This window comes from Anastrepha obliqua, chromosome 1 (genome assembly GCF_027943255.1).
Source record: "Anastrepha obliqua isolate idAnaObli1 chromosome 1, idAnaObli1_1.0, whole genome shotgun sequence".
Lineage (NCBI taxonomy): Eukaryota > Metazoa > Arthropoda > Insecta > Diptera > Tephritidae > Anastrepha > Anastrepha obliqua.
Genome location: NC_072892.1, coordinates 102,081,042 through 102,153,130, shown reverse-complemented (window position 1 = coordinate 102,153,130; position 72,089 = coordinate 102,081,042). Strand labels below are relative to the sequence as shown.

Here is a 72,089-nt window from a genome sequence, read left to right as displayed (position 1 = left end):
AGCTCTTCTTTTATGCTATCTAAAAAATTCATGAAACTAGAGATGAAATTATCTCTTTACTCTTACTTAGGAAGACATAGTAAATTGAAAACTTTTAAGTCGTTTTCCTCAGAATAGAATTTTGGTTTTTTGAGTTATGATAATAATGAAGAAATGTGAATATGAACCGAATCATCCTTATAATAACACGATTAATATTTTCAGAACATAGTCCATAATCAAATATTTAAAAATTGGTCCAGCAATTTCATTTATTTATTTAAGTCGATGGTTACAGAAACCTTACAAATCTTTTCAAATTAAAAAATGTGTGAAAATAATACAAAATTATGAATCAATTTACTTATGCTCGATATGACCACCTTTTGCCTTGACTATGGCCTTGAGACGGTCCAGAAACGAATCGCAAGCTGCACGAATGTGACTTGTAGGTATTTTGGCTCATTCACGAACAATGACTTTTTTTAGCGCCTCGAGACTGATGAATCTTTTAGTTCGGACTTTGCTCTCCAAAGTGGCCCAAAGAGAATAATCCATTGTGTGGACATTATGAAGCTCGGAACGTTGTTTTCTTAGTTCACTCGAGCTTTCTGAGACGGTGCCGAGTACTGTTGAAACGTCCATGGCTTCAAAGCAACCTCCAGAATACTTTCCTGATAACATTTCGCTTTTACCTTGACGCCAGGCTCGGTTTAAAAAATTGGAGAACGCCCATCTGTGGGTACAGCAGCCCAAACCATTACCTGTGGAGAGTGCTGACTCCTGGTGGTCAATCGATGACTGAAATTCTCGTATAAACGGTCGGTCAAATAATCCCTATCGTTTTGGGAGTTTACGAATTGCTCAATTTGGAAATTTTTTCTCGTCAGAAAACACAATGTTCGGAAATTGAACGCTTACGGCCAGGCAAAACAACTCCTTCGCTCGCTCAAGTCTGGCTTGTTGATGTTTAGGTGTGAGATCATGCGCCTTTTGGATCTTGTAAGGCTCGACTCTGTAATCATTTCTCAGTATGCGGTGGATGCTACGGTCAGATATTTTCAGTTCTTTCGTCATTTGATTGGCGCTTCGTCGTGGATTTCGCTCAAGTCGCTTCTTCACTTTTTAAACCATTTCAAGAGACATTGCAGTCTTTTGATGAGCACCTTCATGACGTTTCGCGATGCTACCAGTATCAATGCAACGAGTAATGGTGCGATAAAAAAAAAAACTTTATTTAGTCTAAGGTGCTCCAGCTCACGAACAATCGCTGGTTGTGATTTTACAGCCGAATATAATGCAATCACACTATTATTTTTTAAATCCATTACTGGTTTTTTTTTCACGTTTACTCTCGACAAAATGCTTCCGCGCTCTGTTAAACAATACCCTGGACTGTCATTTAGCCAACTAACAGATATCAGCTGTGCGAGTGGTCTGAAGTTGGTTACACTTCGAGTGTCGGACCCTGTACACCATAAACAAACATAAAACCCTGGACAGAGGACTAGTTTTCGAGTGGGCTTACACTAATTAACTTATAACTAATTAACTATATAACTTATAACTTAAATATTATATAAGAAGCTAGTGGCTCTTGAAATTTTATCGTTTGGAGTGCAAAGCTATTCTAGTGGCATTGGATGCTATATAATAAAGACATACTCAAGTTTTGAACACAATAAAGAGTTGTAGAGAAGTTTTATCGTATACGGATCTTTGAAATCCTTAGAGTAGTGTCGCAATAATGCATGATTACTGTAAAAATGGGAAGGGCTATAATGTATATGGTTTTTGAACGTAAAACGTTTATCGAAGACAACTTCAAGATCAACAAAATCATTTACTGAATTAATTGGTAGTTAATTACAGTATAACACGAATGCCGGACCTCGATATATCTGAAATACATATTAAATATAATATATTGCAGCATTTGTTAATATTCAACGATAATTTATACCTGCGGCTCCAAGATAATTTAAGGGGGGACCCTCATTTAGACGGTCGAAAAATGCATCATTTTTGGGAATTTTTTTCTCAGGTAAAATAACTTCAAACGTTTTGTAATTCATAAAGTACTTTAATAAATGTCTTGACTGTCTACAAAAATTTTCGGAGAAGAAAAAAAACATTTTAAGTATGGAAATATACACCTCGTCCATGGCACCTCATTCTATCTGTGTACATTCTAGCGCTCTGAATTTTTTTCTGAAATAAAAAAACCAAATTTTTTTTAAAACTTTAGGATAATACCTTCGATGTGACATTTTGATTTAAAAAAAAAATGTCGAAATTGATATTTTTTACCCAGTTTTATGTTAAAAGTGATTTTTCATGCATAAAAATTGACTTTAAAATTACAAAAAAATATGAAAATCTTTTTTTTTTTTTAACACTTAATGTCACATTGAAAACAATTTAATTATCTTTAAAATGAGCTATTGTAAAGCCTGATTGGTTCAATACAGCGTTCTCAATTGTGTACACAAAATCGAAAAATGATGTTTCGAGAAAAACGCGTTTAAAGTTTTGGATACAGGCGATCAGGCCACCCGTCGCGTCCTGTTAAAAATTTTGTCACTCCTTCAAAAATACAGATATCGACTTGAAATTTTGAAAGTATATTCTTAAATAGTTGTAGAATAGATTAAAATTATTTCCAAAAAATCGATTTTTTTGACCCGATAAATGAGGGTCCCCCCTTAAGTCCTGTTGCATCGATCTCATGGTAGTATTACGAAGAGAAGAAGAGAAGAAGAAAGAAAGAAAAATTGGACTATTTTTTAAGAAAATTTCAATTCTTTAAACAGAAATAAATGTTATTAATAAAAATAGTAAATAGAAGTTGACCAAGAAGACTACTTTGTGCAGCACCTGAAGGTGCTATAAAAAAGTACAAGTTTTTGAAGGCTTCGGGAGCATAGCGTGCCCATTGAAGCAATACGCGATCAACATCTTCTTCCCTCTCCGTAAAGATTGGATAATTTGAAGAATTGTCATGGTCAAATCTATGTAGGTATGTGCGAAATACCCTGTGTGCTGAAAGTAATGGCGTTAGGTGGTAGTTTGTTCCCACACAGTTCGTTTCAAATCAAATCGTAAGGATGGGTATTATACATACGTCCATGATCAAAAAGTTTCCGGCACAACCAGTCAGATGACACTCTAAGTCAACTGCAAAGAGTTCCCTTTTTTTGTTTTTTAGATTGCAATATTTGTGATTTACATTTATACTAAAATTTTAGCGCTATTGCTTGACAGTTGTAAAAGTTACACGGCCATGAGTAAAGTTGACCCTGTGATTGTTGTCAATTCTTAACAGTTTTAAAAAGGATTTTAATTTGCAACAACCAGTTTGTATTAAATTTTGCGTGCTATATATTGGTGTTAAAATGTTAGAAATGCACATTGCCGTAATGATGCTCTAAGAAATGAGTGACATGAACGTTTCAGAATAGATCGTGAGTCCATCGAGGATGACGAACGTAGTGACAAGTCGTCGACATCGAAAACTAATGAGCGATAACTAACAGCGATAAGGTGAAAGAAAAGTAGGTCAATAATCGCAAATTAAACCGCGAGGAGCTGTCAGAAGCTTTGAACATTGCTTATGGATCCTTTAAGGACATTGTACTTAAGGATTTAAGTGTGGGTTGTGTTGGTCCAAAGTTGGCCACAAAAGGAACTGAATTTCATGCAAAAAAGGGGCCGCGTGGATATCGCCAAAAACAAAGGCTGAATCTGACCCAACACTCATTAAACGTATCACTGCTGGAGACGAGACATGGGTGTATGAGTACGATACGCAATCCAGTACAGCTTCGATTGAACTAAGACCAAACCAACCACGTCATTTTCAGACCAAAAAGAAAGCATTCAAAAGTCAGAAAGTGAGCGCAATTCTTAAAAATATGAAAAATGGGCGTAATGAAAATGAAATTGAAATAGAAAATGAGTGGTTGTTTTTGGTTTTTCTTTTGTGTTTTTGGGTGCGCAGGACAGCTCCGATTGAACCAAGGCCAAACGAACCACGTTATTTTCAGTACTCACGGTTTTTAACAGTACTCTACACCACGAATGTACCACACCAGAATGTCAGACAATTAATGAGAACTATTTTTTGGGCGACCGTCGTAGCCGAATGGGTTGGTGCGTGACTACCATTCGGAATTCACAGGGAGCACGTAGGTTCGAATCGCGGTGAAACACCAAAATTAAGATAAAGTTTTTTCTAATAGCGGTCGCCCCTCGACAGACAATGGCAAACCTCCGATTGTAAAGGGTTTTCAATAAGGGCGGGTAGATGTTGAAATGGAATAAAATGGCGTTTGCTGTGTGGCACGTAGCGCCGTCCTGCTGGAACCACATATCGTCTAGGTCCATATGGTTCAATATGGGCCATAACAAATTGGAAGGGCCACCACGTCTACCGAAAAATGGGCGCAATGCGCGCAACGTTTGCGTTAATGAACACTCATTTTGATAATAAAGTTTTATCATTTGAACGTGCTGTTCAATCGTGTAACTTGCCATGATGACTTGGCATAAACAACTGAATAATAAACAAAAGATTTGACAGATGTCACCAAAACAAAATGGCTGCCACAGGGCGCCAAAATCGACCCGCGCCAATTGAAAAACCCTTTATTTCTGCCATGAAAAAGCTCCTCATAAAAATATCTGCCGTTCGGAGTCGGCTTGAAACTGTAGATCCCTCCATTTGTGGAACAACATCAAGACGCACACCACAAATAGGAGGAGGAACTCGACCACGCACCCAAAAAAGGTGTATGCGCCAATTATATATACATATATATATATTATTTGGGCGTTATGAGATGTTTACGTGATGAAAGGATTTGTGAGAAAACAAATCGAGGATTTTGCACCACGATAACGCCCCGTTGCACAGTGCCATTTTTATCCGTGAATTGTGGACCAAGAACGAACTCAATACGACCCAACAGCCAACGAATTCACCTATTATGGCTCACTACGATTTTTTCTGATTGGTCGAGTCTAAAAGCCACTACGGGGAATGCGTTTTAACAAGTAATGAATAAATCAAAGACAGCTCCGATAGCTATACTGAAAATAGAGTTCCAGAAATGTTTCGAGAGCTGGATCATACGTTGGCATAAGTGCTTTGGGGAATACTTTGGAGGCGGTAATATCATTTTTGAGGAATAAACTTGTATTTTCAATCTTCTGAATATATTCCGGGACCTGTTTGGTCAAGGTGGTATGTTCACCAGGGTATCTTTTAAGCGCAGTTAAATGGCTTTGAAGTTTGTTTTCGGCATTGCAACGAACTTCGTATTGCAAAGCATTTTATTTGTACAAAAGATTTAATTCAATCTGAAGCTTCTCAAAATTCCCTTCCAAGTCATCGTTTTATAAAAGTATACGATTTTTGTTTTTTTGTTTAATGTAGAATTGTATTCAAGGCTCTTGAAGAATTTATTGGCATCAAAATTTCGCATTGGATTTGAACCCCAGAACTTCGCTCAGTTGCGCGCATACATATATAAAGGGTTTTCCAATAAGAGGTGTTATTTTAATATTCAAAGAAAAATTCAATTTTTTAATATAAACGATCGGATGTTTATTTCATTATAAAGAGGAAGGTATGGCGTTATTAGTGGAAAATAACATAAGGCAAATGACCACTACGACCACGCTTACAGTACAATATCCTTTTCATGAAATTTTCCATTACCGAATTGCAAAGTGGCTGCCCTATGTCATCGATAGCCTCACGAATTCCATCTTTGAGGTCTTGAATCGACCATGGGCTGTTAGCGTTGACCTTCTCTTTCACGTGGCTTCAAAGAAAAAAGTCACAAGGTATTAAATCCCACGATCTCGGTGGCCAATTGTGATCACGTCTTCGACAGATAACACGGTCCGGAAACTTTTCCCGTAAAAGATCAAAGGTTTCGTTGCTTGTGTGACACGTAGCGCCGTCTTGTTGAAAATAAACGTTGTCCAGATCAATACTCTCCAATTCCGGTAATAAAAAATCGTTAATCATCTCTCGATAGCGATAGATAACACCTGTTATTGGAAAACCCTTTACAAATCGGTTTTATACATGTATGTGTATGTTGTATGTGTTTGCGTGCTCACACTTAAACATGCGCTTGAATTGAGCACCATGTCAATTTATTTTTTCTTTTCAGTTTATACTTTTTTTCAGCCCATTTGTCTCACGCGGTTCTCATTTCAATTCCAGAGACTCGCTGTCGCGCTTTACTCACTGTGGCAGCTCTTTTTCTCCTATTTGCCATTCAAAGGCATGCCCTGTTATATATTTGTATATTTTGTTATATTGCTTTTTGTTTTCGTAGTAATTGCTGTCAGTTCTTTTCAAAGCCTAGTTAGTCGCCACTTTGCCTGCTTTGCATGGCCATTGCCAATTGATGACTTCTCGATTCGATCGTGGTTGGGTAATTTGGGTTTATTTGCTTTTAATTGCTATTCAATTTACATTTTAATTCTTGCAATTTGCCTGCTACACTCGCATTTAGTGTTCTGCCACTGTCAGAGTGGAGCTCACTTCTCTCCGCCGTATCAACAAAAACAAATACTTGCAAACACTTTAGAAGGGTCTGCACGTATGCCAAGCTGTCTGCGGCTAACTCGATTTGCTTTTATTGCTGTGTCAACAAGTTTGAAATTATTTTGACATAAATTTTCGTAGCGTTTTTCAGAATAAAGGAAAATATTTAAAACAAATAACACTGTGCGACACCAAAGTATTTTTAGAATGGGGTTATACATAAATACTTATTGAACATGCGAAGAAAGGCGTAATACTGTAGTGGGATCATTTTTCTTTAAAACGTCAAAATATTTGTTTGCGCGCTTTTCAGCTTTTCAAAATTTGCGTTGTTTTGCTACAATAAAATATAGAATCTATGTAATAGAATAATAAATATTTTTTTTTATTTTCTAATAATTACTTGATTGAAAATAGCATTATTATCATTACAATATATATTTTTTATTTTAAGGGAACTTATCACTGATTCAGAGCATTTCACTGAGCCCAACTTTCTCCATAAATTTTAGTATTTGTTCTATTTTTTTGAGTTTCATTGCCTTTTCTAGCTAAATTATTTTGCTCAGGTATTTCCCCCGCTTTTGTATCGGTGCTGAACACGATGCTAGCGGTTTCGTCGTTCGAGTGGCCTCGACGCCTCAAACACGCTGCCACTTCTGTAAAGTAGCAGCGATACGCCTATAGTGACCTCGCTTTCGAGCACTTCTTCGGCTATCTTTGCCGCCATATCATCTGTTGTTTTGATCCCACTATTGACGTCAGTTTGATTGCTACCTGTTCCTTTATCTGAGCCTTCCGTTACTTCTGCGGATGTTTTACCCCCGATATCATTTCAGCCCCAGCTTCTCTATAACCATCGTCCTTTGTGTAAATGAATGGGAATTGTGGATCTTTAGAATATCCAACAGCTGCTCCCCTCGATTTCTTTTATTGACTGCTTGTCGACGTCTATTCTTAATAGTTTCCCAGTTTTCAATTCTTTGCTGATGAGTACTCTCCACAAATGTGTACACCAACGCCTGTTTTAGCGGGTGTTGAGATCCGAAAATTCTTTATTTCAACGCCAGCAGCTCATGTTAGGTACATCGTCATTAAGTGCTCACCCGATATATTAGCCTCGTCACTTGTACCTAACTCTAGACCTTTCCAGCCGGACAGTTGTGGCGTCGTTCTACGCAATCAGTTGGCAGCTTTTTTTTAAGAATTTATTGCTCTCGAAGCTTCAGGTACTTTACCCTTGCTAATCGGAAATAACTGCGCCACTAATCCCGATTAACGCCACCGTCTGTCTAGGCTTTTTCTTGGATCCTTTAAAATGTTCGATTCGTTCCGCCCCAATTCGGCTGTAAATATGGATGTTCGGTAGTTCTCTAATAAGTTTTCTCCTTCTTTTCAGCGCATTAAATTGCGATCGATGTTGATCCACTGTGCTGATTTCATGGGACAGAGTTGGTCCCACCAAATACAAAGCATAACCTTGTCGCCTTGAGTAATCGGTGCGTCGTTGAAGATAAAGCATATTCGGCACTTCTCATGATTTCCTGTGATAACGATAACAATATTTTTGGTTTGGCAGCTGAATATGGCAACTGTGTTGGGATTTCTGTTCAGTAAGGTTTGGCAAGTCATAATGAATCGTTTAACGCCAGAATAACGCATTCAAAGTGTGGAAACTTACTTTGAAAATATAAATCTGCTCACAAAGTTCATAGAGCACTGGCGCCATCATCGATCGTTATTTTTTTTTTTTTTTTTGAAATGAGGAAGGAGATGCGGTAAAAGGAGTGCGCTATCGAATCATGCTGACTGAATTTTTATTTCCAAAAACTAATCATTTAAACATCGACGACATTTGATTCCAAGAAGACGGGGCGAGTAGGCATACAGCGGGCTTCAGAATCGATTTATTGCAATATTCAAGCCGCCATTGACGGCATACACCTAGATTTATTGAAAAAAGTAGCCAAAAATGGGACTGATCGAATGGACCATGTAACTCGCAGTCTGAAAAAATAAATGCCAGGAAATTATATACCAGATTATAATAAAAAAAATGTATTCCGACGATATTTCTGTTTGGTATATCAGTTTAAGTTCTCAAGCTCTTAAAAAAAGCCCGATACTACTGGGTTTGTCTTTGGTGTAAACGTATTATTATTATATATGCGAGGTGGGTTCAAAAAGTATCGTGAATTTTGAATTTTTGCAGGTTACGTAAATTCGAATTTCGATTTTTTTGTGGCAATATGTTGGTACTCATGTCTCTCACTCATGCCGACGAGTTCAGCCATTTTAAATGTTCAGTTAATTGTTGACAGCTGCTTTGCTTGCACGTGTTTTGCCTCGGCTTCAAATTTTACCTATTCAAAAGGATGGATCAAAGGACCTGAATCAAATTTTGTGTGAAAAACGAAATTAAATGCGCGGATGCATTCCGAATGTTGACTGTGTCATGCGGAAAACCAACGTTTATCGGTGGTTCAAAATGTTCTCAGAAGTCCGAGAAGATGTGAACGACGAAAAGCGTGCCAGACGCTCGAGCACTTCAACAACAGACAAAAAAATTGATGAAGTGAAGAAAATGGTAAGGGCCAATCGCCGAATCACCGTTAGAGAAGTTGCTGATATCCTAGACATATCGATTGCCTCGTGCCATTCGATATTTTTCAATGATTTGGGCATGAGACGGGTCGCCGCGAAATTCGTACCAAAACTGCTCAATTTCGACCAAAAGCAGCATCGGATGAGCATTGCTAATGAGATGTTGGACTCTGTTCCGACGGCCCAAATTTGTTCCAGAGGGTCATAACTGGTGACGAATCGTGGGTTTATGGTTATGACGTGGAAACCGAAGCTCAATCATCTCAATAGAAGCTGCCGCACGAACCAAGACCGAAAAAAGCGGGTCAAGTTCGGTGGAATGTAAAAGTTTTGCTTACCGTTTTCTTCTATTGCAGGGGCGTTGTGCATCATGAGTTCTTGCCACAGAGTAAAACGGTCAAGAAGTAATATTATATTACCTGCAAGTTATGCGCAATTTGCGCAAAGCAATCCGCCAGAAACGCCCGGATTTGTGGAAGAACAAAAATTGGCTCTTGCATCACCATAACGAACCTGCTCACACATCGGTGCTTGTGCGCGACTTTTTGGCCAAAAACAACACACTAATGAAGCCACAGCCACCGTATTCCCAAGATCTGGACCCCTGTGACTTTTTCTTGTTCCCGAAACTGAGGAGGCCCACGAAAGGACGACGCTACGCTACGATTGACGAGAGAAGGACGGCATCGAAGGAGAAGCTGCACAAGATAAAAAAATTATTTTTTGAAGTGCTTCGAAGATTGGAAAAAAACGTTGGCACAAGTGCATAATATCTCATGGGGATTACTTTGAAGAGGAGAAAATAGATATTAATGAATAAATAAATAAATTATGAAAAAAACACAAAATTCGTGATACTTTTTGAACGCGCCTCCTATATGTAATTGGCGCGTACACCCATTTTTGGGTGTTTGGCCGAGCTCGTCCTATTTGGGGCGTGCGTCTTGATGTTGTCCCACAAATGGAGGGACCTACAGTTTCAAGCCGACTTCGAACGGAGTTTATACGGATATTTTTTATGAGGAGCTTTTTCATGGCAGAAATACTCTCGGAGGTTTGCCATTGCCTGCTGAGGAGCGACCGCTATTAGAAAAAAAACATTTCCTTCATTTTGGTTTTTCACCGGGATTCCAACCTACGTTCTCTCTGAATTCCGAATGGTAGTCACGCACCAACCCATTCGGCTACGGTGGCCGCCAATTATTATTATTATTATAATATTGTGTGATAATATTTTATATCAGTAATAATGGACAAATTCAACGATCTGTTAAGCATCCATGTTCATGTTGTTGTTGTAGTAGCAGCATAAAGATTCCCCATATTTACATATGGAGAATGCTGCTGGAGTGACAGTCCTTGGCCGGATATAAATCCGGGTGGTTTCGGTAACGTAGAACCGACTGTCGTGGAAACGAGTTAAGGTTCATGCTTGCGGTTGCTTCTCCGAAAAAATGTTTGTTTATTTGTATTTACCGCCAATATGAATACAGTTTTGATTAATAAAATTTGCAATCAGCTGCAAAGATGTTCGGAAGAACTAGCCGGCCTTGGATATTACAGGAAGTCAATTATCCCGAAATGTGTAGAGCGGAAACAGCAAAATGGTCACAGGCATCCCATGTCAAGCCTTTTGCAACTGTTTGGGCAAGAGTTAAGCAAAATCCCAAAGGAAAAAAAATATGGATGATCAAAGACTTATCAAAGCAAATTCGATTTATTTGGAGCCGATCATCTTCACAACCTGCGCAGAAATTAACACAAAGTATGGCTCGAAGATGTGAAGCCATTATAGCTAATGGTGGCGCATAAATAGCACATTTTATTGCAAATATTGCGTTAATAAATTTTGAAACCCCATACAATGCAGCTTTTTAAAATGACTGCAGTGATCCATTGAAAAACGGTGGAAAAAAAGTTGTATACCTAAAATATAATTGAATTTTTTATTAAATAAGTAAACGGAGTTTCTCTCGACGGCCTCGATTTGTCGCACAGCGTAATAACGCTCACGAGCGGAGAAAAAAACAACAACTTAATAAATAAATCGAACTACTCTTATTCTTAAATTGCTTTTATAGCTGCCAGGCAATATGAAGCCAATATTTTTGCTTTCAATCGTTGCTGTTTTTAACTGCTGCCTTCCACGCTCAACTACTTGGCTTCTACTCGTCTTTTTGGGCACTTAAGTAGATATTGTATATTTTACATTTTGTCGATGTTGTCATGGGTTTTTTTTTTTTTTGGTATGGGTACCTATGTTTGCCTTAACATTTACATGCTAATTAAATACGCTATCCGCACATAATTATCTTGCTTCGCACAGTGAAAACATACGAGAACATTTTTTATATAGTTTTACTCTTATCGCAGTTTTTGTTAAGCCTCATTACCTCAACTTACAAACGACCTTGATGGCATACAAACAACAAAATAAACGAAAAATAATATATATCGCATTTACAAAAAAGTACATAAAACTACATGTTTGTATACAATAAATATTGTAAAAATAAATTTATATGCCAGCATACATACATTCTATAGGTAACTACGACCACAAAGTGGCCACTTTAGTCGCACAAGTGTTTACTTTAGTTGGCTGCCTGCAGCTACAATGTCTCACCACCTATTTCGGTTTTGTATTTTTTTTTTTTAATTTTTGTTCTTTTTTTTGATTCTGCTTCTTTTCCAGCCACAAGCACTTGTTTGCCGGCTATTTTAGTACATTAAGGGTCTGGTTCTGCTTTTTGATAACTACAAATTATTTTTCAGCTGCATTTACATGACTTGCAATTTTGTATACACACACGCACATACATACATATAAAACTTGTGTACATAAATAAAACACCAACTATCCTATTTCTTGGTCGCGCTTGTAAAAAACGAAGATTTTTATTAAATTTATAGCTGCAAAAGTTAACTATAAAGTAGTGGCGATATATAATATTTGTTGTTGTTTTTTGTTTGGTGTACATGTAGAGCTGTGCTGAGAGCAAATATGATCAGATTGCAATTGTTAAGTCAGGTACAAGGTGGCGCATAATTAAGCATCCAATTTTGTTTTCGAACAACTTTATTACTAAATTAAAAAGTTATAATTTTGAGGAACGGAAATCTCGATTGAAATCAAAGATAAATATATACGGTTAGCCAATATTCGACAGACCCATCTGGCAGCCCTGTATCTTTTGACAGAGGTGTCAGATCGCTTAATGACATACCGCGTTGGAAGCGTCAGTCTAAGCAGATTTTTACCATGGAACAGTATATGCCACGCGAGCGCTCCCAAATTGTTGAAATTTACATTCAACAAAAGAAGTCAATTGTGAAAACTCAACGTATAAAAAATTAAATAATGTAAAAAGTGCGCCTTCTAAGAACACCATTAAACGTGGTGATCTTTCTAATCCAAAGAGGCCAAATTGCTCTTGTACGGGCCAGTGTTGAGACGTCGCCAAGGACATCCCAAAATCGTTGGGCATTGCTCGAATCACTTTACAACAAATTATCCGCATTGATTTGCATTTATTCCCGTATAAGATTCAATTGACGCAAAGATTGTTGCCTGCGGACAAGCATCGTCGATTGGAATGGGCCCAAAAAACACATGGGTCCGTCGAATATAGGCAACCCTGTATGTATATATATATATATATATATATATATATATATATATATATATATATGTGTGTGTATATATGTATATATGTAATATATACAACATATCGTCCCCTTAGTATAACAATAGCCTATGTGCTCATAGGCTATTATTTTTTTAATGAATTTTTGGACCCTCCATCGTCGATTTTATATGTGGTCAAAATTTTCTCAAATTCTAGTTCCACAAAGTGGACAAAGTGGGTCAAAACGTCAGTCAAAAAATAATAAATATTTACAGACATAACGATATTTGAGTGAGAGCTACTTTCGACAAAAAGTTTGAAATTCATTTTCTCAAAACATCAAAAAATTTATAGGCTATTTTAATACTAAGGGGACGATATGTCAACATGAAAATAGCAGTACTCTTAAAAAATTATTTTGAAGTCTTTACTTTTTTCTATAAATCATTCAAAAAACAAAATTGAAAATCCAATATCATCGAAGGTTTAAGGAATTTCAGATATGTAGAGTTTACCTGAATAAATCTAACAACTACGTAAATAACGGCTGTTTATCGACGTCCTTACGTTTTTAAGTGCAGCATTGAAATAACAGTGCCTTTAGTTTTTTAATGTTATACAGGAAGATTAAAAAAATTTAACACAGATTTATACGAAAGTATGTTTTTAAACAACCACGTTCTCCCGCTTTCATGGGAAGGTATCTTGGAGTGCTACACATTGAAAATTAGGTAAAGAAGGTCAGTATAGCCTTCTACTCCTAAAAATCTATGTTCGGTAAAAAATGGGCACTCAAGCCACAGGTCGCGCTGTGGATGTACAACACAGTGGTTTTACCAATTTTAACGTGTAGATGCCTGGCTTGGTGGGCAGCTCTTCGGAATGGCTATAATATTACTAAAATAGGAAGGGTGCATAAGGCTGCATGCATTGGAATCACCGGAGCTTGTAAAGTTTGCCACAGTGCTTCCCTGAATGTCGTTTTGCAGTTACTTCCCTTCGATTTTTACGTTATTTCCATCGCCGCTCAAAGTGCAATCAGGTGAAAGGAGATTGGCCTCTGGAGAGAATCTCTCAAGGGACATGGTAGCATCTGAACTTCATACAGATCTCTCTATCCGCAAACTAGAGTTTGAGGGTCGTGCTAGGGCAATATTTTCAAATAGGCAGGATTGAATTGAGGGGAAAATCCACACCGAGATGAAATCGGAAGTCGGGGCATGATTTTTCTCTTAATCTGCCAATTTATCTATCTCCTTTAAACTGCCGAATACTGCTAGTGTTTTTCAAGCAGAAGTCTTTGCAATCCTACAGGCATGCAAAATACTTAGAGAACACGGGAGCGAGAGTGATATTAACATTTTCTCCGATAGTCAAGCCGCGAGGAAGACTCTGAAAACGCAATGGTGCTGAACGAAACTAGTAAACTTCTGTGAGGAGGATATCAAATCTCTTGGGTGTGCAGGTAACATTTCTCTAATCTGGGTTCCAGGACATAGAAACATAGAGGGAAATGAAATTGCTGATGAGCTTGCCAGGGAAGGGGCTGAATTGGCCTCAGAGACCTGCTACCCGGTCATCAGCAACCCCCCTGAGTTGTTAAACGGGAACTGCACAAATTATTTCTCAGGAAAGCGCAGAAAATATGGAGCTTCATTTCTTCACCCTTTGGCCCCAGTCCAATATATGGAGGACTCAGAAAGTCCTTTGCACTCCTCGCCATTCAATTTCCAAACTCGTAGGTGTATTTACCGGTCACTGGACGATCGGCACACACGCGGAAAAGCTGGGGTTACCATTTAACCCCCCATTGCAGAATCTGTGGGGAGCTTTAGAGAAGGAGACTATTTCTGACTTTCTCCGTAAATCTCCGGGTTTAACAGGTCACTGGGTGCTCCTTTCTTCGGCAGCCTGGAGCAATGCGCCAACCTAAATCCAATCAATCCTCTCCATTATATCAACAGCTCTGGCTGGCTGTAGATATCTGCCTGTTGGAGGTCTCATAATGGTATCAAAACGGCACTTCAGTGCTACTTGAGGAGTACCAAACTGGCACTTCAACCATTTCACCTACCTACCTTTTTATTTATTATTTATACATATTTTTTTATATTTTGATGAATGTGATGCATATTTTTCTTATGTTTTAACTATAGTGGGTCGAACAAAAGACTGCACCAAAAAACAACGAAAGCAGTTTCTGAACCTCAGTGCAGATGGAAGATCTTACACAGAAATACAAAATATTCTTTCATGTTCAGCAAACGTGATTTCAAATGCTCTCAAATTTGTGCAAAAGCCGGAAAAAGAGAAGGAAACCGAAAAACGGAAACGCAGAATTGTAAGTTGCCCCAAAGAAAATCGTAAGAAGTCAGTCATACAAATTAAAAAAGTAGTTAGATTAAATGTTACTGACATACCTGTACGAAGAAGACTACGGCAAGCTAGATAAGAAGCTCGTAGTTCACGAAAGAAGGCACTCCTGGCACCAAAGCATAAGGCAAAACGTTTGGAATTTGCAAAAAAAAAACCATTCTAGCTGTACGGCTGACACATGGCCTTATATTTTATGGACTAACGAGTCACAAAAAGTTTTGTATAGCAGCACGGATTCACGACAATATGTAAGACGTCTCCCTGGTACCCAAAATCAGCCACAATACACTCTAAAAACCTTCAAACATAGGAGCTCAAAAATGATGGATGGGGATGTTTCTCCTATTAAGGCGCAGACGACACCAATATTTATGTGGAAATAATACAAAATGTTGCATTGCCGAATTGCAGAGAGGAAATGCCAATAAAATGGGTCTACCAGCAGAATAATAATCGTCAGCACACGAGTCGGAAGATCAAAGATTAGTTTCGCGCAAATAAAATTGAGATTATCGAATCGCCAGTTCAGTCCCTCGACCCCAATCCTATAGAAGATCAGTGGGGGAACTTAAAAGGAGTCGTACATAGTCCCAAACCGGTTAACAATCAACAACTTTGGAAAAGTGTTAAAGATGCGTGGCTGAAAATTTCGAAGTTGCGATGTGAACAATTGGTGGGCTCAATGCCCCGCCGTTGTGCTACCGTAATAAAAAATTAGAGAGATTCAACTTAATATTAGTTACAACTTAATATCTGCAAACCTTTTCAATGCAATTTTTCTTTCATTTTTTTATAAACTTGGGCAGAATGCGATACTCATATGACCACTGCTATTTTAATGTTAACCATGAATTTATATTTTTTGTTATGAAAAGCTTTGTTTCTCGTTATAAAATTTATTTAAATATGTGTTCAGTTAAAGAATCGAATAACAATAGAATCATAATAATAATAACTTTCTAGTCACATCATAGATCAAAAATTTTTGAAAAATAATAGTACCAAAAAATAATTAGATTTTGGTACTATTATTTTCGTGTGCGCAACTGTATATATAATATATATATACAATTATGTATCCAAGATGACGCAAAACTAATCAACTAATTTGGTTTTTGAATAACTTTTTTACGAGGGGTGCCTTTTATATTTCGAGATTTGGCAACCCTGGTGTTGCAATCTGGTAACTGACAGCTGTATCGCAAAGTTTGACATTTTTTGGCTTTTACGTACTCAGAACGTTTTGAAATACCAGCGCTATTTGTGTTGTTTACAGTAACTTAAAAGATTCATCTCGGTCCAAAAATGGAATTAAATCGTGAACATTTTCGTGCGATTATTTTTTACAACATTAACTCAGCAACATTGCATGGATGAACTTAATTCATTTTTTGGCGATGAAGCTCCATCAACCATGACCTATCGTGAGAGGGACCAGCATACATTCAATATTGCATAAACATTTGAATGTCAAAAAAATTTGTTCGCTTTGGATCCCACACAATTTTTTGAATCGCTCAAAAAAAGGCTCGTGTCGATTGGTCGAAGGAAATGCTCAAAAAATACGATCGCGGGGATTCGAAACACGTCTATGACATCGTGACAGGTGATGAATCATGGATTTACGCGTATGAGCCCGAAAGTAAACAGCAGTCGACTGTATGGGTGTTTCAAGATGAGCCAAATCCAATAAAAGTTGTTCGCGCACGAAGCACTTCCAAGCAAATGGTCGCCTGTTTTTTCGGAAAAACTGGACATGTCGCAACCGTACCACTAGAACAACGCAGAACAGTAAATTCTGAGTGGTACACAACCATTTGTTTGCCAGTTTTCTTCCAAGAAATTAGGAAAACCAATCGCCAAAGACGGATCACTCTTCACCAGGACAATGCCAGCTCTCACACATCGGCTCAAACAACTGCATTTTTGAGCACCCAAAACATCGAATTAATGGGTCATCCGCCGTATAGTCCTGAATTGGCACGGAATGACTTCTTTTTATTCCCGTACGTAAAAAACAAACTCAGAGGTCAACGTTTTTCGACACCTGAAGAAGCGGTTGCGGCATTCAAAATGCATGTTTTGGAGGTACCTCATTCAGAGTGGCAAAAGTGATTCGACAATTGGTGCAAACGCATGCAAAAGTGTATAGATCTTCATGGAGAATATTTTGAAAACCAATAAAGTGATTTTCGATGATTAAAATTTGTTTTTGTTCTCTAATCCCGACATATAAAAGTCACCCCTCATACTAAAATAGAAAAAATATTTTGAGTGATATAAATATTTATTTTGAACTTTTACGCGCTCTATTGGTTTGTCTGCCTGCAGCTGTCTAATTCAAATTTTTTTCCCTTACATTCCATAACGAATTGCAAATAAGCATGAAGATAAATATAGCGGCCTAGATAAAAATTTATTGTTTTTCCCGTGCTCGAGTTTTTCTATATATCTTGACTAAACGCTATTAGTGCTGATTTCCTGGCACATTTCTGACATATTCGACTACTCCATATTTCTCACTCGATATACTAGATATTTCTGCCGTTTGCAATTCTCAACATTTACTGGTTTTTTCTTCATGTGAAGTAGCAAAATTTCCATGCAAAAATTAAAATCGAATATTGGCTAAAATGAGTTGAGGTCACTCAACTCTGGCGCATTCGTCGGCTCACGAAATAAATTAAAAGACTTAAGCAGCGAACCCATTTACTTCATAAAGAATACTGGCATACATTCCACTGGGTATTTGAATTTTTTCGACAAATTTTTATAGCTTTATATAATATATTTTTATTTTATTTTAAAAGCAGAGAGAAAACATTTAAATGTACAAATGCATACGCACGAATAAAGCCATTGTTCGCTCAACACAATTAAATGCTTCAAACCGTTTTGAAAACGTAAAATTCCTTTGCCATTGTTATTATTTATTACGAATTTTAATTATAACAGACACATGATTTTGCATATACAAATGTATACATATTGGAATGTATTTTATTGTGAACAAATATAATAAATGAGATATTGTAGCAGAACTCGTTTGTTTGTGATTCACCATTCGCCATTGACATATTAAGGGGGCAGATACCTGTAAACGGTCATATTTTCCCTGATTTTCATTAAAATTATTTAAAATGAAGAAGTCAATATATTTTTTTTCAAAATTGGCATACAGTTTACTTATACATTAAATTAATATAATTTTTTTTTATTTTTATCATTTAAAATGGCAGATGTACACTAAATTCTTAGCGTGTACGCTGATTCGAAAATATAATATAGTTTTGAGAAAAATGCGTCTAAAGTTTGAATACAACGTAACTATACCTTTCCCAATGCGCGAACGCAGAGAATAGAGTCGTCACGGTTGACGATCTACAATATAAGAAATACTTAAGTTTACTTTCTAAAATTTTTTGACATATTCTTAAAGCACTATATTAAGATTTTATGAAAGAAAAAAAATTTTTTTTCAAAATTTTACAGGTGTCTGTCCCCTTGAGGTTAATATTGGAATAGTCGAAAGTTTGCAAATTTCATTAAAAATTCATTATACTAAAAGCTTATTTATGTCACAAAATATTGAAAAAAGATAACAAGTCGAAATAGAAATAGAAAACATATATAAAAAACTATATATAAAAAAACATTTCAATACTTTAAGCCTGGATGAGATTGCCGAGTAAAAAATTATTCCCAAAGTAAGACAATTTCGTACTATAGGGTGGGCCATGTAAAATTTGCTTTTTGAATCGGCTATAAAAAAAGCACTAATCAATATTTTTTCAAACTTTTTTTTTATTTTGATGATTGAACATTGTCATTTATGAATGAAAAATAATATCGTTCAAATGACTGCCACGACTGGCTTTACAGTAGGCCATTCGATCAACCCAATTTTTAAACACATTTTCGATTGTTTGGGCTCCAATTTCATGAATGGCAACTTCAATTTCGTGTTTTAAAGCATCAATCATCTCTGGATGGTTCGCATAGCATTTGTCCTTAACGGCTCCCCACAAAAAATAGTCCAACGGGCTTAAATTACAGCTCCGAGGCGGCCAATTGATATCGGAATTTCGGCTGATTATTCGGTTTTCAAAAACGGTAGCCAAAAGTTCGAGTGTAACTTTGGCAGTGTGACAAGTTGCACCGTCCTGTTGAAACCAAATGACGTCCATGTCATCCATGTTGTTGGAAATAACTCGTTGAGCATGTCACGGTAACGCTCGCCATTTACTGCAATCGCGGCTCCTCGCTCATTTTCGAAAAAAATGGCCCGATGATACCGCCAGCCAAAAACCGCACCAAATAGTGACTCGTTGTGGATGCATTTGCTTCTCTACAGCAACGTGTGGGTTTTCTGAGCCCCAAATCCGACAATTTTGCTTATTGACGTAGCCACCGATGTGAAAATGAGCTCCATCAGAAAAGAAGAAGAAGACTCACCCCTTTGAAAATAGGTTTTCAATATTTCCCAATTTTTTTCAAGCGTATAGCGTCCCATTTCGTAAATGTCAAACCTTTAAGTAAATTATGAACACATTTGACATGTCATTTGTGTTACCATTTTCAAAAGAATAGGTGAATCAAAAAGCAAACGCTATATGGCCCACCCTGTAAATAATAACTAGTGATATGGGAAACAATTTGATTGAATACGGAAAGGTAAGATGAAAAATGCAAACTGGTCTTTTTTAAGCAAATAAATATTTATGTTATTTAACAAATCCAAATTTTGCTATTTACATATTAGCGTATATTAATTTCAATTATTTCTGTCCAAAAATATACTTCACTCTATAAAAAAACCATAATCTTGTAATATTCAAATTTTGAACAAGATTTATAGAAATTCGAAAAATTTTCATCAAGATTTCAATTTTAGTTTCCAAAGATTCCAGTCAAATTTTTTATGAGGAGCTTTTTCATAGCAGAAATACACTCGGAGGTTTGCCATTACCTACCGAGGGGCGACCGCTATTAAAAGACAGTTTAGTATTTAATAGTTCTATAATCCATTTAAAAACGAATATAATAAAGAGCAAGTTTAAGTGCCTACAAAATACCGTTGATTTTTGACAATTTTTTTTTTTTTTTTAGTTGTTGGTACTAGGCTTTTCTCTCCATATTCGATCTTGGCGAACTTGTCAAAATGTTATTTAATTTGCTATAGTTTTTTCGCGGGCTGTGTTTGAGAAGGAGGCGAATATAAATATTGTTGTCAGACTGCTCCAACCTCTGTCCAGGGATGCAAACTGTTCTCTAGAGAACATCTCAGTCCCTGTGAGTTCCTCGCTGGGTAAAATCATGAGCACATGTGCGTAGGGGTATTCTAGCCAAGCACATAAAACGCGGAGAGCACGGAAACACAAAGAAGTAGAAACTATGTACGTAATTATAAATTTCTTAAATTGCCACTCGCTTAATAACTCAATCAAAGGTGGCTCGTATGACCTTTTAACAATTTTTTTTTAGTTTTTTTTTTCTTTTCGTTTCTTTCCCAACCATTCAATATTTTTACTGTTGTCATTTGTGCTTGTAGTGGAATTTGAAGAAGTGCTGACGGACAATAAGTGCGTAGACCCTCATCAATGTTTGCAAATATTTACAAACATACAAATAAGGAGTCAAAAATAAGAAATGAAATAAATTTGAAAAAGAAATGCAGTCGAAAGGCGTAGAAGTGAAAGAAAATATTTACAATGAGCTGTGTGACGAATGGATGTCGGCACTTGCGGCATTCGGTTCTCAGCTTAGTTGTGGCTATCATTGATGCAGCAGCATAAACGCACACACACATATACACTAGCACCAATGTGCAAATCTCAAGTGTTCGCGCATGCGTTCCGCTTCATTTTCGCTCTGCGGTCAATAGCAGCAAAAGTAAAACACAAAAAAAAAGAAAGAAAAAAACACAAATTGGAATCTGCTGCAGGGAAAGTGTAGCCACTTTTATAAGCTTTTGGGCGCTTTTGTTTCAATTGCTGTCAATGCAAATACCAATTTCTGTAGAAAAGTATGTATCTTTGTTGTAATGAACGCGCGTTTTGTTTTGTGTCGCATAATTTTCACTGCTTTATTGTGGCTGCCGCAGCTTGGCGTTTCTGTGCTATTGATTACCGTTACCGCTCGTGTCATGGCTATTGTGTTGCATGTAAACATGCAGTTTGCATGTTGCTACAAAAACAAAATTGCCAATGTTACCGATGTTACCGTTGCAAAGGCAAAAACAAAACAAAAAAATGAACACTAAAAAGACTGCAATAAAATCAGCAAGTAAAACAAAACCGAAAAGTGGCAAAAACGCATGTTTTGACACATGTTATGGCGCACCCTTTCGCTTCAGTTGTCGCATGGTTGCCATTGAAATTCGAGTGGCACAAAGCAAGCGAGTCCAAAAAGATATCATACGAGCCTAAATACATACATACATATATACATAAGTAAACATCTTCATACTCACTTCTTTATGCGTTGCACAGCTGCCTCCACAATTAACCGCAATTGATTATGGCTTTGTGATATTTTAATTTGTAAAATTTGATGTTTGTATTAATTGCGTGTGGAAACTCAAGTCGAATATATTTTTACGAGGAATTCAATAGTTTTAAGTATTAAAAACAAAAATGCATATCGAAGAGGCTATTCAAGTAGGCAAAGCAACTATTGCTAATTTTTCATGCTGCTGTGATCTGGAGATTAAGAAGTGATTTTTTCATAAATTTCACAATCTTTGTACTTTTCCTGCCAAAAGTTCAGTTACAAATTAAGTCCGTTATATTTTTTAGTTAAATTTAATAATGTAAATATTAAAAAAAATATTTTTAATTTTCACTCGAAATGGTCACCATTTTCTTATACACAAGAGCGATCTTCGAAGTTCTCAAAAAGCGGTTTGCCACGGGTTAATAACCTCACCCTTCATAGACCAGGGCATTCACTGAGGAAGTAGAAGATAGTTGCCTTTTTCTCCGGTTGATTACAACAATGGCAAAATTGGAAAGAATACTCATTTTGGCTTCTTGTCCAATTATGGGCCAGAAGCCAGTTATCACTGCCGTGAGTCTGCACTCATCCCCTCGTTTCATATTTATCAATGGTGACATTTGTTTGTCGTTTTGCTCACTTTGCATGCCGTCTGATCCTTCAATCTTCTGATGTCCCGGGATCCAGATTAAGGTAACTTTATGGTTTTCATTCAAGCTGGTAAGGCTATTCCTTCTTTCTTCCACCAGTTTAGAAGTTGTTGTAGCCGAGTCCAGTGGCTGGATTACAGCATACATAAGAGAAATCTGCGTTTAGTACGCTACATGCTGCTTCTATTGCCAATACTTCCGCCTAGAAGGTACTCGAACCTAACATTGTTTGAGACTCTCCAAATTTCTATGAGGCCTTCGTCGGGCTATGCTCTCCAATTCTTACCACAAACTATAGTCCAATGGATTCAGATCTCGACTTCCAGACGGCCAATCTTCTGCGGCAATGAACCCAGGAATATTGTTTTTTAGCCACTGCTGGGTGGTTTCTGCCTTAAGGGCTGGAGCGAGATCTTGCTAGAACATTCAACGCTCTCCATTGAAGAGAGTACTGCTCAACTACTTCGCCATGTCTTCTAAGACACCCTCATGGCACACTTTTGCCCCGGTCTTAACACATTTCTCGCAGAAATGAAGAAATGTAACGCTATACAAGATACTCCCCGCCAAACCATTACGGAAACTGGATGGTGCCCACACTGAACTCTTGGAACAACATTTTTTGCGTCTTTAGAAGCTTTAGCATAGATTTTGTCGTTTTGCTTATTAAAAACTGCTTTAAGAGTAAAAATTGTCTCATCTGTGAAAAAAAATATTTTCATGGCTGTTGACCGCGTGCGACCGAAGAAGCTGCTTGTAATTGTAGAGTTTCAAATGATGACCAGTTGAGCGACGGAAGGCTTTCATGTGGATGTCTTGACATGGATCTGGGCAATACATTCATTTCCCTTTGCCTTCTAAGGTGATTTCTGCGAATTCTTTCTCGAACGGGTTTTGCGGCTGCACGGGTTCGAACCGTGCGAGGACGACCACTTTTTTTTCTATCTGTCACTTCAGACAAATATTGGGTTGGGGAAAAAGTAATGCCGTATTTTGTCACACTAAACTGCGAAGACGACAATCTGTACTACAAGTGTCTCTTTGACAGTGTTGTGATCGTACGTTTCAGTCTTAAGTTATAGCGCGTCAAAGATGGAGTCCACCAAGCAAGAAATTCGTCATATTTTAAGTTTTTACTACCTTCGAGGTAAAAATGCAACGAAGGCGGCAGAAAAAATTTGTGAAGTTTATGGGCCTGATACTGTAATGATTCGCACAGCACAGCGTTGATTCGATCGATTTCGTTCTGGTGTAGTAGATATCGAAGATGCATCCCGTACTGGTAGGCCAATCGTCGTAGAGACTGATAAAATCATTGAAATTATCCAAAGAGACCGGCATGTGAGCATTCGCTAGATTAGTCAGGAACTAGGTGTAGACCACAAAACCGGTTGGAACCATTTGCAGAAGATTGGATTCCAAAAAAAGATGGATGCTTGGGTGCCACACGAGTTGACGCAAAAAAATCTCTTGGACAGAATCAACGCTTGCGATTCTCTGCTAAAACGGAACGAACATGACCCATTTTTGAAGCTGATGGTGACTGGCGATAAAAAGTGGATCACGTACGACAACGCCAAGCGGATGGGATGTCCTATCGCACCCACCATATAGTCCGGACCTGGCACCAAGTGACTATCATCTCTTCCGGTCCATGCAAAATGCCCTTGGTGATACCAAGTTGGCCTCAAAAGAGGCTTGCGAAAACTGGCTGTCTGAGTTTTTGGCAAATATGGAGGGAGGGTTTCAGTGTTTTCAGCAATTCGTAAATCTCACTTGCACTTTTACCACACTTTTGTAATGGAATAACTGCAATGCAACTTTCCTTAGCTCCCCACTCCAATGTTAGCAAGCGAAATTTGTCACTAAACCGAGTATAATTTATGAGTAGACGAGATAACGGAACTTCTTTTTGCGAATTTGTTCTCGCCGTATGCATTGTAAAATTAGTAAAAGAATTTATGGCAAGACTAATTAGAAAACGAATCCAAGCGTAAAAAAAAACTAAAAGCAGTTTCACTAATCTGAACACCTGCAGATAATCTCGTTTACCTTGGCCAATACGCGATGAAGGAAACACACAAAACTTGCTGAGGTTCTCCAAAACGAATATTCTTCTTCAGTAGGAATAACTCATGCGGCATTAGACTACCGGCATTGGAATTCCCCGCAGAATTGGAAATAGAAAGCTGGCCAAGTACATCAGCCTCGACAGCGCCGTCGTAGTGGTGGATATTTCTTCGTTGGCGTACTCGATTTGTGTATTAAAAGACCGCCTTTTATTTAGATTACTTTGTGCTAGCCAATATTGCATGGATCGCATTGTTGCGGATACCGCCTATATTTTTAGCCGTTACCACAACAACAATGTAGTCGGCAAAGGCAATTACCTTAGCTAGCTCTAAAATCCTGACATGGAGATCACCGTCGTACATCATATTCCACAGCAACGGCCTGAGAATCGAGCCCTATGAAACGCCACTCGTTAATTCAACTTTCCCTCGTCCCTTTGACGTACTGAATCACAGAATTCGACCATCAAAGTAACTGCGCAATATTCTCCTCAGGTACGTGGAGACCCCAACTCTCTGCATTTCTGGCGTCTATAGCGCTAATCAGGCAGTACTCTCCGGACCCATTAAGCCAAGGGCTACCGCGGATTGCATTCGTTGCGAGCTGGATTGCTAAAGAGACTGCATCTGTCGTTGGCTTCCCTTTTCTAAATGCGAATTGATTTTCAGACAGGTCTCTCTTTAGTGAATAAATCAACAAATTCAAAAGGAAATGACTAATACCCAACCGGCGCCACCTTGTATATACACACATACACATTTTTATCAACATATTATATGTATTTTGCAATTTTTTTTTTTTATTAAATTGTTTACGCTATTTTTCTTGTCGTACTCAAATTCACCTAAATATTCTTATTTATTAAGTTGCATTTGCCAAAGCCCACGTTTTTTTTAACAACGAAAGTTGATAAATGCGTAACATTTTCGTTGGCATATAAAATTGAAAAATTTATTAATCGCATGTGTCATTTATTGACTGCTTAAAAGTAATAAAAGTCTCGTTTTCACATATAAACCGCGTAAGCTTTGCAATATCATAAACAAGCGCCAAGTTCAGCGGCCAATCGATGGCGCACTACGACAGAAACACAAAAGGGAGGTGGGGAAAGGGCTGCGAAAAAGGAGAAAATATGAAAAAATCATAACAATGGCCCCACACAAGCCCAGCAAATTAAATCCTCGCAATTCCAATTTCACTTTTTGGCCCAAATTCGGGGCTATAAGCCAAGCTTATACACAGACACACACGAGCTCGCAGGCATAAGAAGATAGCGAAAGAGCAACACAATGCGCAACAGCAAAAGCATAAGCGCCTGCGCACTTAACACGCACTGGCGGTTGGTTTACAAACACATTCACACATATGCATGTATCTTCGAAGAGGCGCACTGATTGGCACAAATGTCGAGTGTCACCCACAGTTAGCACAGAAATTTATGAAAATTTACCAGCTGCATGGCAAAATGCAAAGATCAGAGAAGAAGCGAAGGCTCGGCAGACGCGGCTAAGAGACGTTCGCGGCGGTTAAAAGCAAAATATTGAATCAATTGATTGTAAAGCACAGATATTTCAATTAGCGTAAATCGTACAAGCAAACAAGCTAAATAGGCTGACTTTAAGCGTAGGAATAAGAGAAAAATTATACCAAAAGCGCTGCGATGCACGCAAATGTGTAGTGAAATCGAAGATGCAAGCGTTGCGTTCATGCGGAGTGCGCTGAAATCGAAATGCAAATTTCAGATTACTTTCATGCTACTACTGGTGCGCATACAAAATGAGCGCTTATCTATTGGGAGCATCGAGAAAAGTTTTGCATTCACAGTCAGCTCATTGCATGCCACCAAGCGCGTTTTCCGATCATTAATAATTACCATAATTCGCACGCATCATTGAAATGGGAGCTAAGTTACAAAAATATAAGCTTTAAGCGATGCAGCAGCGATTGGCGCTACGCATCGAATACTTTACCCAACTCGCTATCATTTGCCGCATCTTATTATTTATTTACTTTGCTGCTACGAGTCGCTGTTAAAGAAAAGATATGATTTATCTGATGTACAAAAGTACGAGCGCCTCAAAGGTGGCCAATATGTTGGCCCACACATGGGCAGTGTCAACTTCCACGAGGTGAAAAAACGAATAACTAAAATAGCATTTAAAAGAAAATGGGAATAAAAGCGATTAAGTAAATAAATATCGATCTGGGCAGCATATTTAAATAAGATAACGAAAATGAACCGAGTCGTGGCGTGGTGGGCATAAATCATAAAAGGTGTTTCACAAAATTGGTGTCGCCGGGTTATGCCAAGTGGTAAATTAACTTCTTTTTTTCGAAATACTGAATGTGGTCTTGCATGAGTTGGAATATGCTTGCAAGTCGCTTATATTGTTATTGATTTAGGTGCGAATGTTGAATATTTACATTTACTTTTATTTTATTATGCATGCGCCTATATTTTGCATTCACTTAAAATTACTTGTGCGTACTTTTATCACTTACACTTTATGCGCACTGATTTTAGTAACTAAATTTATGTGTTAGTTTTATGTAAATACTTATATTAAAATTAAATTAAATTTCTTCTACAGGCTCCATTGCACTGCTGCATTAATTTTCTCAATGTTTTCGTTTTCTTATGTCAGTTTTATTTATCGTTTGTTTCCTAACCTCAAAATATTGCTTCCTTAAATTAAAGAAATTATTATGAAAATATCGACTAATTATCTCTGACGCTTGCTAGTTGCCAGAAGTCGGTGGGCAGTGTTGTTAAACTTTAATGCTTTTCTAAACAATGCCCGTGTGAAGTGCATTTGTGCTGGAGTATATCAGGATTTAAAACTCTATAAACATTTTTAAGGATCTTCAGGCACAATTTTCACAGTCATCTTTTTCATCCCACGGTAAATAGTTATATTGAGCGATTTCGTCTTATCAGCTAACACTTCATAAACGTCTGAAGAGTTCTTGATTTCCTTCTCATTGATCTTCGTAACAATATCACCTGGATAGAGGCCGCCACTAAAATGAAAGAAAACATTTTGCATATTTTAGCTTACATTTCATTCTAGATAATTATAATTGCATCTGGCGTGCACTTACGCGTGAGCTGGCGAGCCAATGATTACTTTCCACACCAAAACGCCATGTGTTAAATCGCTCGGTACATTCTGCGAACGGCTCTTTAGCTCGAAAAGTATGTCGGGCGTTAATGTAAGCATTGTTATACCCATATAGCGTTTTTCTGGATAATCCATTTTGCTAATACCCGTCTTACGTCGCTCCTCGGCTTTTTTGAGAAATAGTTTGACGTAGTCAATAGGTATGGCAAAGCTTATGCCTGCAGTAACTTTCATTGAATTGACACCGATAGCTTCTCCATCCAAGTTGACCAATGGCCCACCAGAGTTTCCGAATGTGATAGCTGCATCCGTTTGAATATAATTAATATCACGATTTCTCAATCCCAATTCTTGTGAGGGACGTTGTGTTGAGCTGACTACGCCAGCCGTCACTGTATTACTCAAAGCCAATGGGCTACCTAGCGCTACTACCCATTCGCCGGAACGCAGTGTAGCACTATTGCCAAGCGCCATAACTGGTAAATCTTTGCAATCTATCCGCACTATCGCTAAATCTGAAGATTGATCTACATCCTCTACAACACCAGGAAAAACACGACCATCGTTTAGCCTTACTTGCACCATTGTGTGCGGTTTATTGATGACAACGTGCGCATTTGTCAGTATGAGCCCATTGGAATCGATTATAAAGCCCGAGCCATTCGACGCTGTAACTGGCTTACCGGTATAGTAATCAAATTGCCGCATGTCTTTAATCTCTATGTACACTACCGACGGTGCACAAGCATAAACCACATCAGCAAGGAAGTTATATTGCTTACGTCGCCCGGAAAGTGGAGGCAACGTAAACGCAGACACATGTGGGATTATAGAATTTCTGTGTTTATAAGCTAAGTACGCAGATACAGCCGCAATAGAGGCGATAGGCAACAAGCTATAGCTCCAAAACCTTCGGTGTCCTTTCTGCGAGTTGTTTCTATCGTGATTCTGCTTCTCATCGTTATAGTTTCTTCTTATTAGTAGCTCGTAAATGGACTGATTAAGTGTCGGCAATAATGCACGTGAATTTAATTTTTTTAATGAAACATGAAATTTATTGAAATTATTTAACGCCATCACTACACTGAAATTCGCCCCTCCCCAGCTGTTTTGCGCAAACCAGCTGATTTGAAATCCGCTTCTTCTTCTATGCGTAGCATTCACCATGAAAGTAAGTAAGATAATTGCTTCAGATAAATGGTAAGTTTCATCAACATGAGCTGAAAAATAAAGGAAAAAATGTTGAAAATTAGTATATCATCAAAACAAGTATTTTTCCGGAAATCGAATAGTTACACGAAGTGAAGCTAGTTATTTCAGGATATAAATATATGACGATCATACATTTACGAACATTAAAAGGAGGATATGAATACTATTTATTATGTCAATTTTCTGATACTATCTTCAATTCGTGTGGAATTTTACTTAAACAAAACCAAATAAATAATTGGGGTGACACTCCTGTTAGTTTCTCGTACTTGTGGCATGTACCTAGATGTTGCTCCACAAGTGGACGGATTTACAGTTTAGCCGACTCTAGGCGACAGATATTTTTTATGAGTAGCCCTTTCATGATAGAAATACACTCGGAGGTTTGCCGAGGGGCGACCGCTATTAGAAAAAACCTTTTCTTCAAGTCTGAATTCCGAATGGTGGTCACGCACCAACCCACTCGGCTACGGCCGCTGATTATTTTAAATGAAAGTATCCAAAATAAAAAAAGAGTATCTTACATTATGTTGATATTACTTATTACTCTGCGCAAATAATATTCACTACACGATTCAACAAAAACTTAGACAGTTAAAGGGGTTCCGTCATGGAAGCTCTCATTCAAGTCTTCAGTTATCTTAGAGTGCTAAAACAATGTTTCACTGTAGCTGTAGTGCAGGGTATTTCTTATGAAATCTGAAGCGTGTTGATTGATCACATGCTCAAATCTGTATTTTCTTGTTTTTGACAAGCATCGCTCCACATTTCTATTTCATTTTCTATACTCTCCAAATTATATCAAAAAAGTCGGCATCACAAATATCGTTCATAAGCGATGAGAATTAAATTTGAACGAGGTTTTTAATAATGAAAAGTAGTTATACTCATTACTTTATGCTTCCGCAATTTCAAAGGAAGTATTAACTATGTAGATCCTTGGTAGTATTTCAATTTCACTCAACACTGTGTTACCAATTATTCTTTAAGAAGTGATATAAACTATTTAAAGAGTTTCCTTGAGGTTAACCGACGAAGTCTAGCTGGTCGTAGTAGCGATGATGCTTCAAATCTACTTATTTTGCGCGAATTTCTTGACTTTCTATTACGATGTAAGCAAAGCAGATTAGTAAGATATTCTAGCCACCAAAACGAATGAAAAAAAAACGAATCAGCTGCTATAATAACCCACTTTAAATATATTTGATAATTTGAAAGAATCAGTGGGTTGTCTTTCCATTCGAAATTCATTTATTCAAATTTATTTTGCACAAGCATTATATTAGTTTAAGTTATAGTAGTTTAATTATAAATAAGAATTAATAGGAATATTTAACGTTGCTTATTTTTTTTCATAATTAAAAAAAAATGCTTCAAAACGCACTTTTATTTTATTTAAATACAAACACCGAAAATGAACAATATGAATTTAAACTCACCCTTTATTAATTGAAAATTTGATTTAAAGTGAAATGGTATTTAATTAAAATTCTATTAAATTGCTCTTCTAAAATTTTGTTAAAACCGTGCAAAATAAGTGTCAAAGCAATTGTATTGCAAAAAGAATAAAAAGAAACAAGAAAAACCACAGTCAAACAAATCGGAACAATTTTTATATTTAGTTGGAAAATTTAGTGTGAATCAACTTTTATAATGCCGAAAATGTGAATGTTTGTTAAGAGTTTTTTTCTTTTCCAATAACTGGTTACGGTGTATTAATTTTTCTTTTATACTCCCATTAGCTTTGTTTCTTTATTCCTAATAAGAATTATAGAAAAATTCCAATTATATGGTAGCACCAATCAGCTGAGGTATTTGACATTTCACAATCTCCGTCAATTTATTCCTCTTCGCTTTCAAAGCAAATATTTCGTGGTCATTCACGTGAATTTATTGCTTTGGTGGTGTTGTTACGAGAGAAAAGTGAATCCAAATGAGTGTTTTGTGGAAATAAAAGTGAAAATAATAGTAGTTAAAAACAAAAATAGTGTAGTTTGAATTCATTGCGGTGAAAATGGAAGTGTTTCAGACGGATAACTACTATATTTTCGTGAAACGTGAAAAAAGTTTGTGGTGGCATCGCAAGACATCGGAGTTTAAAATCAAAGCTGGTAAGACAATGAAATGTGTCTAAAATATTATAAAATAATGCCAATTTTGTAAACCAACTTGATAAACAAGCTTGTTTTAGAGGCGTTCCCTGCATATCGCATTGCAAATAAGCGTTTAATTGAGTGATTCGACATGACTATACACACCCGAAATCAAGTTTGTCATTACTTGTGTACCAGTGCATATCCGTCGGTCTCTCACCAGACATGCACCTATTAGGAATGCCATCAATGCCAAACGTGCTGCAGGCGCTTTTAGTGGAGTGGTATTATTGTTTATCATTATTTTTGCTATTTCCTCTTCGTCGAATTGGTAAAAGGAAAGTGGGTGGAGGAGGGAGTATATGCGATTTGCTTTGAGTTAGTGGACTTGAGCGTACATAGACTGTGTGGCGCAATAAAGACGTTTGTTATTGTGCTTATGTGAAGCTTTCCAAATAGAATGAAAAAAGTTGTATGTGAAGAATTAACAATTTATTTTAAATGAAAGGATATTGTCAGGGCAGCTCCAAAAAATGCTCTTGAAAATTTTATAAGTTGTTGTTGTTGTAGCAGTACTAGACAGGGCTAGTTTACTGGGGCGGCAGCCCTTGGTCGGGAAAAACCCGAGTCATTCCGGTAACGTAGAAACGGCTGCCATGGGAATGGACTTTATAAGTCTTAAGATTTGCTTACATTTTATAATAGTAAATATTTATGTTTAACAGTTGACATGTGTGCAGGCCGACGAAAGGGGGGCGGATCGGGAACTTTTTAACCGGAGTTCTCAGAGGGGCCCGGACTCGAGAGTGATTCGAATTATATGAATTAGACATAATTGGAAAGGGCCCGCATTTGCAATTTACCCCCGGGGCCCGGATATGCTCTCTACGGCCCTATTTGACAAGAATTTGTTTCGTGAAAATATCGGGTATCAAAAACAGTTTTTCAATAAAAACAAACATCATTTAACTGCTATAAAAATGTAATATTTTTTAAAAATTTTATTTAAATTACATGTATTGTTGCAATAAATAAAAATATGTTTTGTAACATTTTAGAAGTTAAGACTACGTCTATTGTCACGAAACAAAGATTTACATATATATTTTATATATGAAAAAGGTCCACTCAACACTAAGCGATGTAATCGATGCATATTTGGCAGGGTGATTTGCAGTTCACTAGACAGGGCTAGTAAACAACCACAAAATTTTGGGTGTAACCTTTGACAGCTTGCGCTTCTTCTCTGCGCACACAACCGCAATTGCCACTAAAGTCCAACACTTGGGGCAAAGACAAAGAACTGTTGCTTTCGACATTTAAGGCAATTGGTCGGCCGGTTCTGAACTATGCTGCGCCTGTCTGGTCGCCTGGAACTAGTGACACGCAGATAAAGCTACAGACATGTCAAAATACCCCCATTCGGACAGCGAGCGGTTGCCTCCTGATGTCCCCCATTCAACACTTGCATAACGAGGCAAAAATTCTCCCAGTAGTGGAGCATAACAAACTTTTCCTGCTTGGATGTTACCGCAGCTTTCACCCCTGAAGACACCTGCTTGAGCCTGAGCCGCCTCCCAGGCACGTCAGGAGACAGCTTTTAGACTACGCTGACGCAATCCAGGACAAAACTGACGGCAACCTACTGGACCTGACAGTATTTAGACAGTCAATAAACGACATCCACCGGGAGACCGTCACCACCTTCATGAACTCCCGTCCTGTGAATGCCGTAATCGGAGTCCAACCACCACCTATTGCAGACGAAGAGCTCCAGCTTCCCCGTGAGACTCGTGTAACACTGGCACAACTACGTTCTGGATACTGTAGCAGGTCAAACTCCTACATATCCAGAATTGACCCCGACATTCCAAACATATGTCCGGCATGTGAGGGTACCCCGCACGACACTAACCACCTCTTCACATGCCCCCTAAAACCGACTTATCTAACACCCCTCTCCCTCTGGACCCAACCTGTCGAAACAGCATGTTTCCTGGGCCTACCCCTAGATGAGCTAGACGAAGACGACGGTGATATGCCCTACACTGACAGGGCTACCATTACTGTTAAAACAACAACAATATGCATATTTGGCGTTTCCACGACAGTCGGTTCTACGTAATCGGAACGACCCGGATTTATATCCGGCCAAGGACTGTCACTCCAGCAGCATTCCCCGTATGTAAGTATGGGAAATGTTTATGCCACTACAACAACAACAACGTGCATATTTCATCCTAAAAACTCATTTCAGAACCGTTCCCACGATACTCGGTTCTACGTAACCGGAACGACCCAGTTTTATATCCGGCAAAGAACTGTTACTTTAGCAGTCTTCCCCGTATATGTATAGGGAATGCCTAGGCTGCTACAACAACAACAACATCAATCAGCCTAGTGCCTGCTGCTTGAATGTATGAATGCATCTACATAACTGTTTTTTTATTGCTACTTTTTAATGCTGCGAGATATGAAAGCACTAAGCACCAAACAATATTAAATTTCGGGGACTGGAAATGACATCCTCTTCCTCGTGTGAGTCATACAAACAAACATGTCAATTTCCATTGACTTGAATTCTGTTTGGGCTGATACATCAGAGCACGAGTTTATTCACCTTAAAATACATATTTTTAATTTAATAAGCATACTTACATATGTACATACATGAGTTGAATGAATAATCAAATTGCGATTGACTTTTAACTTAAGTTAAAAAAAGGTATCCTGTTATCAACAAATTCTTTGAAGAAATTGTTGTTATTTCTTATCTTTTTGTAAAAATTGTTAATGGCTATTGCTCATGTTCTATTGAGAAATGTGTGTATACATATGTATGTACATAGGATCATATTATATTATATATAAAGTATTATATGATAAGCTCTAAGAATCTTTCCCATTTTATTTATTTTTACGAAGGCTACTTATCGACAGCTTTTGCTTGAATTTGCGATTTAATACTCGCGTAAAATAATATTGTATGTCAAGAATTTTATGTTATGCATTACCAATTGTATTTGTAATGTATTATGATTGGCAAGATGGAGATTTTTTTATCAAATTTGAAAAGAGCGTGAAAGAAAAAATAAATTTGAATAACATTTGCCAAAAATTCGAATTTCTACTTCACTGCATTCATTGTACAGAATTACAAGTAAAACACTCTTCTTCTTCCTATTTTTTTGACAGGCGCCCTAGGTGTGAGTTTTACAAGCACTTCGGTGCGTAATAATGTGGGTGCTTGGTCTTTTTATTTGAGTGTATTGGCGGGGTTGCTATGCCAAATTATAATAACTTAAAAAAAATCGAGAAAAAAAAACAAATACAAAATAATATCTTTGACTTAGAAAATTTACAGTAAGAAATATTTTTTATATGGTAATACTTTTTTATTGACATTTCTGATATTTGTACGATTCTTTTAGACTTTTTGATACGATTTTCTTTGAAATTTAATAATTTTTTATGCAACCATATTACGTTTTGGAATCAGCTGAACTCAGCTGTGGACATTTTTTGACGACCAACTGAGAGTATTTTTACTTATGAATCTGTAAAATGTCCGCATTACCCAATACAGTGAAGCCTCGATATATCCAAATTAAATTGACCTAATCATTAAACAAACAAGTTAATATTTTTTTTTAACAAACTTGAATTTGAAATTGCTTGAGTGAGTTAAGGTGCATTGAGTCAGTAGAACAGCTGATTTGATTTTTTTCTTTGCATTTATCTGGTATGTTAATTATCAAATTTTGTTTTAATTACTCTAAACTGTGGATTTTTGTTTATAGATTTTTATATTTTAGTGGCCATTTAGTGGCATTTAGCAAAAAATAAAACACATTGCTCTTGTTGTTTTTGCCCTGCTACTACGACTTGTTCAATGTGTCCTGTCAGAAGCATACGAGGGCGTCATGCGAGTCTGGTACATTTTATTACACTTAGGGTATAACGAACCCTGGAAAAAACGACAATTTCAATGTAATAAAATGTTTGCTGAGTCCTTTGTAAAAATTAAAAAAAACTCGTTCTTGTGAAGTTTTCCTGTCAAGCCAGCAGCATTACTTTAAGATTATGGGGGACAATTTTATGCTGTTACAACAACAATAAATAGGCTTTCCATTAATTTCATTTCAGAATGAGCCGCAGCAAAGCGTGGTCGGGTATGTTTGCTAATAATAGGCCTCTTCGTTTCGCCAAGCATTAGCAAGGGCGAATAGTAGCGGTGGAAAAAAGCTTCGAAAAAAAATTACATTTGTTTCTGAAAATAGTGAGTTATACCAGTTTTATGAGGTACAGTCGTACTTGCTAGCGGCGAATTCTGCTCGATAACTTTGTTATTACTTTCGTCAAGTGAGCAGAGCCCAGAGATAGCGAGCAGAGAAGTGGCGCATCGAAGGCGCCTAATATAAAATCAAAAGGGTGCATGTATTCCCTTATTGTTTGATCTGGGTATTAAACAAATAGCATTTTTCGTTATATCCAGGCTTTGATATTCTATAAATTTGTAAAGCGAGACTACAGATGTAACGAAGAACTGGTCCCACCCTATTAACTTCGTTATATCGAGGTTTTACTGTATAACTTTATTGATTTAGATTAAGGACGTACAACTGTTGTAGCGAAAACAAATTTAATTCTGTTTATTTATTTATCATTGGAAATCATATTATTTTCACGTTGCTAGCTGATTGCGGTAATTAGGTCAGAAAGCTTTTTTATGTACATATGTATGTATTTATTCCTTCCATGTTACTTATTACCTTTACAATTACAATTATTTTTTTCACTCGCCCGCGTGTATAGCTAATAGCACGATTGGCTAGACCGACGCTAGTCTTAATTCGGCACGCAAAGGGCTTTGGAGCTTAGGGCTGTTGGTATGATTGTTTTAGGTAGATATTTGTGGCTTTAGGGACATGAACTTGAACTCGCCAATTTAGTATATTTTTGAATTATTTTTTCTTCACTTATAAATTCACAGGGGTGGAATAAAATGTGTGTTAGTTCTAATATTTTTGGTCACGCTAGATGGACTACCCTGTACTTACATATGCATATAATTGGCGTATGCATCCTGTGTGGCATGCATTTCTATGGAGGCAGCCTAAAGTTATGTATGTTCCATTTTTGATGCGAAGCGCTTTCGTTAAAGAAATGCAAGCAGCGACTTGCCAGTGCTCGCCATTACAAAGTATTTTTCTATACCTTAATATCTCAAGCTCACAGTAAACATTGAGCCTTGGAGCCCAATTGGCTACGGGCCCATAAATCTACTTACTTGGTATGAAATTGAGATTCTTTTTTTTATTACTTTTTAAATTCGAAAAGCGTCTGACACAGAATTTTTACTGGGAAAAAATTAAATCTCCACATGATTTGCAACGTGGCTTCTTTGTGCACTTTGCATGGACAAACACGCACATTCCATACGCCATATTGTGCTGCGTTGACATGTGAGTCACTTGACCATGACTCTTGACTCTTCAGTTTCATAAAGCGAGTATACAGTGATACCTCGATATAACAAAGCTGAAGGGGTATGATAAATGATTCGTTATATCTAGAATTTCGTAATATTTATGTAAAACGCAAACTTCGATAGGACAAAGAATGCAAAATTTACGAAAAAATTCGTTATAAGTTTATTTCCAAATCTATCTATACTATAAAGGTGAATGTCTGTACGTTGCCCGCGCATCACTACGAAACGACAACACCAAATGACGTAAAAATTTTTGTAGATTCATATTTTCACCCAATGAAGGTTATAGGCATGTTTTTATGACGGAACTCCCTTCCCACAGCCCCCAGGCCGCGCCACCGCTCTCATTCGTCACTAATAATCGAATATTTAATTTATCCAAATTTAAACAAATCTTAGTTTTTCCTATTTCCCACCATTTATAGCACACTCTAGACTTCATAATCCGCATAAGCTGTTCAACTATGACCCAAATGCAAAGTTTAAAAACGGTTTGAGATAGAAAATTAATACAAATAATTTAGCTTGATATTTTTCTGATTGGTTGTTTTGATTTTATTCAACGAGGCATAGCAACGGATGCCGGGTATTGTAATATTATGGTTATTAATAAAAAATTATTTTCTACGAAATTATTGTTTGTAATTCTTTTATATACATATCCTAAATCCCTCAAAACTACTCCTACGCGAGCGGGGCCGCGGGTTAAAGCTAGTTAAACAATAAAACAAAACATACAAGGTTTTAATGTTTTATTAATAAATACATCACTGAAAGTTTTAAATTGACGCAAAAATATGCTGGTACTTCATGTTTCGCCCTCATTTTAAATAAAACGATTAATCGATTTTTCTACAGATTTTAAATCCTCATATTTAATGAGGGATTAAATGTTTCGCGCCAAAAAATTTTGTAGCCGTCCACATATTCAGAATTCACTATGTAGAGGCTTCTAAACCGACACTTCGTTATGTTGTTGTTGTTGTAGCAGTACTTCGTTATGTAGAGGCTTTCGCTAGCGTCAATCAGCTCCGAAGGTTTTCATGCCCGAAATGTCGTCTTTAGGTATATCTATGACACATTTTTGTATGGAAAATTTCGCAACAACGAGGTTTCTTCTGGGGACTCAGTTGAAATTTTGTTATATCGAGTTTTTCATTTTATCGTGTTTCATTACATCGACGCTTCACTGTACAATTACAATGGTTACTGTTTGCCTCATGACTTTCTGTTCGGCTAAACATTTTTGTGCAGAGAAAAAAAATTTTTGTTTTTATTTATGTTTGAGACTAAGATTTATGCGTTTGGATGAGCGCCAGAAATTCACATATTCTTGGCATGGTGTCTAGATGAAGGAAGAAGAGATTAGAAAATACAACAGCCAGCCACCGTCGTCGAATGGATTTGTGCGTGACTAACACTTGTTGTGCCCGGGTTCGAAACTCAGGGCATGAAACACAAGATGATAAAAAAGGTTTTTTCACTTGCGGTCCGCCCTCGGTAGGCAACGGCAAACCTTCGACTGTATTTCTGCATAGAAAAGGTCCTTATTAAAAATCATCTGTCGTTCGGAGGCTGCCTAAGACTGTAGGTTCCTCCATTTGTGGACCAGCATTATCAAAACGCTCACTATAAATAAGAGATCCGCCAAATACCCAGTAAATGGTGAGGGAACAAATTTTCAGTACCTTTCATTTTATAATGCGCGTTTAAGTAAATGAATATTAGAATCGCTAATAGGTCTACTGATTTATACATATGTATATTGTTTGCGTGCTCTCTTAGTAGAGGATCAAGAGGATCCGTAGGTCCTTCTATGTTTCATCGTCATGCGGATATGCTTGGGTGTGACTGAATGTATCTTACTGATGCTTGTACTTCTTGAAATGGTTAATTATTTGGAAGAATGCGTTTGATGAAATGCTGGTGAATGGTTTTAGGATTTCTAATGCTCTTGGGCTAGTTACTTCAGACGGATTTGGTGGCCGAGTAGTGGTGAACGTAATTACTCCAATGGTAAGTGCTGTCCGTCGTAGTTTCGTAATTTTCGACGGAATGTCCATTCTGGATAAGTAGTTGTGCATAAAGCAAGGCATTCTGGCGGCGATTTTTTGGCTGCATAGCCTACGAGTTCATTGCTCGGAATCCCAGTATGATCGAGCACCCATATAAGTTTGATTTTGTTGGGCTCCAAAGGTGCAATACAGTTCGCTTTTTGCTATGGAAACAGAAAAGTATGGCAAGCTCGGATGGTTTTTCTCATACATACGCCGATGGGTCAAAAGTGCCACACGACACTTCACTTGCAGTCACTTCACAGCTTTGCCCAGTGTTAACAGCAGAGAAGGTTGCTGTGCTTGTAGCAACAAAGCACGTCCACCAGAACAATTGCAAATTTTGTCGTATTATATGCACCGACAGCCGTTCATGTATTAATGCCACCGGCTGTCATGGTTTAAAGGTGATGCCTATGAGGTATTAATACAAATTTGTATCATTTAATGACTAAATAAACGTGAAATATGTATGTAGTCGTCACATAGTCTTAATGTAAACTGGGATAATTGTAAATGTTGTCTCAATTTATTTTTTGTTATCAATAAATTTGATTTGTTTGCATTGTCTGTTGGTATCAAAGGCACATACATACATTCATATATACATACGTAAAAATCGCTGTCTATTTTATATTCCATTAGCCTCTACATACAGTGTTGGACAAAACTTTTGCAACTGAAATTTGAATTAGATAATGTGAATACGGTCGCTCTTGGGCAGTTGTTTGCTGAATGTGATCTTTCTTTTAGTTTTATTTTGGAGAATGGAAGTTTATATAAACTAATTCAAATTTCACAATTGATTTCCTAAATGCATATGAAGAAAGAACAATAATAATATAAACAAATATTTTCATGAATTTTTTGTCAGTTTTTTTTGAAAACTTTGGATATTTTACCTATCACTTTTTTCAGTTCTGCCCAAGGATGATCAATCGGGCTTAAGTCAGCAGACTGCGACGGCCATTCTAAAACATTCATTTTTTATTTTTTAAATAACTCCTTTGCTTGTTTTGATGAATGCTTGGGATCGTTATCCTGCATAAACTCCCAATTTAGTAGCATTTCTTCTCTTGCATAGGGAAGCACAACCGCATCTAATATCCTCACACATTTTATCTTTTATGCAATTATTGCACCTACTCCTTTCTCCCCACATCATTATTGATTTGCCACCGTGCTTTACTCTTTGTTTTAGTTGTTGTTTAGTATATCTATTAGAATCAAATGCTGTACTTGTGGGTCGTCGAACATATTGTTTTCGTTAGATCCAAACATTTTAATTTTTGTTTCATTCGTCTATAGCACCTTTTTCCAGTTTCGCCGAAAAAGGTGTTTTCTTGCAACTTGAAGCCTTTTTGTTTTGTTCTGTAAACTCAAGAGCGGTACTTTTATGACTGTGCTTGCCAGTACTTCGAATTCTACCAACCTGATTCTTCTTCAAATATAACCGAAAAAGAAAAGATAATTGAATAAACATTTAAAGTAGCTTTTTAAAGAAAAAATAGCGTTGCACGAGGAAAATGTCTGAGGATGAGTTTCAGTTGCAAATGTTTTGTACGCCACTGTACATTTTCTCGACACGCTTTGCTACTCGTCGTCCTCGTGGCACATACATTTAAGTGCTCTTAAGTAAGCAAGTACGTGCTTGTGCGCTCAAAGTAATAATGTACATATGCCTTGTCCTTGATCCTTTATGGACAGGTTAATGGCTTTAACATTGTACTAGTTTTTTATGCCATAAAAATATGCTTCCACATTTTTTTTCCTAATTGGTCCGGATTTTTTTAGTTATCTTAACTCCTTAAATATTTAATTTTGACATTAAATATGAATTGTTGACAATCGCCGTCAAGTGAATCAGCTCAAATAAAGCGTAGATAATTCTCGTGTCAATAACTGTACTGTACAGAAAAAAATATGCTTACATATTTGCCTTCTCAATTAAAATCAAAAAAAGTTAACGCCTCTAAATTTCCATTGCTACGCCTTCCACGTAGCGGAGAATTATATAAATAGTAAAAAAAGCGATACAAAAAATAAAAATAAATTATAAATTTAAGCACAACGTAGCTTTCATGAAGTTTGTTAGCAATGGGTTGGTCTGATAAAATATTCTACACTCCCTAATTTTTCTTATGTTCTAAAGAACACTCGCCCAAAACTTTTCTTAAAGTTACTTGAGGGACCTACTTTGGGCGATATAAATTTGGGCCATTACAGTGAGGTATGTAGAATCCGCCTCATTAGAGCCCTTTAGGAGAACTCCGAACTGGCAGTGCTAAACACAGGCAATAACAGCGACTCATTCACCACCACTGCAGGCGTAAGGTTAGGTTGTCCTATGTCACCCTTTCTCTTCGCGATTGTCCTAGACGACGTCATAAGACAATTGACGCTGACACAAAAGAGGCAGCATATCGTGTTTCACCAGGCATCTTGAGAACCTGGACTTCGTCAAAGTTACTGCTACAACAACAACATCCTGGACTTCGTCGATGACATCTGCCTCCTCTCTCACAAACTCACTGACATGCAAGCGAAGGCGAACAGACCGCATCACGCTGGCACGCACTGTCGGACTGGAAGTCAACATCGCCAAGACCACAGCCATGAGAGTCAACCACTATATAATGGTTGACGGATGCAGTTTGTCGAAAGCTTCTGCTACTTTGAAGATGTCAACTGCAGGCTAAAAAAGCAAGGGCGGCGTTCGGGCGCTTGCATAAAGTAAGGGCCAGTTCGTAAATTTCCAGGCGCTCTAAACTGCTCAGCTTCAGCTCATACGTGAAGTTAATACCGTTGTATGGAAGTAAAATATGGCTGGTCTCTAACACTATCACACAGAGTCTACAATCCAATCTTTCATCAACAAATCCCTCCACATCATCTGTAGAATATTCTGACCGAATACCATCAGCAACAACGCGCCGTGGAGATTAAATTTTGGAAAAACTGCGTACTAAAAACATCACAGACTTCGAGTGTTTATATGAGCAATACAAAAAAAAAAAAAAAAAAATTACGCCAACTCTTATGGAGCTCAAAGGAAAAAATGGTTGAAAGTAAATGGAAAAAACTTGCACAACCATCTTTCGTTCACGCGTTGAGTGTTGTAAAGTTTACTGGATTCAGAATAACATTCAGCATTTCTTTGTATATATTTTGCTTTCTTAGGCTACGTTCCGCTGAAAGACATTACCATTGAAATGTATATATCTGATATCTGAGCATGATTCAATAATAAAAGGTTTGCTCAGTAAACAGTTTTCTTGTTCCCTCTTGACAAATCGGCTCCCTTAGCAAGACACTGGGTTGCTAGCTCTAGAAATTTTGGGTAAAAGTGGAGGAAAAGAGTATCGGTATGTCCAGGACTAGTATGACATGGATTACATCCCGACGTACCGCTTAAGTCAGAACATGATAGAGTAATTGAGGCAATCCGAGATCGAGTTCTGTTGTGGTTTTGCAAAGAGCTAACATTTCCCAAAGAGTTACAACAGAGAAAGTAATTGGATAGTCCCAATGCGATCAAAAATATTGCAGGCCTCATTATAAGAAAGTTGGAAGTGACGGAACTTGTTTCCAATGAGCCTACCTTCACATCGGTGTATGAAGTGTTCAGAGGAGACTTAGCAAAGTAAAGTACCAGTTTTCTGAGTATTTCTACAAAATTTGAGGTAGTATTCAAAAGTTTTAACAGCACATGTATGTCAAGAGCTCATGAATGTTAGCTCCGACGCCAAGAAGCTTGGTTTCATACGCTGACGACTGCACGATAATGGCGTCGCAACAAGGCCTTCAAATCGCTTGCCGGTAGCACTTGAGGCAAAGACAAAGAATTGTTGCTATCGACATTTAAGGCATTTAGGCCCTCACAACCATCTCTGAAACCTGTAAACCACTCATGGACTCTGGCATGAGATAGACAATCATTGCCATAAACTTTTTTCATCAATTCAAATGTTTCGTTAAACGTTTTACCGATTTTAAAACAAAATTTGATAATAGCTCTTTTTTCAAAACTCATTTTTGTATCGATGACACAAACATACTGACACTTAGACGCAATAACTTCCACTGAACCGAATGTCACAAAGCTTTCACTGGAAGTCAGCTAGGGATGTGACTTCCAACGCACTAACTCATTAAAAAGGTGGTGCCATCAAAAACTTGTTTAAAATGCCAGTCTTGTTTATTTTGGACTTCACCTTATACAAACTAAGCGAAATTTGAAACTACTAAACTAAGTATTACTTTCAATTGTCACTCAGTACAGCTTTCACTATCAATCTCCGCCTCGTTTTCAAATTCGTTCACTGCATTATTGTTCCCCCTCGATTTAATTAAGAACATTACATCGATATCCTTAGCTATATCACTATCAAATTGCTGTTCGTTGTTTTCCACCCTCTTTTGCAGCATTAGGTAAAACTCGCTGGAGTATTTGTTGAAATCGCATCTAAAACAATTTTACAATATGAGTCAAGTAACTGAAAGTCATAAAAAAACACTCGTATTAAATGCGATTAAGCGATGCGTATCACTGTGATAAGCTTTATTACAACGATAGTAATGTGTAGTGCGGCAGCAAATCACTTTTATTGGCAAGTCTAGATAACAAACTGCAACACCAATTCAAGTATAATTCCAGATGTGTAGAAGTCTACAAGCCGCGAGCGACGACTTGCAGCAAGGAAAGTGCAAAGGCATCAGGCAACGTTGCATAAGTAGAAATAAGAATTCATTTAGAAAATACTTTTTAAATTAATTAATTTTAAACTAATCCGAACTTTATATGGTATTTTCTCTAGAATCATATACATCAGATGAGCCTTATTTACTCTTATGTCGGTGCCATTTTATCTGCAGAGTCTCGAATAGCTTTTGGCGTACTCTCCAAATATAAATAAAAAAGATCAACAACAACTCTTGCAATCAAGGTTAAAATTTACATAGCTTTATTCTAATTGCACCAAATATATTTTTTCTTCATACCTTTATCCAATGAGAAAAATCACAGGCCTTCGGTGCAAGCTAGAAGGGAATAATTAAATTTACCTTAACACATGGGCTGAAAAGTCCCGACTATCTTGAGAAGGAAAATGCCATCAACAGTGAATATTTTATAGCGTTATTGCTGTGTTTGAAGGCCGAAATCGCAATATCCGCATATGATAAGAAAAAAAATTGTTATATGAATTGAACTTCGAAGTGGTCCCACATCCACCGTCTTCGCCAAATTTGGCTCCCATCGACTACTGGCTGTTCTCTGACCTAAAAAAATTGCTCACCGGTAAGAAATTTCGCTCGAATCAAGAGGTTATCGCTGAAACTGAGGCCTATTTTGAGGCAAGAGATAAATCGTTCTACAAAAGTGATAATGAAATGTTACAGCGGCGCTGGAGTGATTGCGTTGCTCTTGATGAATAATACTATATTAATTTTGAACAAAAAAAAGTCTCTTCTTTGTTAAGCCCGGGGCTTCTCAGCCCAGGTGTTAAGAAGCCGATTTTTTATGTGGCTTGAATACAAAATCTTGTATTATTGAATCACTGGACTAAAAGCAAAAATGCTATTTTTCAATGGAGAACTCTGAAGAAAATCACGAAAATTGCACGGCAGCGCCACCTACCGTAAATTCTTGGTAATAATAAAAATCAAGAATAGGCCTCTTTTATTCGCCACTCCTCTGCTCGGCTCACTTGACGAAAAATTTGCATGTGGAAGCAACAACCAAGTTATCGAGCAAGATTCCCTGCTAGCAAATACGGTTATACCTCATAAAACTGGTATAACTCACTATTTTCAGCGCTATCAAAATATGTTTTTTTATACCAGTGGCTTCATTAATTCGCTCTTTGCTAACGAAAAGAAGAGGCCTAATGAATTCGATTCTAACAGTTAGGAACCATAGGTAAAATGGTCTAAGCGCAAGTCTGGCACTCCTCAAGTAGCACTAAAGCGCCGTTTTAATACCATTATGAGACCTCCAACAGGCAGATATCTACAGCCAGCCAGAGCTGTTGATATAATGGAGGAGATTGATTGGATTTAGGTTGGCTCACTGCCCCAGGCTGTCGAAGAAAGGAGCGCCCAGTGACCTTAGTCGTCTAGCTGTCAAACCCGGGGATTTACAGAGAAAGTGCTCAACAGTCTCCTTCTCTGAACGGTCCCCACAGCTTCTGCAATGGAGGTTAAATGGTAACCCTAGTTTTTCCGCGTGTGTGCCGTTCGTCCAGTGACCGGTAAACACAGCCACGAGTTTAGATTTTGAATGGCGAGGGCTTTCTGAGTCCTCCGTATATTGTATTGGGGCCGAAGGGTGAAGAAATTAAGCTCCATTATTTCTGCGCTTTCCTGAGAAATAATTTGTGCAGTTCCGCTTTAACAACTGTCAGGGGGATGCCGATGCCCGGGTAGGAGGTCTCTGAGGCCAATTCAGTCCCCTTCCTGGCAAGCTCATCAGCAATTTCATTTCACTCTATGTTTCTATGTCCTGGAACCCAGATTAGGGAAATGCACACCCAACAGATTTGATCTCCTCTTTACAGGAGTTTACTAATTTCGTTCAGCACCATGGCGTCGTCAGAGCCATGGTATTATAACTTTCCAGAATAAGACATAGTTCAAAAACAGCAACTCTAAATGTGTAAAGAAAAAAAAATATATATAATTATTTTTATTATTGTTTGCTATAGCCAAATTATTTCGCATTTTGTTATGAGAGGTATCAGCTATGATTTAGTTTTAGGTTCATCAAATACGGAAACACAAACCTCCATTTTGTATTTATTGTTATTATTATACCCAATTAGTTGCGCGAAAACTCACTACATTTTTTTATTTACTTACCCCTTCTTCAGGCTGGGATCTCTCCTCTGTAGATGACATTGAGTGCATTGGCATTACACATGGCATCGTGGGCGTCATCAATTTACCAAATGTGTACGAACCACATTTGGTGATTGTAAAGGAAGCTACTCCCGTCGGCGTACTTTATGCGCCCAGTTTGGTGTATAAAATCAAATCTATTTGCATTTTAAGCGCCGATGAACCAGACACAGTATTGACATCCTGCACAAGGCACACGCGGTGAGCTAATAAAAGATGGCAGAAGATCTAAAACTGCCACTAATTACAAATTTTTAAATTTATTGCGTATTACAGAAGCGCCAACAGCACTCCTACCCACTCGTCCTCATCGAATACTTCCACTACGGGTAATACCAATAATACGCCCGCCCCCAAAACAAAACTTTTCGAGGGTGCGCAGTTGATGAATAAAACATGGGGCGCTGTGAAAATTGCCGGCAACACTATCAAGAATACCACCCAACAAGCGGCCGCTTTGGCCTCGAATCAAATGAAATCCTCTGTGGGCATACGCGATCCATCGCGCATAGCGAAGCGCATCACAGAGGAGCTGCATAAAATATTCGATGACACGGATAGCTTTTACTTCAGCTTCGACAGCGACATCACCAACAACTTGCAGCGTCAGAGTGCGGCTGGCGAGCAAAAACAGCAGTATGATGAGCGTTTTTTCTGGAATATGCATATGATTGCGGATATTTTGAAGTTTAAAGTGAGCTACAAACTAACCCGCCATTTTTATTGCATTTATGATATGCAATTGTAATTGAAATTTACTTCTAGGACAATACGTGGGTATTGCCGATTATACAAGGATTCGTGCAAGTGGAGCCTTGCGTGATAGGTAATGAATGCTTTACGTTGGCGGTGGTTTCGCGCCGGTCACGACTACGCGCGGGCACAAGGTGAGAATTGACGTTTTAATTTTGGCCTAACCTCAGAATGTAATTAATTTCTACATTTTCTTACTCGCTTTGTTACATTTAGGTATAAGCGTCGTGGGGTGGACGAACAAGGCAATTGCGCAAATTATGTTGAAACGGAGCAAATATTGTCTTTTCGTCACCATCATTTGTCCTTTACGCAGGTGCGCGCTTCCGTGCCCATCTATTGGAGCCAACCGGGCTATAAGTACCGGCCACCGCCACGTCTTGATAGAAGTAAACAGGAACTACATTATTCTTAATTTTCAATTTTATTAATGTAATTTTTACACCTCATTTTAGGCGAGCAAGAAACGCAGGAGGCATTCGAATTGCATTTTGCCAAAGAAATATCAATTTACGATGGTGTTTGTATTGTCAATTTGGTCGAGCAGAACGGCAAGGAGAAATTGATTGGCGATACGTACGCAAAGCATGTGATAAAACTCAATAATGATCGCTTAATTTATGTCACTTTTGACTTCCACGATTACTGGTGCATAATTACACGTTTGTGTTTTTCTAGCCGACTCTTAATGAATTTCTTTAATTTAATTTGCAGTCGCGGCATGCGTTTTGAAAATGTTTCTGCGCTTGTGGAGGCGCTTGCGACTGAAGCAGGTGCTATGGGTTTTCATTGGCGTGACCAGCGTGGTGTTATTTGCAACCAAAAATCAGTATTTCGTGTTAATTGTATGGATTGTTTGGATCGCACAAATGTCGTTGAGACAGCAATAGGAAAAGCTGTGCTGGAATCGCAGCTGGTTAAGTTAGGCTTATCACCTCCATATACACCGATACCCGAGCAATTGAAATCCCCATTTATGATACTATGGGCAAATAATGGCGACATAATAAGTCGGCAGTATGCGGGCACAAACGCACTGAAGGTTTTTTAAAACGCGAACTTTGATAAAATGCATTTAAATATTAAGCTGAATTTTCACTTGGTTGCAGGGCGACTATACTCGCACCGGCGAACGCAAGATAAGCGGCATGATGAAGGATGGCATGAACTCGGCGAATCGGTTAGTTGTTTTTCGTGTTAGTTGCTTATGTTATGTGCGTGTATATTTTTAAGTTTTCTCTCTTATGGGTTGCTGGTAATAATTTGAAATACGTTCGAAGTATAAGTAATTTACTCGTGGGACTTGGAATTTCGTAATTATAGTTAAAGCTGCCTTTGAAAATATCACAACTCTATCAAATAGATTTTTTCCTATTAGCTTTTCTATTTCACGTGCTTGTTTATCGTGTTTTGTTTTTTTTTTTTTATTTCAATTATAAGTTTTTAATAACAGTTTGTGCATTTTTCTAAAACAGTTCTCTACTTCAAACTAAAAAATCGTTACTCAAATCCAACATACATTACAACTCAATGGCATCATTTCCTAACAATACCTTTAAAAATTCGCTCTTCGTAGTTTCTTCATACAAAATTTTGCTGATTCCTTCCGGCAATGTATAATCGATTTAATGCAAGGCAAGCTAGTCGAGGCCAATCAATTGAGAGAGGATGAAGTTATGAAGACAATATTACACATTCTCTGCCCATCTACACCGGCGCCTACACGCGGTTACTATCATGCCGGTGTGCTCGGTCCGGAATTGCATTTTCTGGAAAATATCGTAAACGCCAGGTGCGCCGCACCCGCTAACCCACGAATGAAGTCGAAAACTCGTTATTTACTTAACTTTGTTGCTCCTTTTGTTTCCGTTATCTTACTACTATCATTTAAAAAGGTATTTTTGTTTTGATTTTAATTTGAGCGTTATTTTAGAGCATTTCGCCCCTCTTTTTATTATATTAGTTTTTAATATAGTTTCAAAGCACATTTGCACTCCTTCATTGTACGCGATTTTCCCCTTTTTTGCTCACTTTACTCACCATACTCATTTGTGAATTGCTTCTTTATTTGTGGTTGAATTTCAGTTACTATCTCGCGCGTTTTAAAGATTCCTATCGTCAAGCCACCATCGATTTGATGCTCGGCAATCAAGTTTCACCGGAGTCGTTGAATGCGTTGGGCGGGCAGAATGTACCAGATGAAACAGATGCGCTGGAGAGCGCCGAGCAAGCCAAGTTGCTAGTGGAGGATTGTCGCCGCTTGCTCTTGGGCTCAGCTCAATACCCAGTGGGTTCGTGGGGTCTTATAGATGCCGATCCGACGTGAGTAGCGCGTGTTGGAGGTATAGAGACTTACTTAATTTATATTTATTACGTTTTACAGTACTGGTGATCTGAATGAAACTGAGGTTGACACGGTGCTGCTGCTCACCAACGATTGCTATATTGTCGCCGAGTATGATTCGCATTTGGATAAGATTGTACGTTTTGAAAAGGTCCAGCTGCAAAATATTACACTGATCGAATTGGGGATGTATCAGCAAACAAAATTGTTCCAGGGCACGGCGCCAGCGCTGCTCTGTTTGCGGCTGAACTACATTGTCGACGGTGTGGATGGCTACTTCCATATGTTTCGCTCTGCCAATATACGATTTTTTAATAATATGGTTTTTGTGATCAAGACGCAGGATGAAGTTATGGGTAAGAATAAGAAACTTAGTAGAAGTGATGGCACAATGCCAATTCAGACTGTTAAGTGGCTCTCAGCGAATTTGATGATTTTGAATACTAGTGAAATGAGCGGACAGAATACGGCTGCCGTGTAGTGGTGTGACGTGGCAGGCGAAGCTGCTCGCACAATTTTGTTTTTCACTAAAGTTAATGTCCAAAGTTGCCCCGGTTAGCACGAGAAAGAAGCGACTGGTGTGGTTGGTTAAACTCGGCCAAACTCTCCTAAACGGTTATCGTGCCGAGCAAGAAGAAGAAGTAATGCCTAAACTTTGTAAATCGATCAGCCTTGGAATGGAATGCCCGATTTCTCTCTCGACTGCTTCCGAATACTTCGATATTAGGCTCATTTGAGTTCCCGATTACAGTGGCCTAGCGGGAAACTGCCGGGCTGATCAGCTAGCTAGACAGGGAACCCTCGCTGGCTAAGTTGGGGCTCCCTTGAGAAGAGATGGTCTGACCTTGGGAAAATGTCAATTCGTGTCAACTCAGCAAGTGCTGGGTTAGTGTACAAATGTGCAAAGTCGACGAAATCCTGCTGGTCATATGTAGATCGAGGGCGCTTGAGGGAAGCTCTAAGCTCTTGAATGTGGTGGGTATCCTCACCGGGCGTTATCTGTTAGGTATCCATGCAATGGATTGATTCAAGTCCTTTCTACAGAAGGTGTCTGGAGGATGAGTCGAACTCATCTCAGCACCTTCTCGTCAGCTGTCCTGCTTTCACCGGGCTACGATTTATACATCTTAACTCTCATATTTTTGCTACACCTGCGGATATGATAGGTTTAAATATCACACACCTGGTGAATTTCATCAGCAGCGCTTGAAGCGGTTAACGCAATTGAAAATAGTCAGCCTTTTGTTCGTCATCCTCTACTCCAAAGCTCCTTTCTTTTTTCGCTCTATTTGGTTCTTCTTTTCTGTTTTTCATCTGTATGGTATCACACTGGATGAATTTGTGTTTTTGCCCAAGTTGGATTTTGCATGAGAGCCATTTTTTCTAACCTAACCTAACCTAACCTATGGCGCAAGTAGTATTTTTTATGCTCGGCAAGTATGGTGTAGTCACCGATCGTCATCGTCTATGTCATCTAACGGCCGGTCCAGGAAACATGCTGTTTCGACGGGTTGGGTCAAAAGAGGGATTAAGGGGCATGTGAATAGGTGATAAGTATAGTGGGATGTACCTTCACTTGCTGTACATATTATCTCGGGGTAGGAGGAGTTAACCTGGATAGGTGGGAGTTTAACCTGCTACAATATCCTGAAGGTAATTGTGCCAAAGTAATGCGGGTCTTACGAGCAGCTGAAACTTTCCGTCTGCTAAGGGGGGAGGTTTAACTCTAATGACGGTTACTTCCATGGCAGTCGGTTCTACGTACCGGAATGACTCGAGTTTTTCTCAATCAAGGATTGCCGCTCCCGCAAGCTAGCCTTGTCTAGCGCGCCTTGTACCCCAACCAGAAATGGGATTCTGTTCGATAAAGGCGTTTTTCTAGCAATCCTCCATGAAGTGCAATCCTCTAGCGAAGCAAGATGCATAAGTTTTGATTTAAATTGTAATTTCTAAAAAAATGCTAGCGGAAGTAGATTCAATTAAAAATCTTTATTTCCAGCTCTGTTTACAGACTTTTAGACTAACATAGAAGCATGGCGAAAAATTAAGATTTAGTGGTCTAAAAGCTAAAATGAAAAAGTCGTTTTCTCAAAAGTCTCCCGATATGCGAATTTGTATATATTAGAAAATGGCCCGACATCAGTCTAACCACTTGCCTACAGTCCCTTCTGCTTAATAACAGGAGGATCTGCGATAGTTGGTCGGACATAACAGGTAATATAAGTTTAGTCCCTCTGCAGCCTCTCTCAGCCTGCCAAGCTCGCTTGTGGATTGAAGTAACCCGTTTTCTAACCGTGGCAGAAGGGAGTGGTAGAACGGGCGCCGGGCCAAAGAAGTTGGCCTCAGAGCCCATCCTAGCTAAAGAGCCAGAGGTATCGTTACCCGCGACAACCACGTGCCCCGGGACCCATGTTAGCATCAGGATGTTTGACGAAATAGTTCAGCCTGGATTTACAGGACTCAACTACCCTCGAAGTGGGTGGAGGGCTGTCTAAGGCCATGAGCGCGGCTTTGCTATCGCTGCAGATACACACAGATCTGCCTATCTACCTGTTGTTTACAACAAAATTAATTTCTTCTTGCAATGCCTACATACACCTCCGCTTGAAACACAGATGCGTGCATTCCAAGAGCAAAGTGTAGTTTTGTCCCGCTGGATTCCAATGGTTTGGTGCGTGACTACCATCCGGAAGTGCACAGATTCTAGATCAAGGACACGAAATACTAATTTGTTGAAAGTTTTTTTCTGATGGCGGTTGCTCCTCGGCAGACTTCCGAGCAGACTCATACCCCAAATAGGAGGAGGAGCTCGGCCAAAACACCAAGTTTTTCGGACTCTTTTAGTCGCTTTGGCAATTTTGTTGTATTTTAGTAAATGAAACCGGGATAGACACACCTGCTCTCTGCATAGTAACTTCTGTCTTTGTAAAAAAAAAAGTTGCTGCAGTCTAGTATGTTTATTATTATTTTTAATTTATTATTAATTAAATGAAACGTTAATTATTACTTATTTGAGTTGTTAACAAGTAATTTTGCAGAAACCCTTCTAATCCATTTCTTCTTGGTGTAGGTTCGGTTAGGTAGGCTGTAGAGTTATCCCATTAATGAATTTCCATATACTTTTTATTTATTTAATTGTAAACTCTTCACTTAATCTTCATAGAGTCACTTACGGCCATCGTTGAGATGTTCCGCATAGCACTGGACAATATCGGCAAGTCCGATGTGCGCTACATTACAGGTGGTGTATTGCAACGGCGCAAGAGTAGGAATCCATTGCTCGAAGTACCGAAGGTAACATAAAATATATAGCCGCTTTTGCCAAATCTTAATATTACACTCCTACTTTAGGGTATGCCTCGTAATCTCTCCGAATCTCAACTGGTGCAATTTAGCTCGAAAGCAATCTCCAATGTTGCCGGTCAATTTTCTAAATTGGGGCAGTCGCTTAATCCGAATAAAAATAAGAATCTCAATGCAAACCCAAACGCACAAAAGCAAACGAATGAAATAGCTAAAATAAATCCGCAAGTTATGCGCCAGTCGGAAACGTCCATCGAGCATGCCGTTGAAGCTGAGAAGGCCATGTTTTCGGTGGGACGAGCACAACGCAATTCGAACAGTGGCAGCGATACTGATGAAAATGACAGCAGCATTTATGAGCCCGAACTGGATTCGGATGTAGATTTTGCAATTGCTGCAACCAATGTGGCCGCCGGCAAGTCGGGCTTTAACCAAAATGATTTTTTGCCCTCCGTTGGCATTGTAATGGGCAACACACTGGATGGTGAACAATCGTCAGCGTCCATCGGCAATATGGATCATTTAGTGCAAAAGGATAGCATGATGAAAAATAGCGAAGATGTTTATGCCATTTCAATATCATCGGTTACCGATCATGTCACAATGCCCACCGGGCTGTTGGAGAATGCACCACCCATACGTCCGATTACCCCAAATCCGCAAATTTGTGTGCAAGCCGATATGGATGCACAGGGAGCAGGCGGCGTAGCGCAACGTACCAGGTCGGTATTTTATTGTTGATGAGCATGAGTAATTCCCTTGTTGGTGGCTAGATGTTGGTGGCTATGAGCTTCTATAGGAGAAGCTGCACATACATATATGTTGTTTTTCTGTATTAATATTTATTGCCATTAGTAATAAGCCAACACTTTTCAGTGCTAAATTTATAGTTGAAATCATAAATAATTCTAGAGGAATTGTGTGTACGTTATACTTTCTTTATATACCCACTTATGTGTATGTATGTATGTTTATGTACAACCGTTGATTGCTCAATTAATTAGGAAATGGAATGAAATAGTAAAAAATTATAGAAATTTATTTGTATAATATATAATCTATTTAGATACGAAAGTTATATTCAATATATTCTAAAAATATTTGGTTTTTTGGCATGTAATGTTGTACGCGATGGCTTTACCACTTTGTTATAAAATTCAGTTAAGTGCCTTTTGAGCCATATACCCATAGTAAATACACAAATATTTTGTAAACATTTTCTGCTCATAAAAGAAATTATACACGACAAACTTAAAAAATTGCGCGCAAAATAAAGACTACAATTTGCAATACTCATTTGATTTCATACAAACAGTGAAGCAGCTAAAGATCTCAACCTACCGCTTGGTACTGCGTCAAGCGATTCTGGTAAATTTAAACAATTGGCAAGTCCATTATCGCGGACAATGGTGGTGAGTCCTTTATCGAAATTGGCAAAAGGTATGCAAAACATTGGCATGAACCTGGATCCACGTAAGATTGCATCGAAGGTGGGTGGCATCATTACAATTTTTTATGTATTAAAATTACCATTCCCATTAACTGGTTTTTGTTGTTTTCTGTTCTTTTTTTTAGACCGGAGTATTGTCACCGACAAGCGCCTCGGCGGACAGCACACCACCATCGGAAAGGCAAAGTAATCGCGCTCAATTGCAGGAACTATGGGCGGAGCATCAGTGCAGAACCAAGTTGATTGCATTGTAAAGGGAATCATTACTAAGAAGGGAATAGTTTTTAGTGTTTAAGAAAAAATTGCAGGAACAAGGAAAAAAGGGCATAGAACTAAAAAGCGCACGGCCTCTTACAACAACAACAAAAAACACCACATTCAATAGCAGAACATCCTTTAAAGTGGGCCTGTTGTGCTAAAATATGTATGCTTTGTGAGAATAGTGCGGGTATACGCATAAAATATTAATATTTGAGGAATTTTGTAGTAGTCAGTTTTGCATGGAATTATATATTTTTTATGCATGCATATCTTCCAATTACCTAATGTATGTATGTGGGAATGCGTGTGATAGCGCACTGCCGCTTTGTGTGCGTTTTGTAGTGAGTTCTTAAGCGCAATAACTTAAGCCGAGCGCACTTTTTAATTAAACATTTTTTATGTGCTTACCATTTGCATGAAGCGTTTTCCCATTTTTTTATTAGTGTAACTATATTCTATATTATTAAGTTAAATAACTATCTTTATGTATACAGTGTACTTGTTCTTAACGCACACCTCTTTTAAGTGGACACCTCCCATTAGTGGACACTTTTTCAGTACCGCAAAAGTCCTTATGGATTTTCTAAACTATTCTCTTTTGAGCGGACAACCTTCCAATAACAGGACGCGGACACTTTTTTCGCTCACCACAGATATTTTAGTTCTCTCATAAGCGGACAGCTTACAAACTCTGCCTTGGAGTTGTCAAAATCATTAAATTTGTTAGATGTTGTTTATTTCATTCACAAAGCGTCGGAGCAAGTGAGTCCAGTCAAAAATTTTTTAGGGAAAGCTCATTTTGAGAAAACAAAGTTGCCTAATGACGATAGGATGAGCTCTCACTATCGGCAGTTGCTCCGTTCGTCAACATTATTAATCTGGCTCAGAAAAAAATTCGCGTTGACGCCGAAACTCTTAATTTAGGTTATCAAATTTTTATAAATAATGAAGAAATGAAAAATATCAATACTGAAGTGGCAACTCTCGTTGGCCAACTTTTTTGATGATGAACTAGAAAATGAAATTGCCCACCCGTTAACTTTTTAAATGAGGCAAGAGAGAGACTGAATTGGAGGAAGATTGTTGATGAAGCTATGGTCCGCCACAGACTGTGAAGCTAAGAGAGAGAGAGAGTTAACTTCTTATAGCGTCTTCCAAGTTGAGATCTGCGCTATAGACAAAGCAGCAAAAACGATAAGACTAATGGATTTATCTCCGGCAAACTTTAGCATTTATGTGAATAGTCAAGCAGCGATGAAGGCACTAGCCTCAGCTCAAGATGTGTTAAAGAATGTGGGAGGTTCTTCCGGCCTATCCAAGAATACAACACCACCATTTGTTGGGTGCTCGGCCACTCTGGTATGTGCAAAGAAAAATTCTGAGCTTGACCTTCAGCGAGTGGTAGAGGACATAAGCATTCCTCTGAACGAACTCTACACTGCGATCGACTTGAGCGTAATCGCGGAAACCAATAGCAGATGGTCTCTGACTACTAACCGTAGGGTTCCCAAAGCGCTCTGGTCAAAACTGTATCCTAAAAGGACAAAATATCTGTTTGGGCTCAATAAATCAATCACCAGCGTCCTTACAGGTGTTATAACAAGCACCCTAGCCAGTATAATGGGTGTACCTCACAATGACTTCTGCAGGAATTGAGGAGTTGAAGAAATTGAGTCGGTTCAATGCCTACTCTGTGAATGTCCTACACTTCTTCGAAGATATGGAAAATTTGCAAAATCTCACACTGGCGGTACTAGTTACCTTCTTAAAAAGATCTTAGTGGCAACTTAGTTAGGGGATGGAAATCAAATGCAGAAATCTTAGGCTCACCGAGCGTCTTGTCTTAGACAAGCAACCTGGCTAACCTAACTTAACCTAACTTCTTGGGAAGAGGCTCATTTAGCAGCGAGAAAATTAAACGCTCTTTCTTTGTATCAAAGTGACCTCAGGGGTCTTGAATTGCTTAGTGATCTTCAAATAAATTTGAATACCATGCAAGGAAAAATTGTGTTTTACATTTCGGGTATATCTCTTTCGTAATGAAAATTTTGTTTATTTTGTCAAATATTTATGTGTATATCTGTTCTGGTTTTGGAAATAAAACTTATTAAATATTAAATATCAGTCACAAATTAGTTTAACTTTTTTTACACTTTTCTTATAAGCCGACGCCTCCCGTAAGAGTAATTTTTTCAGTCCCTAGGTGTCTGCTTAAAATAGGGTACACTGTATATAAATGTATGTATATTAAGGCAGGTAAATTGTTTTTGTTTTTATATCGTTATTAGCAGATTCGATTTCTATATAGAATTCTAAGATAAACAGTGCGCTCCAAAGCTTATTTCGACCACCCAAATTTTAAGAGAAGCTATCTTTTGTGAATACAAAGCAATATGAAGATTAATATTGACCAAAGTATTATGAACGTTTTTTTTAATACTAACTTATACTTTGGAATTTTTACTACAAACCATTTATTTTTAATTTGTTTTTTGTATTTAAAGAACCCTATGCTGGCTCTACAAAGCAAATTATATGTTTTTTTATTTTGTGGTTGTATGTATGTAATTTTTTTTATATATAAATCAAAATAAAGCTTGCCAAATGGTTTATAAACAATTAAATTTTACGATATTTCAAACATTTTTTTTATCATTAATTCTTTTTTTTTACAATTAACAACGTATTTAAAATTATTTTGATTTTAGATCTCTTTTACTTTCAGCAGGAGAAAGTAGAAAAAATATACTTTCCACCTTCATTGTCATAACTCTTTCTCATTTTTCATATTCAAATTAAAGAAAGCTTTTAAAATTTTCTTATTAATTATTATGCTTATTAATTATTTTCTTATAATTAAAGATAATTACGATTAAAATTTGAGGAACTCGAAATTGACTTTAGAGCTATGCCTTTTTCCTTAGAGTTTCATGTAGAATCCGAAGTGCTCGAAACGATGTCGAAAGAAATTTTCCATACAAATTGGTCCACCTTAAGGTATATACATATATACATATATATGTTTTGCGATTTTAAAAGTATGCAAATAATAACAAAAACACTTGAGAACTCCCTAAATTAAGATGATAAAATAATAATTAAATTTCTGCATCAGTAACTCAACTAAACTTTTCTGAAAAAGATAGTAAAAGAAAAAAGAAATAGTCAAAAAAATAGTTTTGAGTGCAAAAAAAAAATCGAAAATTCCTTGTCATTGTAATAACAACAGCGCGAGTATCCAAATATTCTGTGCGATTAAAAAATTTAAAATGAATTTCAAAGATAAAAAATATAAATTTTTCAATATATCAAAAAATTTACCAAATCTGAATACCGCATAAGAAAGATATAGTTGAGTTATTGGATAAAACAATTTTAGTACAAAAGAAAATTTTAGAATAATATAAAAAAATTTATTTTCGTGTTGTAAACTGCTTCTATTTCGAAACTTTCAGTATTTTTGTAAATTTGACGGTATTACGATTTCATTGTTAAAACTATTCAGTTAAAACATATTTTGTTTTATTTTTAATAAATACGAGATATTCCTTGTACTTTATCTGTTTCTTCTTATTTTACATTTGGTTTCTTTTATAGAGTTGTGACATCGCAGCTAAGAAGTTGTTTTATTGTTTTTTTTTTTCTTTTTCTTGCTTTTTTTGTGGCCTAACAAAACACTAATTTGATTTTCTAACATCTTAAGCGTCATTTCATACAAAGAAATTTATTAAATTCGTTTTCTCTTAATTACATTCATTTTTATTTTATTTAATATAATTAAAAAAAAAACAACCTGCACATAAAAAAAATATCTGCCGTTCGCAGTCGGCTTAAAACTGTAGGTCCCTCCATTTGTGGAAAAAATCAAGACGCACATCAGAACAGGACAGAAATGTACGCGCCAGTAATTTTTTTGGTTTTTTAATTTAAAAAAATCTTTAAGTTGTTATAAACTTACTTCACTTTCTTTTCTCATTATTGCGTAACTTTTAATTTGAATTTATATTATCTTAAAATGAAATAATATTTTTCTGTTATATAACTTTTGTTTTGCTCTACTATTTATTTTTATTTTATTTGAGTTTATTTTGACTTAATTACTACCATTTAATATAAATTATTTTATCTTATTTTATTAAAATATTATAAATTTACTTCACTTTCTTTCTTTTCTCATTATTACGCAACTTTGAATTTAAATTAATTTTATTTTATTTAATTATTTGTTTCTTATTTTATTAAAATATTATAAACTTACTTCACTTCCTTTTTTTCTCATTATTACGCAACTTTGAATTTAAATTAATTTTATTTTATTTAATTTTGTATTGCATTTTATTTTATTATGATTTCTATTTTATTTTATTATGATCTTTATTTTATCTTTACTATTTATTTTTATTTCATTTGAATTTATTTTCACTTAATTACTACCATTTAATATAAAACATTTGTGTCTTATTTTATTTAATTTTTTTTACTTTAGCTTCTCTCTTTTTTCATTATTACGTAACTTTGAATTCAAATAAATTTTATTTTATATTATTTCATTTTATTTAATTTTTTTGTTGCAATTTTTGGATTTGATATAACTTTATTTCACCTAATTTTATGATTTGATTGAACTCTTTACTTTTTTTATTCCTTTTCATTTGATTTTACTTACATTTTTTTTTTCTTGTTTACTCCACTCGTTGGACCTCGACAAGACTCAGTCTTGCGTTGGTTTCGTTAATCTATTTTGCTTTTGGCGGGGTAGGTTATTAGCCTGCCGCCACCAGTAAATTTATTTAAATTTATTTTCACTTAATTACTTCTATTTAATATAAATTATTTTTATCATATTTTATATAAACAAAATTTATTTAAATTATTATGTTTCTTTCATTTTCATTATAACCTAACTTTTAATTTAAATTTGTTTTATTTTCTATTATTTTATTTTCAGTTCATTTTTTGTTGTATATATTTTTATTTTTTATATATACTATTTTATATATTTATTTATATAACATTTCATTTGATTTTATTTAAACTTATTTTCACTTAGTTACCTCCATGTAATATATTTTTTTTTAATTTAATTAAAAAAAAAATCATTTAAATTATTTACATCGGTTTTGTTTTTGTTTCATTAATACCTAGCTTTTAATTTAAATAAATTATATTTTCTATTACTGATGCTTTCCATTTCAATTCAACCGGGCTATTCGGGTCATGTTCTTCGATTTCGATGTAACTCAAATATTTTGCTCTCTGGTCAAAATAATGAGACCCGTATTTTTTTGTTCGCCCGAAAAAAATTTTTTTCAAGCTTTATCGGCAATTTTGTTTTTCGGCTCAAAATCGATTTTTTTTTTAATAATATAAGAATATTTTTTTAAATGCCCATAACTTAGTCAAAAATGAACCGATTTTAATGATTCTGGGTTCAAACTGATCGTTATTACTTACACGAGCGATTTCATGTAGAAACAATTGCAAAAAAGTAGTTGAAAATTTTTTTGCAAAAAACAAAAAGTGCGAAACAGGTTTTTTACTCAAAAATTCATTACTCAAAACCAACTCATTTTAGCTACTAGACATTCAGCTCAATTAAAGTTTGAGATGTCCTTTTGATTTGGAAAAAGTTATAAAAAAAACAAAAATACACTTTTTGAAATATTGAATTTCGAAAAAATTTGAATTTTTTTTCTTTTTTGCTAAATAAAAAATTTTCAACTACTTTTCTGCAATTGTTTCTACATGAAATCGCGCGTGTAAGTAATTACGATCATTTTGAACCCAGAATTATTAAAATCGGTTCATTTTTGACTAAGTTATGGGCATTAAAAAAAAAAATTTTCTTATATAATTAAAACAAATCGAGTTTGAGCCGAAAAACAAAATTGCCGATAACTCTTGAAAACAAATTTTTGCAGGCAAAAAAAAAAAAAATACGTGTCTCATTATATTGACCAGAGAGCAACATATTTCAGTTACATCGAAATCGAAGAACATGACCCGAATAGCCCGGTTGAATTGAAATGGAAAGAAGCATCTACTTCATTTAATTTAATTTTTTCGTTTTTATTTTAGTTTTTGTTGTATATATTTTTATTTTATATAACTTTATTTCAGTTAGTTTCATGATTTGATGTAATTCTTTACCTTTTTTTGTTTTATTACATTTTACTTTATTTTAATCAAATTTATTTCTACTTAATTACTTTATTTACCATTTGTTTTATTTTATTTAAAAAGAATTCTCTTAATTTATTTACTTCAGTTTTTGTATTTGTTTCATTAAGTCCTGGTTGGGTTGGTTGGTTTAAGGGTGACCCCGTATCGGAGTACCACATAGACCGCAAGTTGGGTCCGTTGTGTTGCCCTAGAGCTCATTATGTTACATGATTTCCCCACCTAACCGAAATTTTTATTGTAGATTTGGTCAAAGATATTAATTCGTTTCGAGAATTTGATGAGAGATTCGATTTTCACGTTCGAGAGTACTGAAAGATTGTCAATTGTTGGAGAGCCAAGAAGAGCGAGTCGACTTCTGGCTAGACCAGGACAACTGCAAATGTCTGCTCGATACTTCCTCATCTTCGTCCTCGCAGTATCTGCACAGGTCGTTTTGAGGAACCCCGAGCCGACGTGCGTGAGTTCCCAAAAGGCAGTGGCCGGTGATAAGAGATATTATATGCCTTAGTTCGTGTTTCGAAAGACTTATAAGGGTTTTTGTCTGTTTCAGATGGTAGGATGGCCAGATTTGTCTGGTCGTAACGCAAGTAGTTTCCACTCGCCACCTCCGATCAGCAATGCATTAAGTCCTAACTTTAAATTTAAATTTATTTTGTTTTCTATTTATTATTTTAATTTATTTCGTTTTTTTGTTGTATTTTATTTGATTGTAAAGGTTTCTTCAATAAGAGGTGTTAGTTTGACATTCAAAGAAAATTGCTATTTTTTAATATAAATGATCTGATGTTTATTTCATTATAAAGAGCAAGGCATGCCGCACCACGACCACGCTTATAGGACAATATCCTTTTCATGAAATTTTCCACAACCGATTTGCAAAGTCGCTGCCCTATGTCCTCGATAGCCTCACGAATTTCATCTTTGCGGTCTTGAATCGACTCTGGGTTGTTGGCGTAGACCTTCTCTTTCACGTGGCCCCAAAGAAAAAATTCACAAGGTGTTAAATCACAAGATCTCGGTGGCCAATTGTGATCACCTCTTCGAGAGATAACACGGTCCGGAAACTTTTCTCGAAAAAGATCAATGGTTTCGTTGCTTGTGTGGCACGTAGCGCTGTCTTGTTGAAAATAAACGTTGTCCAGATCAATACTATCCAATTCTGGCCATAAAAAATCGTTAATCGTCTCTCGATAGCGCAATACATTCACCTATAACACCTGTTATTGGAAAACCCTTTATATACTTTTTTCAGCTAATTTGATTTGATTTTATTTAAATTTATGTTAATTAAATTTTTATTTTATTTCATTTCCTATTATTTCATTTTATTTTATTTTCATTTGACTTAATTTAATATTATTTTAATTTAATTTATTCTATTTTTTAATTTGATTTTTTATTTCCTTAATTGATTTCGTTTTATTTTATTTTCATTTGATTAAATTTGATTTATTTTATTTTTTTAATTTTTTATTTTAATATTATTTCATTTCGTTTTATTTTATTTTATTTTCATTTGATTTAAATTAATTTAATTCTATTTTATTTTATTTTAATTTTATTTATTCTTTTTTAATATGGTTTTAAATTTTTTTATTTAATTTTTTTTTTATTTTATTTTCATTTGATTTAATTTTTTTTATTTTAATTTACATTTTTTTCAGTATATTTTATTTTCATTTGATTCAATTTATTTTGCTTAAATTTATTTACTTTTTTATTTTTATTTTTTCCGTTTGAAATAATTAAATTTATTTTATTTTAACTTTAATTTTAATTTAGTATACGGCAGATTCTGAAATATCCTGGCAATGACATTGAAATCCACTCGGAAGTGAATTACAGGATATGCCCGATTATTTTATTTATTTAATTTTTTGCTTACATTTACTTCCTTGAATTTCGATTAATTGAATTTTCATTTTATGCAATTTTTTGAATTTATATTCCTTTATATTTTATTTGGTTTTGCACGTCTGTACGTAAGTTTTACCTTGACTTCCGCTCCCAACCTCTCTACCAATTCCATTAACCACTCTTGCAATTTCAAAAACAATACGAGTTTTGTTGGTTTTGACGAATTGGTAAAGTATTTTAAAAGTTTTACCAAATGAAAATTAAAAAGAAAATTAAACCTAGTTGTGCTTACAAAAGCGCTTTAATAGCAATAAAAACATTTATTTATATAAAAAATACTGATACGAAAATTAACATATACAAATACATACATACATATATGCATGTACTCTATTTAACCATGTCTACACACGTATGTAGATATGTAGATGAACGTAGTTGTTAGCTGTGTAGTTTACTTTTTGAGCTGAGCAATTATGAAACAGACACACTGTGCTTATGATATTTATTATAAAACAAACATCACAAAAATACGATTATGTAATTACTTTCATACAGCAATCAACTGCAATAATTTTACACTCTCGACTGTGAAGACTTGCACGTACATACATACATAATAACAACAAAAACAATTAATAAACCAAAAATGCTGATATTTACACCAAAAAACAAAAAAAGATATAAAAATAAAAAATGAAGACAAAAGGTTTGCTGACATTTTATTGCTACATATATACATTTACACGAATAGACACTCGCGTTTTATTGTAGTGGTGGAAAATTGCAATTAATCAACGAATATTACTTATATACAAGAAATTCAAAATATGAAAATAGCGATAAATGCTTAATAGCGATTTACTTGTTAAATACACGTAAAATAATCGAAAAACGAAAACGTTAAAAAATATAGCACCTACTTAATCCACCGGTAAATGTGAATCTATTAAATTGAAAATAAAGTTGATGACGTAAGCAGTTTTATTCTGAGAGCAAAGTGACACCAGGTTTGGAAGTTAGAATTGGTATAAAGTTTATGATTACAATTTTTCATTCTATTTAGAAAATTGAAGTACCAAGCAAATTCAGCTGGTGGAAACTTCACCACCCAAAAACCAATTGGGACTAGTCGGACACCAGTTTTTAGGGCAAGTTTAACTCTGCTATGAATTTTCATGTCGCGATGCAACAGTCGGGTATGGCGTACGGCCTAACCGGTGTTTTGAAGATTCCTAAGTTTAACCATCCGTTGGGCACTGGGGTCTGGACAGACTGGTTTTTTTCGGCCTTCGACGTGAATATAACATATTGCTATTGTAGATAAGACTTGAGTTTCTAGGTATCTTCCTAAAATTTAATTTTCTATCGACTTACGGATATAACCTTTTAAAAAGGGTGCTCGTAGAGAACGAAAAAAGGTCAAACCCGGGTGCCCAATCAAAGGTTTTATAAAAGGTGACCAACGGAAGATTAAGAAGGAGCTGCCGTAACAACGGACTGACAAATACAATCGGATGTTAAAAAAATAAAAATTAAGTGGAATACTCTGGCAATTTGGGGGTTTTTATCCCGCCATTTAAAAATAATAGTGCAAAAAAAGTTTAACTCTGCTTTCCAGTTAATCTATCAGCTCTATTCTTGTTTTGCTATGGTCGTTCATTGTTTTATATAATTGGATGATTAATTTTGCGCCACCTATAGACTCAACAAGCAGCGGAAATATTCGAAACTCGACTCTCCGCCCTGAGGTCACTTTAACATACAGCAGGACCGCATTTTTCGTTCCTGAATTTTATTTGGAAGCAATTAGATTGCAGTGTACCCACAAAAAAAACTCAAGTATTATGAACCGTGTCAGATGTAAGCATTATCGGGAAACGTGTGCTTTAACTCGACTGTAACGAAGTGCAAGCAGTAATTTTGCATAATTTTCAAACCTCTCAACAGTTAATTTAATAGGCGCACTTCTGAGTGTGTGCTAAACACACCTATTGAAAGAAATAAAATATCTTCAGCTATTGACACCCTGCATTGAATTTGAGAGAAAATGGAATTTGCATTCTCTCTTAGTGTATACGCTAAGGCGCGAGGTATATTTGGGCACAAGGTGCATGATAAATTGTTTTTTAGTGATATAAAGGGTGGTTAAGTTTCCAGGGCCGGTGCTGGTTTTAAATAAAATACAATTTTTTTATTTTTTTATATTTATATTTTTTATATTTATATATTTTAATATTGGTATGGTTCAATTACGTATGGAACAAAATATCGGCCAAATGGCCGCCGTGGCCTCGGCGGTAGACCGATGGTCCAAATTTTCGATGACGCTGAGAAATAATTGAGGTTCTATGCCGTTAATGTGCCGAATTATCTCATCCTTTAGCTCTTGAATTGTTGCTGGCTTATCGACGTACACTTTTTCTTTCAAATAACCCCAAAGAAAGAAGTCCAACGGTGTCGTTGACGTTTAGGTGTGGTTCACATTCAACATCGGCCCTTGAAATTTAACCACTCTTTACAAGCATACAGGTCTTCAAAGGCAACGATCGGGTTAAGTCTGTGGCTTCGCCTGCTTGATGTTCATGTGATGTGTGCTAGTTACAAGCAATAGAATGGGAGCAAAGTATAATAATAGCTGCGTATGACCCAAGGCACATTCAAAAAAGTATAAGGAATTTCGACATTTCTCTCTTTTGACGGAAATTTCTTTAGTATATCCAAATTTTAAATTGAAATAAAACAACGATATTTTAAATTGGTTGGGCATTCTTTATTATTTTGGCGTAGAACCTTGCTGACATTTATTTTTTAAAGACAGTTCGTAATTCGGCCATCCGTAAGCCATAATTTCTTTGGCCCAGAGCCCGTTTTGCCAATCCCTTCTGCGGCCATCGCAGCCACCGTTAGCAAATGGGTAACTACCACCCACAAGCGAGCTTGGCAGGCTGAGAGAGGCTGCAGATCGACTAAACTGATGTTACCTGTCATGTCCGATCGACTGTCGTAAACCCTTCTGTCATTAAGCAGAGGGGAGTGCAGACGGCTGGTTGGACTGATGACGGGCCACTTTCTGTGGGCGAAGCACATGGAAAGGTTGGGCATCTCAGACAGTGTACTCTGCCCAGCTTGTAAAGAGGAGGATGAGATGGCCGACCACTTCCTGTGCGTCTGCCCCGCCTTCGCTCGAATCAGGTTTGAGGTCTTTGGCACTGATGTGTTAAGAAGCGACGTTCTTGGCTCCTTGGCACCATAAGATCTACTCAGATTTCTTCGGAGATCGGGTATATTTAAAGAAAATTAAAAGAGAATCCAAGTGTAGTACAATGGACTTAATTAATGGCTGACTGCTGCACTTGCTAGTTGTCCCGACAAAAAAAAAAGCCACAATTTTGAATGACTTGCTGGAGGACTTCGGTCGGTATCTCGTGAAAAATTTTAGTAATAATGGCTTTCAATGCCTTAATTGAATCTAGTTTATCCCCAAAGCATTTAGAATTTACATACCCTCACAAATAAAAGTCCAAAGGTGTTATATCGCACGATCTTGGTGGCCACTCCACTGGTCCGAGACGAGAGAAGTTGGTCACCGAAACGACGACGCAGTCAATCAATTGTTTTCTCTAGCCCATAGGCCGCACCAAACGGTTGATTTCAATGGATGTAATGACTGTTCTTGAATTACTTCGAGCTGCTCTTCAGCCAAAATGCGGCAATTTTGACGTAGCTGTTAAGTCATAAATGGGCCTCTGAACACCATAAGTTGGCTTGGACGCGCGATGAATACTTTTCGCAGATCGTAGAATTTCGTAATAAAATTGTACGATTTCTAAACGTTGTTGAGGCGTAAGTCTTTCCATGATAAAATATCAATGAATACTCGAAAATATTATATATTTAGTTTGAAAGTAGTCTCGCGTGATCTGTCAATAACACCTTATTGGTAGAAGTACCTCCAATCTGATCACCATATACGAGAGAATTTTGTTAGGCAGCGGCAATTGGAATTTTTGTTTTACTAACCGGTAGAGTTAGTTTTAAGCCCCAATCTTTTCTCTCGGTGCGGATGTGAGTTTTCCAAGTGAGTTTGGAGTCCATATGAATTCTTACTTAGTTCGTTCGATTGTGGCATCTCGATGCCATTGAGCTTTACTGGACCACTATTCGGTTCGAAGGGCACAGGTTCGAAGCACCAGGCATAAAACAGCCACTGGCAGAAAAAGCATTTCTGCAATAAAAAAACTGCTCATATAAAACCATTTGCCGTTCGGAGTTGGCTTAAAACTGTAGGTCCCTCCATTTGTGCAAAAACATCCAGACGCACGCTACAAATAGGAGGAGCAGCTTGGCCAAACACTCAAAAAGGGTGTAAGGGCAAACGTCCATTATTTTCTCGGTAGATGGCTGTAGAGATCGATATCTCGTAGAGTATCGATCAAACAATTCGAAGTTGATGCTCGTTGTTAAGATTCTATTTCACGCTAAAAAAATCATTTTCTGTTTTTGTTTGTTCAATTCAATTCGAAGTCCTCAGAGAGTATATTTTACATTTTTTTTACTGTAACAGCTAATCACGTGCAATTTTGGTTTCGGTTGATTACTGTTCAGGCATTTTCGATGCTAAAGAAAATGTCGATAATGTCGATAGAATCACAAAAATAATGGAAGTTGACCGGCAAGTTAGTAGTCGTAGTTTGAATCCATTAGCTTTTGATTGGAGAAAATGCGAAGAGATAAAAGCAAAGTTGGATGCTGTCTATGGGGACGCTTCGCCATCTATGACAACATTTTTATATTGGTTTAACGAATTCAAAGTGCGCGAAGTAATAGAGGCCATAGGTGTGTCGACCGGAACTTTAATTAATATTTTATCTGATAAGTTGGCGATGAAAAAATTGTGGCCCCAATGGATGCCGCGATTGCTCACAAGTAACAACAAGCGGATGCGGCTGTTAATTTCGAAGCAGTGTTGGGAGTAATTTAAGCGAGATCCGAAGAAATTTTTGCGTTGAGTTGTCACCGTTGATGAAACCTGGACTCATCATTATAGACCAGAAACTAAGCAACAATCAAAATAATGGTTTTCTCCCGGTGAGGCTGCTCCAAAGAAGGCGAAGACAGTCCCATCGGCTCGGCAATGGCTCGCAGGAAAAAAATTTAGTTCAAACGAGGAAGTCAGCGCCGAGACAGAGGCGTATTTTGGAGAGTTCGGTAAATTATATTTTTAGGAGGGGTTAAAAAAGGACGTAGCGTAGGGGGAAGTGTATCTTTCTAAAAAGGGACTATGTTGAAAAATAAAAACAAATTTTTTGAAAAAATGATGTCTTCGTTTCTAACACGGCTACTTATTGAACCCCCCTCGTGCATTTTTATGCCACAGCGTCATGAACGTGAAAAGACAAACACTGCGTTTGAAGGTGTTATTACCATTCGTGCTTTCCAAATTTAAGCAGCAATTCGGACATTGCATATGTATTATTTTTTTTAATTTAAAAATCACAAACCTTAAAATCTCAGTAATCACCACCAATCACAGATCTTCCATTTGCCACTGACAAAATATGATACCTATCGATTCCTCCGCATTCGATTAAGGAAAATTTAGCCAATATTTCTGTGATTTATTCAGAATTAGCGGCAGCAAGTGTCAGTGAGAAAGTCAGCAAAAAGATTGATCATCAGTTGATGGCAAAACAATTATTCGATGGTAACGCAAGTGGTTGCAATGGCAGCGAAATTGACAGGACATTAGCCTAAGATAACTGTGCTGGCCGTACACAGACAATCACAAGCGGCCACGTGTGGGCATCTATGCTGTCATCACTAACGTGGCACAACCACCCCTCACATTCCACCTCCATCAAGTGCTATTCTGTGTTCAATAAATGAAAAGTTCAAACTAAACTAAAAAAACAAGTAAGGAAGTGATGAATTCGGTCAGGACCGAGATTTACAAACCCGTGCACATTTTGGTAAAATTTTATTTGGGGTGGCTGTTAATTTTGAGAATCAATCAAACTCGTAGATACTGAGAGTTATGTTATAGCACATCAGACGGACGTAAAATATGTGTTAGCATATAAAAAGTGGGCGTGGTTTTTGTACGTATAATTACGTATTTATAATATTTACATATGTAAGGAGGATCTAAATAAGTTGCTGAAGAGTATTTCGAATTCTCTGTAAGTCGAATCAAATCTAGTGGCACTAGCGTTTCGAAAGCAACATTCACTCAATTTTATGTAGTTCCATAACTCGAAAAAGAATTTTGACACATGCATCTCTAAGTTTGAATAGCATCTTCGTAGACTAAAGCCTGTTTATCATCACTTCAAAGCGTGTTTTAAAGTGTTTGCCTATTGAAGAAAAATGTAATATCCGGGGAAATATTAAAGGGCAAAGCAAAGGAATTTGCAAGGCGATTTGGCGATGAAAACTTCAAGGCAAGAATACGTTACTTGATAAATGGAATCAGAGGTACTAAATAAGTGGTGTAACTGATGAATTATTTATTTAAAGTGGATACTTTGCTTTAGTTTAGGCATTGCATGAGCCATAAAAAGGTGTGTGGTGAGAGTAATGACGCTTCTGACAGAACTGTGAGAAATGGAAAACTACAATTTTGCCAAATTTACTAGAAAAGTGCAATGTTCTTTAATTGTTTACCGAACAAAAACATTGGTTTTCAAGAACGAAAAATGCCATGGTGGCAAAAATAACAAACAGCGAATATGGATGATTCAGAAAAGCTTACAATTATTTTGATTGGAAGAAGTAACAAATCTCGATGCTTTCGTGGTATTAAGTGGTGATTACCCGGTGATTATAAAGTAAATTCCAAAGCATGGATGACCGGACTACTTTTTGAAGAATGGATTTTGAAACTGGATAAGCACTTTCAACATGAAAAGCGTAGCATGATCGGAAAAGTAGCCCTAAGGGGTATATGTAGGGGAAAACATAAGGCAGGATGTTACACGTATTGATTAGTAGACAAACAATCGTCATCTACTTAAAAAAGCTGGTTTGGCCAGTGTTCTGCTTGGGACGAAGTGGACGGCATACGTTTAATTTTCGTGAATGAGTTTGATAAAGATAAGCAAGTGATGAATGCTGATCACGGGGCAAGGCTAAGAGTTAATAAAATAACTTCCAATCTGCTCTTGAGAAATACGTTGAGGTGGATTATGAAGTTTGTGACGACCACAAATGACGACGCTATTGAGTACTAAAGCATTAACGCAGTAAATTCGGATTCGAGCGGAATGGAGTGATGACAGGATTTTGGTGTATGAAATTATTCACTAGCCTCCTAATGACGATATCAAAGTTTGCTTCAGAACTTTGAATTCATATTTGCAAACGAAAGAAACTTCCACCGCGGATCAAAATAAGGCTTTAAACAACTTAGAATCTTTTTACTGCAAACTCCAAAAGAAAAGTGGACTTTCAGTCACTACATAATTTCTGGTTATTTTAATTCATTGTAACCGAAACATGACGGGCAGCTCTAAATGACATTAGTGACGTATTCAAGGTCAGCCTTATTTGGGTTCCGAGACATAGAGATATTGAGGGAAACTGTAAAGCAGATGAGCTAGCCAGAAAGGGTACCGCTCTCCAACTGCTGAGTGATAAAAGTACCATCGGAATACCCATGGCCACGAGTAAACTAATAATAAAAAACCACTTTATCCAAGAGGCCAATAGGTCATGGAGAAATGAAGATACGTGTCTAACAGCTAGGCTACTATGGCCGCAAATAAACAAGAAAAGAACAAAGGAATTGCTTAGTCTCTCAAGAGACAATATCTCGAAGGTCGTGGCTTGTTTAACCGGTCACTGGCTATTTGGCAGGCATTCCTCGAGACTAGGAGTTTTCTCCCATGAATATTGCAGAAGTTGTAGAGATGAGGAAGAGGAAGAAACAGTTGAGCACTTCCTTTGCAATTGTCCAGCCCTAGCTAAAATCAGAGCAGGTTGTCTAGGTAAATACTTTTTTAATTCTCTTACAGAACTGTCTGGCGTGGGGTTGGCATCAATACTACGCTTCATAAGAGCCACGAAATGGTTCCACGAAGGAAGATAAATGAGGTTCCCGTGTAGCACAGTGGTATCACAACGGACCTGTAAGGTCTAAGTGAGTTGGTCGTGCAGACCGACTACCACCATAACCTAACCTAACCTAACCGAAACATATGTATGCTCTTCGAATTAACTATAATAATAATAATAATTATTATTAATAATATTATTATTATTATAATAATAATAATTATTATTATTATTATTATTATTTATTAAAATATAATTAAAATTATAGATTAATCTAAGATAAAAGCTCTAGCTACCAGGGCTATCGGCTTGGTCAAGTGATAGTAAATGTAAGTAAATATAAATTATAGGACTAAATAAGTTGAAATATATTTGTAGCTTTAAGAAAATTTGACATTTTTATTATATTATATTTGCTTCAGAAGGTATGGAGAGAATGTTGATTGGATCGGCGTTATCCAGTGTTGTGCTGCGTAAGGCCGAAATAGATGGAAAATGTAGTAGAATGTGGCGTATGGTTAAGCGGTTCGCGTTGCAAAAGTTACACATTGGGGGTGGACTCTTTGTTAAATGGTATTGGTGTGTTAAAAGGGTATGTCCTAGCCTTAAACGTACAAAGCATCGGTTCATCCAAGTAGTAGTCGAAGTTGGCAGTATGGTAGCGGAACAGTGTGGATTTACTTCTTTGTATTCATGCTGGTAGATATACCAATTGGCACCCAGCTGAGACTTTAAAGCTCTGGAGTATATGGTTTTAATTGTTGTTGTACTAAATGGGTTATAAAAGTGCAAACACGATTTTAAGGCAAGATTTGCGGCATAGTCAGCATGGTGATTGCCGAGTATGCCCGAATGCCAAGGTATCCACATTAGTTTTGTGTTTGACGCTTTCTTAATTAACAATTGTTGCATGTGATATATTGGGCCTACATCCATTCGAAGGTTTCTTGTATCGAAACTGTAGGTCCCTCCATTTGTGGAACAACATCAAGACGCACACCACAAATAGGAGGAGGGGCTCGGCCAAACACCCAAAACGGGTGTGCGCGCCAATTATATATATACTATATAATACAGACTCGAGTTATAGAAGTTTTTTATACGGATAGGCGGACAGACAGATGGACAGGCAGAAAAGGCTAAATCGACTCCCCGCATGATTCTGAGAATTTTTTAATACCTTTGCGCACAAGTGCGCGGGTATAGAAAAAATCAACAGGCCGATGACTGTCCAGGCGTAAGTACCGTTCTTACATATAAGCCACACTTACACACACACACGCATGCCTACATTAGCAGCTACTTCCACCAGTGTTGGCTAATGGATTTTTGATTTGTGTATTTTCGCCAATGTGAATAACAGTTAAGAATGCACGCACATATTCCTGCAGTGAATGCGTGTGTAAATTTGATTTGCCTGTGTGCGAGTGGTTGAATTTTTTATCGCTTATGTAAACAAGCAATCAACAGTCGCAACATTTGACACTGACACAAATTGTTTTTTGTGTTGTTGTTGCTGCTATTATTTGGTTGATCGGTGTTGTATGGACGAAAAATTGTGGCCAACTTATTGCCAAGTGTTGCGGCAGCAGCTTTGCGGTCAAAATGGATCAGTTGCTTGTGTTAATATTTGCATTTATGATAGATTTATGAGCTTGCAACATTTGGTCAACTTTTACTTCTTTGCTTGTTTTTTTCTTTCTTTTTCTTTGTGCAACTGAGTGCTACGAAATAAATGACCTTTTAAGTAGTAATACGGCGGTTAAGTTTTATCGAAAAATGGAAAGCCTTGAAATATACAAATCTGTCAATTTTAGGCAAAACGATCAAAGTCGAGTTAGTAATTTTTAGCCATTAAACACTGAATTGATGGAATCTAATGCAACATCTAAACTTAGCTAGAACTTAAGAACCATTTTAATAAAAGTTACATTAACACATGCATCCTTTTTTTTGCGAATGATCTTAATTTGTGGACGTGAAGTCAAAATATGCTAAAGTTACATAAGTTTTTTTAGTAAAAATCCAAAGATGCATGTATTTATATTGGATTTTTCTTTAAGAGCGCTTAATTTTTAACTTAAATAATGAAGTAATAATGCCAAAATTTTTTGTTTGTTTTTATTTTCATACGAACTCGCCGTCATACGCAGAATATAATTTTGCGGCTTTGATAGTAGGCAATTTTTGAATGGCATTGAATGCTGCTCCTTGTGCGCTGGACCAAAGTCCACATCAAACGCCAAGCAGACTTTTGCGAAGTGAAGAATCTACCGTGTATTTTCTTCGCTCCATGGTCCGAAATTTCGCTTGTTCACAAAGCTTAACTACTTAAGTACAAAAAACACATACAATTATCGACACAAGAAGCAGCAGCAGTTCATTCGTTGCGTAAACCTTTATGAAAAAAAGAATAAAGTGTTGCATATCTTACGGCTCTCGCCTCATTTGAGATGGTGTTTTTGGGTGTTTCTTTAAAAGCGTGTAACACAGAAACGAAAAAAGGCTTTTTTCTTTTGTTTTCAGTACTTCGTTTTTTGACCCATTGTTAAAAAATAAAAATTTTTGTTTTGGCCATACGAGGTTCGTTCAAAAACTTGTCAGTCTTCAAAAAATGGTCTTCACATGGGCAATGCACGC

At 36.9% G+C, this 72,089-nt stretch overlaps 2 protein-coding genes across 4 annotated transcripts; one reads left to right on the top strand and one right to left on the bottom strand.

Annotated features, from left to right (window-relative positions):
- Positions 1-26,996: 26,996 nt before the first annotated feature.
- On the bottom strand, positions 26,997-28,602 carry LOC129235390 (serine protease HTRA2, mitochondrial). The gene is made up of 2 exons (XM_054869204.1): positions 27,474-28,602; positions 26,997-27,392 (listed from the first exon to the last, which is right to left on the bottom strand). Exons 1-2 carry the CDS (start codon positions 28,568-28,570, stop codon positions 27,227-27,229), a joined length of 1,263 nt encoding a protein of 420 aa, XP_054725179.1. The 5' UTR covers positions 28,571-28,602; the 3' UTR covers positions 26,997-27,226.
- Positions 28,603-30,539: 1,937 nt separating this feature from the next.
- Positions 30,540-55,949, top strand: LOC129253415 (phosphatidylinositide phosphatase SAC2). 3 transcript variants are annotated; one of them, XM_054891780.1, is made up of 15 exons: positions 30,543-30,816; positions 45,216-45,444; positions 45,520-45,937; positions 46,009-46,130; positions 46,213-46,385; positions 46,452-46,644; positions 46,711-47,038; positions 47,106-47,176; positions 47,573-47,788; positions 48,082-48,318; positions 48,380-48,696; positions 51,504-51,634; positions 51,692-52,365; positions 52,959-53,133; positions 53,219-55,949. In XM_054891780.1, exons 1-15 carry the CDS (start codon positions 30,720-30,722, stop codon positions 53,345-53,347), a joined length of 3,510 nt encoding a protein of 1,169 aa, XP_054747755.1. In that variant the 5' UTR covers positions 30,543-30,719; the 3' UTR covers positions 53,348-55,949. The 3 variants fall into 3 exon arrangements, with proteins under 3 accessions (XP_054747754.1, XP_054747755.1, XP_054747753.1); XM_054891778.1 differs by lacking the exon at positions 47,573-47,788 and having other exon boundaries at positions 30,544-30,816; positions 53,219-55,948; XM_054891779.1 differs by lacking the exons at positions 48,380-48,696; positions 51,504-51,634; positions 51,692-52,365; positions 52,959-53,133; positions 53,219-55,949 and having other exon boundaries at positions 30,540-30,816; positions 47,573-47,891; positions 48,082-48,217.
- Positions 55,950-72,089: the final 16,140 nt, after the last annotated feature.

Excerpts from the sequence above, each read along its gene's own strand:
- LOC129235390 (XM_054869204.1), bottom strand. The coding sequence starts at position 28,570 with ATGGCGTTAAATAATTTCAATAAATTTCATGTTTCATTAAAAAAATTA. Across the intron at positions 27,393-27,473 it reads ATTGGCTCGCCAGCTCACGC|TGGCGGCCTCTATCCAGGTG; the intron begins GTAAGTGCACGC and ends CTTTCATTTTAG.
- LOC129253415 (XM_054891780.1), top strand. The coding sequence starts at position 30,720 with ATGGAAGTGTTTCAGACGGATAACTACTATATTTTCGTGAAACGTGAA. Across the intron at positions 30,817-45,215 it reads GGAGTTTAAAATCAAAGCTG|GCTGGGATCTCTCCTCTGTA; the intron begins GTAAGACAATGA and ends CCCCTTCTTCAG. Across the intron at positions 46,131-46,212 it reads CGACTACGCGCGGGCACAAG|GTATAAGCGTCGTGGGGTGG; the intron begins GTGAGAATTGAC and ends TGTTACATTTAG.